We start from the raw sequence: 68,539 nt of genomic DNA, 5'->3' as shown, positions 1-68,539 counted from the left end.
GCTTGTTTACGTGGGGAGGCCAGGGGGGAGAGGGGGAGGCCGGGGGAGGCCAATCCGGGCAAGTTCCAAGTGTAATTGCGTTTGGACTCTTAAAAGGAATTGTGTGAAGTGGGCAGCGGACTCTGAAGTCCACCGCCTTATTTGGTATGGAAATCAGTTTCTTTCAAAACTAACTTGAGGTGCTTGTAAACGGGAGAGCCATCCTTTGCCTGGGTTTGCTGTGTCCCATGGCCACCCAGGGTCCTCCCGCCTGGAGGCTGGGTCCTGTGGGGACGTGGAGAGAGCCGCGCTGGCCACACTGGGGCTGCCTCTCACCGTGGCTGACTCCGCCTGGATCCCTCATCTGTCAGGTGGGAAAATAATGACTTGCGGAGCTGCAGTGAGTAAGGATCTGGTCCCCGGGAGGAAGGTTCTTGGTGACCCTAGAATCATTGTCATTCATTCCCTTCCTCCCTCAGCGAGGCTTAGGGCGACTTGGAGGTGGCCGGCCCTGTGGAGACTGAGACACCATCCTGGCACTTCCAACCCTCCTGTTCCATCCTTATGTTCTTTTTTTTTTTTTGTCTTTTTAGGGCTGCACCCGCGGCATATGGAAGTTCCCAGGCTAGGGGTCCAATCGGAGCTATAGCTGCCGACTTACAGCACAGCCACAGCCACAGCCACGCAGGATCCAAGCTGCATCTGCGACCTACACCATAGCTCATAGCAATGCTGGATCCTTAACCCACGGAGTGAGGCCAGGGATCAAACCTGCGTCCTCATGGATCCTAGTCATATTTGTTTCCACGGAGCCATGACGGGAACTCCTGTCCTTATGTTCTTCTGAGCAGCCACCACCCAGCCATCAGGTGCCCTCCTTCTCCCCTCCCAGTAGAAAGGAGGGACATTTATTTTCAGTGGTCCACTGCCTTGAGCCTCATAAGTGGAATCTGTGGTTTCCCATCCTGTCCCATACCCCTGACAAAGGTGCAGGCCAGGGAGTTCCCGTTGTGCCTCAGAGGGTTAAGCACCCAACTAGGCTCCATGAGGATGCAGGTTTGATCCCTGGCCCCGCTCAGTGGGTTAAGGATCTGGCATTGCCGTGAGCTCTGGTGTACATCACAGACATGGCTTGGATTTGGTGTCACTGTGGCTGTGGTGTAGGCTGGCAGCTGCAGCTCTGATTTGACCCCTAGCTGGGAACTTCCATATGCCACAGGTTCAGCCATAAAAAGAAAAAAAAAAAAAGGTGCGGGCCAGGACCCTCCTCTGCTGGGCCCTCCTGTGGTCCCTTGCTGCCCGGCAGCTCCCTGGATGGTGGGTCGGCCCCTCCGAGCCAACATGGCTCGGAGCCTCCCAGGCAGGCCTGTTCACACTGCAGAGCACCTGCTGGGGGCTGGGCACTGTGCTCCCTGAGGGTGAGCAGGCAGACAAGGAGGGGTCTTGGCCCTAAGGGAGCTGACATCAGGCTGGGAAGCAGACCAGAGTCAGATGCCCAGAACTGAAGGCACCAGGGCCAGGCTCACCAGGGAGATCAGGACGGCTTCCTGGAGGAGGTGACCGTAGAGCCGGTGGGGAAAACTGGGCAGCAGTGATTCAGGTAAGAAGGGGCAGGAAGGCATCCGAGGCAGCAGCATGAGTGAAGGCCCTCAGGCAGGAGGGGTGCGAGCAGGTGAGTGGGGGCTGGATGAGGCCGAGGGAGGCAGAGAGGGCAGAGGCTCGGATGAGGCGCCCGTGCTGGGCAGCTCTGAATGGCCTCTCCCGGCTCAGGATCTCCCTCTGCCTCCTGTTCTCACCTGTCTGCTGCCCTGTGTCCATCTGCTCAGGGGACAGTGCAGTGATGGTAATGACCACTGCGGCCACCACTTGCCGTGTCCTCTGAGCCAGAGCCCGCCTGAGGGGGAGCACGTCATCCTCAGAGCCTTGCCCACTTTACGTGTTCATTCAATGTGCACTTACTGAGCATCTTCTATGTGCCAGGCACGGTTCTAGGCCCTGGGAATCCACTGATGAAGGAAGCAGACAAAGACCGCTGGAGGCAGGAAGCCCAGATTCTGGAAACGAGGACGTGCAGGCCCGTGAGCATCTCCGTATCTGTTGGACCCCTCCTGCCTCCATCTGCAGGACTGGAGCTGGGGGGGTGGGTGTGGGGGTGGGCGGCAGGGTGCTGGGACTCCTCCGTGTCTAGCTTCCAGCACTGGGCACAGAGGCATCGGGATGGGAGGGGAGCCGCGGAGCCCCAGGTTCTGGTCCCGCTCTGCCTCTGACAATCCTGGGGAAGCTGAGCGTCACTTTCCCAGCTGTACCACGGAGAGGGCGGTGGGGGATTTGATGATACCTCGGCCCTGTGCCTTGTCCTACCTTCTGCTCCACCTCTGATAAGCTGGTGCTGCCTTTTCCTCAGCAGGTCTGTTGACATAAATGTCACACACCAAACGACTCACCTCTTTAAAGTGTACGACTAGGGAGCTCCCTCCATGGCTCAGTGGTTAACGTATCTGACGAGCACCCATGAGAACGCAGGTCTGATCCCTGGCCTTGCTCAGTGGGTTAAGGATCCAGCGTTGCTGTGAGCTGTGGTGTAGGCAGGCGGCTACAGCTCTGATTCGACCCCTAACCTGGGAACCTCCATATGCCGCAGGTGCGGCTCTAAAAAGAAAACAAAACAAAAAAGTGCGACTCAGTGATTTCCATGTATGTTCACAGGGCTGTGCAGCCACGACCACAGTGTAGAGAATGTCATTGTCACCCCCCCAAAAAGAAGCACACGCTCCCTAGCAGTCTCTCTCTCTGCCCCCACACCCCTGCCACTCATCTATTTTCCGTCTCTATGGGTTGACCTGTTCTGGACATTTCATAGAAAAGGAATTACACAATTTATGGTCTTTTGTGTCTTCTTTCTTTCATTCACCATAAAGTTTCCAAGGTTCTTCTAAGTTGTGTATTCACTCACTGGCGCTGTGTTCCTTTTTATGGTGATAGGCTGGTTCTTTGAGGTCCAAGGCCCCTCTCTCTTCTGCTTGATTAAGCTCCTCCAGGAGAGCAGGCGAATGTGTGTGTGGTCTGGGTCTCCTAGAGGTCCTTTGGTTTCAATCCTGATATTAAAAAGGTCTCTCCAGGGGAGTTCCCGCTGTGGCCCAGTGGGTTACGATGCTGACTGCAGCAACTCAGGTTGCTGAAGAGGCGTTCTGACCCCCAGCCAGTGGGTTAAAGGATCCAGCATTTCAGCAGCTGTGGCGTAGCGGCAGCTCGGATTCGACCCCTCGTCTGGGAACTTCCACGTGTTGAGGAATGCAGCTGTAAAACAAACAACAAACAAACAAAGAAACAAAAATGGGTCTTTTAAGGACTTCCCCGGTAGCCTAGTGGTTAAAGATCTGGTGTCGTCACTGCTGTGGTGTGGGTTCAATCCCTGGCCCAGGAACTTCTGTGTGCCACGGGGTGGCATAAACAAACAAGCAATTAAAAGGTCTCTCCAAGGTCTTGCTGGCTTTCCTGATGGGGAGCGTGCTCTTCTTCCTCCTCTCTCCCCTCCTCCAGCCAGGCTGGACAGTCTGTGATAGAATATGTATCTTGGGAATCTTTGCAGAAGCCTATATTCTCTTCTGTCCTGCACGTGGAAGACTATTCTTTTGTTCTTTCATTTGTTAATTTATCCATCATCCATCATCCATCCATCATCCATCCATCATCCATCCATCATCCATCCATCATCCATCCATCATCCATCATCCATCCATCATCCATCCATCATCCATCATCATCCATCCATCATCCATCATCCATCCATCCATCCATCATCCATCATCCATCCATCATCCATCCATCATCCATCCATCCATCCTCCATCCATCCATCCATCCATCATCCATCATCCATCCATCATCCATCCATCCATCCTCCATCCATCCATCCATCATCCATCATCCATCATCCATCATCCATCCATCATCCATCCACATCCATCCATCCATCCATCCATCATCCATCATCCATCATCCATCCATCATCCATCCATCCATCCTCCATCCATCCATCATCCACCCATCATCCATCATCCATCCATCCATCCATCCATCATCCATCCATCATCCATCCATCATCCATCATCCATCCATCCATCCATCCATCATCCATCATCCATCCATCCATCCATCCATCCTCCATCCATCATCCATCATCCATCCATCCATCATTCATCCATCCATCATCCATCCATCATCCATCCATCATCCATCCATCATCCATCATCCATCCATCATCCATCCATCATCCACATCCATCCATCCATCCATCATCCATCCATCATCCATCATCCATCCATCATCCATCCATCATCCATCATCCATCATCCCATCCATCCATCACATCATCCATCATCCATCATCCATCCATCATCCATCATCCATCCATCATCCATCCATCATCCATCATCCATCCATCCATCCATCCATCCATCATCCATCCATCCATCCATCATCCATCCATCCATCCATCATCCATCCATCATCCATCATCCATCCTCCATCCATCCATCCTCCATCATCCATCATCCATCCATCATCCATCATCCATCCATCATCCATCCATCATGCATCATCCATCCATCCATCCATCATCCATCCATCATCCATCATCCATCCATCATCCATCCATCATCCATCATCCATCCATCCATCCATCATCCATCATTCATCCATCCATCAATCCATCTATTTTTATCTTCATTCAACACGTATTTACTGAACACCAACAACAGGGCTGGGGGAAGAATTGTGGAGGAATCAGACATGAGGGGAGAGAAGAACAGGTGATAAATAGAAACAGGTGAATGCAAGAATTCCAACTGGAGTCAGTGAGGAGCATGCATAGACAATGATATAGTAGGGGAAAGAGGATGCGGTGTAGCCATGGTCGCCCTGCCGCCCTGCCCTCCTGAAACTCCACGGCCAGCCTTGGCGCCAGCTCTGGTCTGTCTCTGCCCGTCTATACCCTGCTCCCTTCCCCCCACACCTGTGAGCAAACGTCCTGAGAGCAAATCACAGTCGTCACCTCACTGGATCTGTGACTGCTCCAGCATGGCGCTGAAAAACAAGGAAACCTTGAAAGGTCCACCATTTCATTTTAAAAGTCCGCCATGATCATTCCTACAAGTAATAAACAATAATTCCTTAAAATCAACCAGTATCCGGGATCCGTGTTTGTTTGTTTACTTATGTGTTTGTTTATTTTTATGGGAGAGGGTTGCATGTGTGAATCAGGATCCAGAAATACCCTCTGGTTGGTATGCTTCTTTCCCTGTACTTTATTTTTTATTTTATTTTATTTTTTGGGGCCACACCCACAGTGTATGGAAATTCCCAGGCCAGGGATCAGGCAGAGATGAAGCCAGCAATGCCATAGAGACAAGCCAGATCATTAACCCACTGTGCCAGAATCCTTCCTGTATTCTGTCTGTCTGTCTGTCTGTCTGTCTGTCTGTCTATCTATCTATCTATCTATCTATCTATCTATCTATCTTTTTAGGGTTGCACCTGCAGCATATGGAAGTTCCCAGGCCGGGGGTCGAATTAGAGCTGCAGCTGCCGGCCTACACCACAGCCACAGCAACTTGGGATCTGAGCCGCATCTGCAACCTACACCACAGCTCACGGCAATGCTGGATCCTTCACATACTGAGCGAAGCCAGGGATTGAATTCGCATCCTCATGGATACTAGCTGGGTTCTTTACCAGGAGCCTCAGCAGGAACTCCCCTCCAAGTATTTTAATAGGTTCCCTTGCAGCATCTCGCTCACTCTCTCTCTGAGTGGATCACATTATCAGGCAAATAAGAGGTTTAATATGGGAACGTGGCTGGGGCTGGGGCACGAAGTCTAGACCCGTGTGGGTGCAGCAGCTGGGGGACCTCTGACCCAGGATCTCTCAGGGAGGTCGGGGGGGGGGGGGTGACAGCCCGCCGTGGCCCACCCACCCCCTCCATTATTCTTAACTTGTTGGAGGGCTGCAAGTAGCGTACTTGGGAGATGATCCCAAGACGAGGGACACAGAGATAAGGGAGTGAGACGGGAGAATCGCGAGAATTGCTCCCGCCTGGCTTTGAGAGGTCTGGGCCCCAGATCGCTGAAGCCCCTCCTCCATCAGTGGGTTATTGTGACGAGAGAGGCTTGTAAGACGTAGGCAGGTGCCCCAGGGAGGGGGGGCTGGCTGGGATGGACAGTGAGGGTGGCCCGTGTAAACCCACTCCTGATGTGGGGGAACGGGGAAGGGGCCAGGCAAGAGGTGACTTTGCATTAAGTATCAAGATGACATTTTGTTCCCCTGGGGCTTCAGATGCTCATGGGTGGCAAGATCAGAGATGCCTTGAACTCTGCATCAAATTAGTCACCGTTTTCCATGGAACTAGGGCAGCGTTGCAGAGCTGCTCTTAAGTCTGAGTGCTCCAGTGAGGCCGCGTTTCCTAAGCTTTCTGGCCCAAGGAGCTGTTTTCCAGATAAAACTCAGAATTGTGCCGCTCCTTTGTACAGCTGTTTGATCTGAAATTTCCCCTGAGGCCTGGGTCAGTTGAATAGATTACACAGGTTGGTGTGTGTGTATCTCAAGTCATTAAAAAAAAAAATTTAAACACCAACACCAACAACAAAGCAGTTTCCTGGCAGCCTGTCGGTGAAGGATTCGGTGTGCTCACTGCTGTGGGGTGAGTTCAATCCTTGGCCCTGGAACTGCTGCATGCTATGGGCATGGCCAAAGAAAACCCAAAAAAAACCCAGGATCTTTTAAAATAAATTGTGGTGAAATACACATAACAGAACATGTGCCACTTTACCCAATTACGTACGTTCACGTTGTACAACCAGCACCTCCATCCATCTCTGGAACTCCTTTTTTTCTGGCGAAAGTGAAACTCTGTCCCCATTAAACACAAACATCCCTCCTGCCAGCCCCTGGCCTCCACCGTTCTCTTGACTGTCTCTGTGAACTTGATGACTCTGGGACATCAGATGAGTGGAATCCTGACATATTTGTCTTTTTTTTTTTTTTTTTTGCTTTTGAGGGCCCCACCCACAGCCTATGGAGGTTCCCAGGCTAGGGGTTGAATCGGAGCTGTAGCCGCCGGCCTACGCCACAGCCACAGCCTCACCAGATCCGAGCCGCGTCTGTGACCTACACCACAGCTCACAGCAACGCCAGATCCTTAACCCATGGAGCGAGGCCAGGGATCGAACCTACAGCCTCGTGGTTCCTAGTTGGATTGTTTCTGCTGAGCCACGACGGGATCTCCCTATTTGTCCTTTTGTGACTGGCTTATGTCACTGACCATCATATCCTCAAGCGTCCTTCTTGTTGTAGCCCGTGTCAGAATCTCCTTCTTTTTTTTCCTGCTACACCATCAGCAGATGGAAGTCCCCAGCCAGGGATCGAATCTGAGCCGCAGCTGTGACCTACACCACAGGTGCCACAATGCCCAATCCTTAACCTGCCCCACACCGGCAACTCCAGAATTGCCTTCCTTTTTAAGGCTGATTGATATTTCACTGTATGGATGGACCACGTTTCGTGTGTCCATTCATCCGCTGATGGACACTTGGGTGGCTTCCATATTTGGGTTGCAAATACCTCCTGAGATCTTGCTTTCAGTTTTTTTGCGGGGATGGACCCAGAATCAGAGCTGCTGAATCTGGTCACTCGAATTTTAATTTTTTTGAGGAATCACCATGGTGTTTTTCACAGCAATTGCACTTAACCACTCCCACTAACAGGGCAAACAGGTGCCAACTTCTCCACATCCTCACCAACACTGGCTATTTTCTCTCTTTCCTTTCTTTCTTTTTTTTTCAGTGCCACAGGTAAGCATATGGAAGTTCCCAGTCTAGGGGTTGAATCAGAGCTGCAGCTGCCAGCCTACACCACAGCCACAGCAACGCCGGATCCTTAACCCACTGAGCCAGGCCAGGGATTAAACCTGTGTCCTCTCAGAGAGTACCTTGGGTCTTCCACCGGCTGGGCCACAAAGGGAACTGTTCTTTCCGAGTCCCTGGCCGTCCATCAGGCCCTGCCCACGCCTCAGTGCAGCCCCGTATCTCTGACCCTCTTGCCTTCCAAGTAAGAGGAACAACCAGGGGCAAGTCTGAAATTCTGTCCCCGGGCCCTTCAGGACCGCCCTCCTGGAGCTGCACCCCGCAGTGGGTGCCAGTGCATTGTGCAGGGGTGCCTGTAAAACGCACCCAAAGCCTTTCCTCCCCGTCAGCTGGACCTAAAGCGTTTCCTGGGAGAGCACATGTGTGGATTGGAGGGGAAGCGGCTGACGCGGGGAAGCAGGGAGGCTGAGCATCTGCTTTTTTAATTTTTTTTTTTTTTAGTTTTTAGGGCTGCACTTGTGGCATAAGGAGGCTCCCAGGCTAGGGCTCGAAACAGAGCTATAGGTGCCACAGCCACAGCCACGTGGGATCCTGCCGAGACCAGCTCAGCAGGATGGGGCTGAAGAACGGGGGTGCTGTGACACTTAAGGAAAAACGTTAACATAAAACAAGACACAGAGACATTGATCTTAAGTAAAGGTGGGAACCGGGGGACTCAAGGTCTCAGGGACCAAGAGCCCCCCCTCAAGAAACCACACTGCTTTTATTATGCTCTTGAGGATTCTGTCAAGTGAGGAGGGGCTGTGGATGGAGGACATAGGGTTTGTTTATTATTGTATAAGTTCTTCTATTATTTTAAAAGTCACTTGGCTGGTAGAAGGTTAAGCTTTTACTCTCACCTTTAGGCACATAACGACCAATAGCATTGGAGTTAGCGATCCATGCATAGCATTCCAGAGACTCCTCCCTGTGCTTCTGCAAACTGCATGCCTAAGTTTGCACCTTGGTTCTCTTTGCTGATGCAGTCTGCTAAGGACCGCTCCTAAACCACTTGGCCATGAGGTTCCTCTTTCTCTTATTCCGTAGAGGATGTATCTTGCTTGTGCAAACGGCGTGCCCATCTGCACAGGTCCGGCGTGCCTGGACCAACGCATTATGTCCTCATTCAGCTGACCCTATGGATAACTTATGCCTTTAGGTTTTGTTCTTTTTTTTTTTTTTTGTCTTTTTGCTATTTCTTGGGCCGGTCCCGCGGCATATGGAGGTTCCCAGGCTAGGGGTTGAATCGGAGCTGTAGCCACCGGCATACGCCAGAGCCACAGCAACGCAGGATCCGAGCCGCGTCTGCAACCTACACCACAGCTCACGGCAACGCCGGATCGTTAACCCACTGAGCAAGGGCAGGGACCGAACCCGCAACCTCACGGTTCCTAGTCGGATTCGTTAACCACTGCGCCACGACGGGAAGTCCCCTAGGTCTTTGGTCTTAAGCTTAAGTCATTCACCGTCACTGTGACTGTTTTTCAAGCAGGAAGGTGGGATAAAGTAAAGCAGGACAAGATGGGGTTTTCAGCAAAGAGGCTGAGAAAATACTGTAGAAACGCGTCTCGCGACAGGATCCGAGCCGTGTCTATAACCCACACCGCAGTTCACGGCAATGCTGAATCCTTAACCCACCGAGCGAGGCCAGGATTGAACTTGTGTCCTCATGGATGCTAGTCGGGTTTGTTCCCTCTGAGCCACAGCGGGAACTCCTGAGCACCTGCTTTTTGGGGGGTTTGTTTTGGGCACACCTGTGGCATGGGGAAGTTCCTGGGCCAGGGATTGACCCTGGGCCACAGCAGAGACAATGCCGAGTCCTTAAGTGCCAGGCCACCTGTGAACTCCTGAGCATCTGCTTCTGCAGTGACTTATGCCTTCAGGTCTGATCTGCGTGTCCTTCCCCTTGACCGTGGGGTGCCATGGTCCACAGCTCAGGTTCTAACTTGCCGGGTCGGGTAACATCTAACTCAAGATGCACAGCTCAGATCGACCGTAATTTTGCAACCCTCGTTCTCACTGTTACTCTCTGCTAGGCCCCAGCAGCAAGCCAGGAGCTGGTTTCCAAAAGGAGAAGAGTTTGGAGCTCCCACTGTGGCTCAGCAGAAATGAACCTGAGTAGTCTCCATGAAGACTCAACTCGGGCTTGATCTCTGGCCTCGTTCAGTGGGTTAAAGGATCTGGCGTTGCCGTGAGGTGCGGTGTAGATTGCGGATGGGGCTCGGATCCTGTGGGGCTGTGGCTATGGTGTAGGCCGGCAGCTGCAGCTCCCATTTGACCCTTAGCCTGGGAACGTCCATATGCCTCTGGTTTGGCCCTAAAAAGACAAAAACCAAACAAACAGACAATCCCCAAATCCAAAGAGGCCCCCCGGCATTGTGGCGCTTTTCTGGCAGTGGGAGCTGGCTGGCCCAGCAACTCGTATTTCCTCGTGGCGGGGCGGCCTCCAAATGCCCCAGACGACTGTCCTGCTGGGAACGCCACTGCATTCCACCCCCTGACGTGCGTGTGTCTGACCAGGATTTCTGGATTGTTTCTGTGTCTGGCTGACCCGGTCCAAGGCGCCGATGTCATCAGCAGGGTGGGTGAGTTAACGGTCCTGTGAATCAGATCTAGGGTTTTTTTTTTTTTTTTTCTTATTCCAATCAAGCGAGATCTCACTTGGCTGCTCATTTATCAGGTAGGCCCATTGGAAATGGTAGTTCAGGTCCAAGATGGTTGCATATCACACATTTTATGGGATTAAACCCAATGTTTTAGTCCCAGGCACTTCGGGATCAATTAGCCACAGCCAGAGGTCTCAAGCGACTCTGGGTTTTTGTAAGGGAAGCTCATTTCAAAGGCAGCGTCTCCCAAGGTCATTCCTGGCCCGCAGAGGTCAGCCACGAAGCCTTTCTGCAGGCCATGTTCCCCTCCCCGACGGATGCCTCACAGATTTGGTGAAGGGCCCTCCTGGGGGCAGAGTTAGGGCCTGGGCGAGTAGTCGTACACAATTAATCCACCTAATATGCTTATTTCCCCAAGTTTTTGGAGACTTTTCTCTCTCTCTCTCTCTCTTTCTGCTTTGCTTTTCAGGGCTGCACCTGCAGCATATGGCCATTCCCAGGCTAGGGGCTGAATCGGAGCTGCAGCTGCCGGCCTCCACCACAGCCACAGCAACACCAGATCCGAGCCGCATCTGCAACCTACACTGCAGCTCATGGCAACACAGGATCCTTAATCCACTGAGTGAGGCCAGGGATTGAACTTGCGTCCTTATGGGCACTAGTGGAGTTCGTTACTGCTGAGCCACTAACCGGAATTCCGGGATATGGGCTTTCAAAGGGCAGTCACGGAGGTTTCCTGGTGCTCTAGGAACTTGGCTGTGAACCTGCCGCAGCACCAGGTGCCCTTACTGCTGTCTCCCGACATTGTGGGAGCCATCGCCCAGGTGAATGCTCGTCCATCTGGCTCTGAACGGCACCCAGGTCCCTCCCTGTAGAAATTCGGGGTTCTCTCCCCTCCGTTGTCACCTGTGCCTTCTGAAGCCTCACCTAGGGAAGGGCCTCAGGGATCCCGGGCAGGTGGACTCAGCCAAGCTAGAAGCTGGGAGACCCGGAGGAAATGAACCAGTTAGGGGGTCAGCCCAGTCCAGGGGGCTCTCGGCAGAGAGACTCCAGGGCTTTGCCCCTCCTGGAAAGTCCCCCACAGCTTTCCACCCCCTGTCGCGGGCTGCTCAGGTCCCTGGTTGCTGCAGGCCCTTTCCAACCTCTAGGTCTGTGCTCCCGGCTTCTCTCTACCTGCTACTTCTTGGAAAACTCCCACCATCCTTCAGGGTCCAGCTCAAATGTCTCCTCCTCCAGGAAGGCCTCTCACGATGCCCGGCCAGGACCTGGTACCCAGGGGATGCTCGATGAGGGGCGAAAGTGATCTGTGGGGGCGCCCTCAGCCAGCTCCGAAGGAAATCGAAGTTCCCTTGGCTTCGCTCTCCCAGAGGCTTCCCGGTTCCAGCCGCTGGGACCTGGCCAGCTCTCCGAGGGACTCACGTGTTTCTGAGGCGTGTAGGGACTTCCCCTCCACCCGCAGAACAGACCTGGACAAACAGACCTGACTGTGACCTGCCAGGTCCCCTAGCCTGGCTTAGATCCCTGGCCAGCCAGGCAGGACCCACCCTCCCCAGGCTGGACAAGCACTAGGGCCTTCCAGGTTTCCTGGCCCTGGTGGCCTCTGCCCTTTGGGTCTGGGCCATGGGCCCGGCTGCGGAGCCTGGGCAGCTGGCCTGGCAGTGAGCCAGCCGAGTCTGGGCTGCTTCGGGGCCTCCGGCTGAGCCCCTTCTCTGTGCTGTGAGCTTTTCTCTCTCCACCTGGGGTTCATCATCCAAGAGCAAGGATACCTTTAAGACGCTGCAAATGGCACTTGGATCGAGGGGACCTGCCACAGCCCCTCTTAAGGGATGGGGGTGAGAACTTATTTGTTCTGGGTAACCCCAGTCCCAAGCGATCCCCAGGGGGCATCTGGCCTTCTGGGGGTGTCTGCCTCCTGGCCCCCTCTAACCCACCCCCACCCACCGCACTTAAAATGCATAAATTGCAGGAGCTCCCTTTGTGGCTCAGTGCCAAAGAACCAGACTGGGATCACGAGGTTGCAGGTTCAATCCCTGGCCTCGTTCAGTGAGTTAAGGATCCGGTGTTGCCTCAGGCTGCCCTGTAGGGTTGCAGATGCGGCTCAGATCCGGTGTAGCTGTGGCTGTAGTGCAAGGCGGCAGCTGCAGTTCCAATTCGACCCCTAGCCTGGGAGCTTCCATACATAGCAGGTGCGGCAGGAAAAGGAGAAAAAAAAAAGTTAAAAAAAATTTAAAACATAAGAGCCGAAATCCCCTCGTGTCTCTCCCAAGCTTGAGACCCTCCAGCCACCTTCCCACTGCTCTCAGCAGGTGCTACGCCCTCTGGGGTCTGCTGCCACACACTTGCTCCACCTTGACCCACTGCCCTTGAGCTCACTGTCCTCAGCCCGCTGTCTCTCCCGCTATACACCATGCCCCCTCCTGCCCTGCCTCGTGACCAACTCATCCTCATCCTTCAGAACCCCAGCTGAAATGTCACCTCCTCCCAGAGGCCCTCCCTGACATAGCATCTGAAGGTGGCCCCCCATGTGTTTCTTAGAATCGAGATCGAATGAAGTTGCTTAACATAAAACTCACCCTTTTTAAGTATATAATTCAATGATTTTGAGTATATTGTTAAGGTTGTATGGTTGACACCATTCTCTAATTTCTGGTCATTTTCATCACCTTGAAAAGCAACCTCTAGGAGTTCCTGCTGTGGCACAATGGGTTACTGAGCTGGCTTGTCTCTGTGACGTGGCCGGTTCGATCCCTGGTCTGGTTCAGTGGGTTGAGGGTCCCGCGTTGCCACAGTTGTGGCAGAGGGCGAACATGTGACTCAGGTTCAACCCTTGGCTCAGGAACTTCCACATATGCCACAAGTGCAGCCAAAAAAGGAAGGAAAAGAACACAAACCAAAACACCTCTTACCCATTAGCCATCTCTCTCCATGCGACCCCGCCCTCCCCAGGCACTGAACCCCACTCATCTGCCTTCTATCTCTGTGGATTTCTCTCTCCTGGACCCTTCCATATTAATGGAATCCTACAGTACGTGGCCTTTCGAATCTGATTCTTCCACATAGTGTCTTTATGTCAAGATTCAGCACTTCATTCCTTTTTTTGGGGGGGGGAGTGCTTGCAGCATGCGGAAGTTCTCAGGCCAGGGATCAAACCTGAGCCATGGCAACGGCAATGCCAGGTCCTTAACTGCCAGGCCACCAGGGAACTCCCTCTTTCCTTTTAACAGCAAAATAATATGTCCTTGTATGGATCTGCGAATTTTGTTGATCCGTCCATCAGTCCCTTTGTGCACGAATCCAGTGTGTGCTTTTTACCTCCCTTCTGTGCCCGTATTATTTTTGAGCTTTTTGATGAGACGTCACCTCCAAGAGGGGAGGCTTGAGTGTGTGCTCATGGCTGTGCCTCAGTGTGTGGCCTGGGCTGGGCGCATCGGGGTGCTCGGTGAACAGGGGTGCATGGGAGGGTCTGAGCTCGGCACAGACGCGTGCAGGGGGAAGCTGTCCGTGCTGGCTCGTACCTTGGTGGCATCCACTGATCGAGGACAGTCTGCTGGTGTCATCCCATCAGCATCGGCACCTCTCTGGGCCAGGAAACTCACACCCTCGGAGCGGCCCCAGACAGTGGCCGTGTCGCTGAGGAGTTGGGGGAGCACCGATTCCTCACCCCTCTATGGACAGATGCCCTTAGGTTTGTCCTCCAAGGTCCCCACGGGAACTGAGCCCTGTGGCTACTGGCTGACGCTACTCCTTCTGCAACGTGCTACTTCCCCGGCCAGGCTCTCGGGATCACCATGCAAACAGCTCAGACCCCATCCCAGCTCCCCGCCCAGGAGGGTGTGTGCCTGCCTGGCCTGGAGAGGCTCCGGAGTCCACCCGAAGCCTGACGCGGCCCCCGCCTCTCCCAGGCTCTCATTCGGCTCCCCCGGGGCCTTCTCTCCAGCACGGCACCCCCACCCCGATGTTCTGGGCTCGACCATCAGCCCCCGCTCTCCCGCCCCGGCCACCGACCCTCGTCGCCCCTAATCCTTCCCTTGGCTGCCGCCCCGAGCAGCTCTGTTCCCAAGGCGCAAGCAATCCACTCTCTCCAGATTCCCGTTGCTTGGCTCAGGGGTGGGAAAACCCAAAATAGCCCGTGTAGCCTGTGCCCAGGCTGGGAACTATCTGGTTTTCCCAGGGGTGGTTCCCCAGGGTCCGGACGAGGGGCTCGATCGGCAACACCCCTGCTTTTGGCCCCATGATCAGCTGACGTGCTCGCCTTCCAGGCTCGGGCGGGCGGGACGCCCACAGTGTCTTTCACCTGCTGTGTGACTGTGGACAAAGCATGTGGCCTCTCTGAGGCCCAGTGTCCCCAGTAGCAACATTAGGGTGGGCACCATGTCCTTCTTGGGGTCATTTCAAGACCGAAGTGTGACAAAGGACTTGGGAATTTGCTGCGATCTTAAAATTGCGTGTTATGTTTCTCCCAGAGATGGTGCAGAAGGGTCGGTGGGAAGAGCAGGACAGCGTCTGGGGCCCTGCCATGCGTCCTTTGTCGCTGCAAATGGGACTTGCCGCCACCGTCACCCCCATTTTAGGGAGGCAGAGACCAAGGCCCAGCAAAGTGGGGGGGCTGCCTGAGCTCAGGAAAGAGGTCACGGGGAGGGGCATGGATGCAAGGCCCACGGTTCTCCCTCATAACCATGAAGATGGGTGATTTTTCCAATTACTTCCCTTTTAAATTTTTTTTTTTGTCTTTTTGCTATTTCTTGGGCTGCTCCTGCGGCATATGGAGGTTCCCAGGCTAGGGGTCCAATCGGAGCTGTAGCCGCCGGCCTACACCAGAGCCACAGCAACGCGGGATCCGAGCCGCATCTGCAAACTACGCCACCGCTCAATGGCAACGCTGGATCGTTAACCCACTGAGCAAGGGCAGGGATCGAACCCGCAACCTCATGGTGTCTAGTTGGATTCGTTAACCACTGCGCCACGACGGGAACTCCTTAAATTTTTTTTTAAATTATAGTTGATTTGCAATGTTTTGTCGATTTCTGCTGTATGGAAAAGCGACCCAATCATATACATATGCACATTCTTTTTCTTATATGATTTTCTATCACGGTCTATTTTCGCAAGCGATTGGATAAAGTTCCCTGAGCAGGAAACTGTTCTCAATGCTTATCCATTCTAAATGTAATAGTGCAGTTATTTCTTTTTTGGGGAGGGGGGAGGTGTTGCATCTGTGTCATGCAGAAGTTCTCTGGCCAGGGATCGAACCTGCGCCAAGTCACAGCAGTGACAATGCCGGGTCCTTAATCTACTAAGCCTCCAGGGAACACCGAGGTGGGTGATTTTTAAAAATGTTTCCATGGGCGTTAAGAAATCCTTTGAAACTGTAACAAGGAGGACCTTTTGTATGATTCAATAGCATTTGGGACAGTAGGTGCTCAATAGATGTATGGATGAATGGGTGAGTGAAGGAATTAAACCATAAAGCTACGTTGGCTTTATGGGCACATAACCCACAGGCACATGTTTGCTGCTCCTGCAGGTGACAGAGGAGACCCAGACCCATGGAGGAGGGTTGGCCTGATGCATCCAGGAAGGAAATGGACGCCACCAAGCAGTGTCAGGAAGAACAGGCCCGGGGTGTCCGACTTCTGACGGTCAGGGGCCCAGGCTGGGAGGATGTTTGGGCCCCTCTGGGGTCTTCTCCCGGGGAGGCTCCGTTATTTCTAACACTATTCGGGATCGAGACACAAAGGTGGTTGGCTGGGGGACCTTTCAGAAGCCAAGGGGGCATTTCTGACATTCAAGCCAAGTTTGCAGCATCCTGCGACAGTGACCCTGGTACGGCATGAAGGCCACGCAGGCCGAGCCAAAGCCAGTGTCCCCACCAAGAGGATGCCTTCCTCCACTGCAGGCTCCGAGGGTCCTGGGCAACGAGAGCAATGCTGGAGACGCGCCTGCGGGTGGTGGGTGGATTCTTTGTTCACGTCTGGTGTGTGGGGGGAGGGGTGGCAGGGGACAGGAGGATGCTGGCCCCTGAGGAATCTCAGGTCTGCTTTCTTGGCTGGCGGCAGGGCAGGGAACTGAGTTCGTGCCAAGGATGCTCTTTCTCGTCTGCTTGGCAAACCAGTGTCTCTGGCCGCCCCACTGATTCCTCTGAGCCGGTCTCATGTGCAGGAGCAAAGTGTCGCTTTGTGTCTTTGAGGGTAACCCAAGCCCCTGCCAAGGCCCAGCCTGGCCCCTCCCCAGGCCTGTCCTGTTGTGGCCTGTCCTCCTGGGCGGCCTGACTCTGCAGCCTGCATCCCTGCCCCCGCAGCAGGTCCTATGCTCTGGGCTTGGCTGAGAGTCCTTCAGCCTATTAGTGATGCAACTTTGGGAGGAAAGTCACGGAGCTCCTCCGGCCTTGGGGACAGTCACAGCTGTCTCGTCCCCAAGGGTGGGGTGAGAACCAGGTGAGGAAGTTGGTGTGGGAGACGATCTTAGTGGCACAGGACTGAACATTAAAAAGAAGCCTTTCTTGGAGTTCCCTGGTGGCCCAATGGTTAAGGACTTGGCATTGTCACTGCTGCGACTCCTGTTTGATAGCTGGCCCAGGAATGTCCACATGCCATGGACATGGCCAAAAAAACACAAAAAAACAAACAAACAAAACCCCCCAAAACCCAACAAAGCCTTTGGGGTCACTACTGTGGTCGGCAGCCTTCTAATGTGACCCTAAGAGTCCCCGCCTCCTGGGGTTCTAAGCTCCGGGTGTTCCCCACCCCCTGATGCTGGGCTGGGTCTGGTGACTGGTTCTGACCAACAGAGCACAGCAAGAGTGATGGACGTTGCTCCTGATGTTAGGTTCTATAGGACCAAGACTTCCATCTTGTTCCCTCCAGCTTTTCTCCCTTGCTTAGTCCACAAAGCTGGCTGCTCTGCCACGAACTGCCCTATGGAGAGGTCACAGGGCAGGGAACTGAGGCCCTTGGTCCATCAGCCGGTGAGGAGCTGAATCTAACCCATGGCTGCTGAGTGAGCCTGGACCCTGGCAACGTCTGCAGCCACTGCCACACCTGGACTGCAGTGTATGAGAGACACAGGGAGATCTCTGTCCAAGCTGCATTCAGATCCAGCCTAGGAAAAAGTGGAAGACAACAAACATTGGTTTAAACCATGATGATTCGGGGTTATTTGTTATGCAGCAGTAGCTAACTGATACACATATGTAATTGAATGTGTCTTCGGAAAAACGTAAGTAGCCCATGACATTGGGTTTGGGACATTTGTTGCTTGCAGTGATACTAAGGGAAAAAAAGCAATCAATTTAGATCAGTTTGAAGAGACTATAAGATAAATAAAATGCAGATGATGGCAGGATGGTAAAAATCCAGAGAAGGCAGACGATGACTGGAGTTCAGTGAGTGCTGAGATATTGATGGGACAGTCATCCATGCCATGGCAGGTGTGTTCAGTGTGAGGGGTAATTCTGGATCAAGCTGGGGGCACAGGGTGCAGCAAGGGCTTCCTCTTCCCAGGCTGAGCTCTGCTCTGATGAGGGGGTGGGGGCTACACACAAGATCATCCAACTTACCACCGCCTTCCTCCCAGGCTCCCTGCCTCTCCCTGGTCCTCCCTGCATCCCAGCCTACATACTCCCAGCATCCTCATCACAGGAGGCATGGCCCGTGGCTTCTCTGCTGTAGCCCAGTGTCCAGTGGGTGGAGGGGACCAAGGATCTGGGAACCCTGTTTCTAGGGCAGCTTCTGACGGTGGCAGCGTCACCTCCTTTCTCTGCGCTGAAGAGGAGGGACAGTAGGGGTCAGGGGAGGAAGAGGAAGGAGAGAGGAAGATGGGGGCAGAGGTGTCAGATGTTGTCACTGCCACACCCTGGGTTTCCTGCAGGCCTGATTTCCAGTCTGGGGCACCAGAAAGACCCATGGACAGAGCTGGTGGGAGGCCTGGTGACCTCATCTGACCTCAGTCACAGACAAGGGGAGACCTTGGTAGAATCCTTCTTACCTCTGGCCCATCCCTAAAATCCGGGCTCTACAGACCCGCAAGGCATTCTGGGGGGTGTGGCTAGAGCCCACTGAGCCTGCATCCCTTCCTCCAAAGGCTGGGAAGTGCTGTCACAGTGTCCTCTGTGCCCGTTCCGTCTGTCTCCTCCACTGAGCCAGACGGTGGAGTGCTCTGAAGGCTAAGAGGCCCCCCTCTCACTAAGCACCTCCCTCCACCCAGCACCTGACAGGTGTCACCTTGCAGAAACCCTGCCAACTGCCTGAGAGGCTGGCGTAATTCTCTCCCCCGTTTAGGGATAGGGAAGCAGCTTAGAGGGGGTGTGGAGAGACCAGCCTAGGAGCAGAGGCCACAGAGCCAGAATGCTCGATAAATCATTGCTGGGCAGGGCTGGCTGGGGGGCACTTCCTGGTCAATGTCGCAGGGCAGCTGGACCTGGAGGAGGCAGGTTAGGTCGCCGCCAGGTAGGCCAGGTCGCCTGGAAATTCCTGAGGGCCTGTGTGACCCCTGCACGCCTCACAGGGCGAGGTCTTGGGTTTGCTAGGATCCCACTTCACAGAAGAGGAACCTGAGGCAGGCGGAGGGGCTGCGATGTGCCTGAGGTCACATCGAGGCTGGGCGGGTGGGTCTCTCTGGTTTCTCTCCCTGGTCAGCACTGCTCCTGGGTCCTGTCCCCTTCAGCCAGGGCCCCCAGGCCCAGGAGACCCGTGCCTGGGACCACCAGGCTGTGCCGGTTACCCATGGCTACCCAGACGGCGCCAGCTCTTTCTCTCCCCCAGGGGACCCGTAAGTGCCAGGCTGACTTACTGAAAGCTAGGACTGGACGTGGCCCCAGGACCATCTGTCTGCACCCCAGGGACGGTTTGGGCCTACTAGGAATAACACACTGGCATCTGAAAAAACTTACTTCTGTCTGCCCTTTCTGGACAGCCCCTTCTTTGAGCCCCACCTGCCTCCAAGCCAGCCTCGAACCATGAAGTCCTTGTAAACGCTTACACAGCACTGCGTTCCCGCCTGGGCCTCCTGAGTTTGTATAAACATCAAAGGAATTCTTTAATTACAGTAAAGACAAGTCCTCGGGGGATGGGCCTGTTTGGCAGAGAGCTGTGTGCATCTATTGTTTCCTTTTTCAGAATAAAAGTATCTTCCCTTTTTTCAGGTTTTCAAATGTATGCCGATTGTGTAAAAAAGGAACAGGGAGTTCCCGTTGTGGCTCAGTAGTAACGAACCCAACCACCATCCACGAGGATGAGGGTTCGGTCCCTGGCCTCGCTCAGCGGATTAAGGATCCAGCAACGCCGTGATGTGGGTCTCAGAGGCAGCTTGGATCCCATGTTGCTGTGGCTGTGGCACAGGTTGGCAGCTACAGCTCCAATTTGACCCGTAGCCTGGAAACTTCCATATGCCAAGGGTGTGGCCCTAAACAAAACAGCAACAACAAACAAACCAAACCCATGAATACATCCTGTGATTTCTCTCCACCCTCCTGGGATAATCACCTCTGATGATACAGAGCTGTTATCATCTCTTAAATCCTGACCAACTGATGGGCTCAAGGATTTCACTGTTATTTTAATTTGCATGTCTGTCTTCTAAGGAGTCATGGCTTTGCTTCAAACATTAGTTATTGATATTTCTTTGTTGGTAAACTTCTGGTTCTTGTCCTTAGCTCCTTTCCCACCTTTGGGGAATTTTATCTGTTCCTTACTGACTTTTTTTTTCCCTTTTATGGCCTTCCCTGCAGCATGTGGAAGGTCCTGCACCTACGCCACAGCCACGGCAAGGCTGGACTGGAGCCTCATCTGCGACATACACCCCCGTTTTCATCAATGCAGGATCCTTAACCCACCAGGCAAGGCCAGGGATCAAACCCGCATCCTCATGAGACCATGGCGAGTTCTTAACCTGCTGAGCCACAACAGGAACTCCTCCTTTTTAATTTTTAATTCTGTGGGGGCACAGAATTTTAGGTCCCATGACCCCCCCCCCCCATCATGCCTGTGGTTATGGTTGGTTAGATGTCAAAAGAGATTACGTAGATGTAATTAAGGTTACTAATCAGCTGATCTTAAAATAAGGAGATTGTCCTGGCTTATTTGATGTGTCTAGTGTAATCACATGAGCCCTTAAAAAAGCAAAGGGATGCTGCAGAGGGGGAAGCACTGTTGCTGCATCTTGGAGCATCTTATTCAAAGTATGGGAAGGATTCAGTGTGCTCTTGCGGGCTCTGATGATGGAGGGGGCCCAAGCAAAAGAATGCAGTGGCTTCCAGGAGCTGACAAGGACCCCCAGCCAATACCGAGTGAGAAGTGGACACCTCAGTCCTAGCCCCTATGGCAGTGGATTTTGCCAACCACCTGGATGAGACTGGCTCAAACCTTGACTTTGGCTCTGAGTACAATCTTTTTTTTTAGTTGTGCCCATGCCATGCAGATATGCCAGGGCCAGGGATCGAACCCACGCCACAGCAGTGACTTACCTGCGCCACAGCAGTGACAATGCTGGATCCTTAATCTGCTGAGCCACCAAAGAACTCCCTCTTGAGTTTGGCCTTGAGATGAAAACCCAGCCAAGCTGCTGGACTTCTGACCTCCAGGATTTAGAGATAATAAGTGGGAGTTGTTTTAAGCTAAGTTTGTGGTAATGTGTCACCGCAGCAACAGAAAAAAGCGCTGTATGTATTAACGCCGGAAACGCTTTTTGCATATAGTGTAAATATTTTCTTCAAGTGCATCATTTGTCTTTTTGAAGTTTTCCCTCAATCATATTTAATCTTACAACTTTCAATATCAACTTCCATTTGGGGGATGACCTTTGGGGTCACCCCCCACATGCTCAAAACTCACGTGCCAAACACAGATTCCAGCGCCTTGCTCCAGAGCTTCTGAGAAGGCCCAAGAATGTGCTTTTCTAACCAGTGCCCACGTGGTGCTGACGCAGCTGCCCTACCACCCGCTGAGAAAGCATTTCCCCAGCCCTAGGAGGGTCCTTTGACCTCTCCCTGAAGGAAGGAAGCTGAGCCCCACCCACCATGGGGCGTGGTCGGAGAAGTCCCGCCTCCAAGAGAGAGATCTCTGTCATCATTGGCTGGTACTGAAGGGGCGGCCCTTACATCACAGTGCTGTCCCCGCCTCCTCCCGAACTCCAGGGGCGGGGACACTGCGCCTGCGCTGTGGAGTCCGGCTCCTGAGTCTTGCGACTCTGTGACCCGGCGGCGGCGGCGACCCTATGGCGGAGCCCCAGGAGGAATCGGAGCCGCTTCTGAGCCGGGCCCGCGGCGGCAGCGGCCGCTACTGCACGCCGGGTGTAGCCGCCTGCGGCAGCGTCCAAGTCGGCCCCGGTGAGCCGCGGCCAGGGGAAGGGCCGGGCAGCGCGGAGGTGGCGCGTGGGGGTCCCGCCGGCCCGTGGCGCGTGGGGGTCCCGCCGGCCCTCGCCGCGTCACTGCTGTCGCTTCGGGCATGCCCCCGGCCGGGGTCCGAGCGAGCCAGGGCGGTGCCGGGCGCATGGGAGCCGCCTTTCCGATGACGGGGCGGCTTCGCCCTGCAGACCCCTGATGTGGGGCGTTGTTCCCTGCCCCCGACTGGCCGGGCCGAGAGGCCTTCCTGAGCCCAGGGGCAGGCAGGTCCCTGCGGCACTCCTCACCCCGCTGTGGCCCCGGGCGGACCCTTGCTCCTGCTTTCCGTCGATTTGCTTGGTGACTCCAAGGAGGCAGCACTTCTGTTTTCCCCAGTTCTTATGGGAGAAACTGAGGCACAGAGAGGGGCGTTCGCCTACCCAAGGTCACACAGCCAGGAAGTGACCGAAGTGAGATTCGAACCCACTTGGGGGTGAACTGTGAGCTTGGGTATGCCTCCCCGGGACAGGGCAGCTTCCTCCCACCGTCTTCTGCAACTCTCTCCTGCCCTTCCTGTTTATCCGTGAGAGACTGCTGAATCCTGGGAGGGTGGGGAGGGTGTGCTGGCCAGACACCCAGGGCTTGGGTGCTCAGTTAGGGAAGGAGGGGCCTCAGCCTCGTTTTACAGAGGGCGAAACTGTGGCCCAGAGAGTCTCCAGGACCTGTCCAGTATCACAGCCCTGAGATCTGTCACAGCGGCTGCAGGCACCCACTCTGGGCCGCCGTCCTGGGGCCACTTCCTGTGTTGGGGACATGTCTGTAGTTATGTGCCCATTCATGGGATATTGGGGCGGCTCCCCGACAGGAGGTGGAAAATAAACCCACCTTCCCATCTCAGAGGCTCTCCCCTTGTCCATCCAGCCCATGCAGACCTCCCAGGGCCCTGGACAAGGGACATAGGACTTGGTGGCATTCTGGGGGACGCAGACTTTGTGTCTGGACGTCAGGCCTCCTTTCTGGTGCTGCCGGCTGTGTGACCTTGGCAGGGTGCCTAATCTTGAGTCTCACTAAGAGGGCCGTGGTCATGGGGGCTGCTCTAGGGGTGGGGGTGTTGTGAGGATTCAGAATCCAGGTGCCTGGCTGGGTGGCATCACTGGTGCATGTCGGTGCCAATGGCTGTTCCGGGCGGAGGGCCATGATCACTGCAGGTCCCAGCCCTGGCTGGCAGGGAGAGGAGCCAGGGCAGGCAGTGTGGCTGGGGAGGGGGACTCTGGGGGGGGTTCTCTGTCCTGACACCAGGGCCTTGGTGACGGCTTGTGCAAACGTGCACAGGACACTGTTCTGAGTGTCCCTGGCTGGGCTGTCCAGCGAGGCTCTGCGGGACCTCATTGAGTTGGTACCCAGCTCCCGTGCGAGGCTCCCGGATGGGCCCTGAGCTTAGGGGCTTCCTGTCCTGTAGCCTGACTCTTCTACCAACCATGGTGGGGGAAGGCTGCTGCTGGGGGTCCTGCGGAGCCCCCTGGGCCCTGTGGTCAGGTCCTGACTCACCCTCCCTCGTGGGCCAGCGCCCAGGGAGCTGGTCAGGACCCCGGCCAGGGAGCGGGGCTGGAGTTGGGGGCTGGAGCCAGAGGGAGGTTTATACTGGGCTGTTGGAGAGGGGAGGCTTGGGGCAGGGGGGCCGGCGAGGCTGATGTGGGACCTGGCATTTGAGCCCCCACGTCCTCTGCACCCTGACATTATCTACCCTGGTGTGCCAGCGGGCTGATGGGCATGCTGACAAGTGAGTGCCACCTGGGCTGATGAGTCCCTGGATGGCCCAGCTGAGGGACAGTGCTCCTGGTAGGGCTGAGCCTGGGCAGGGGTATGCAGGCTTTGGAGAGCTTGGCCTTGGCGGAGGGTGGGGTGGCGTGGAGGGCCACGGAGGAAGCAGCAGGTGTGCTGCCCGTGGTGCCAGGCTGGGGGCAGAGTGTGGACTTTGTCCTGGAACAGTGGGGACCCATGGAAAGCTGTGATGTGCTGACTGAGGGCTTGTGGCAGGACCCCTCTGGCCGTTGCAGGAGGGGAGAGGGAGGCTGGTGGCAGGGCTGCGAAGCCAAGTGGGATGCCTTCCTGAGGGCTGGTGCCTCGAGGGCTGGGTGGCCCCGAGTGAGCTCTCAATTCTGGTCCTGGAGCGAGCTCGGGGTCCTTGGGCGGCCTTTCCCTGGTCTAGAAAGCTCATATCCAGGGATCCCTGCAGGCTGAGTTCCCCCTCCCCTGGGGGTTTGGTCCCCAGGACCTCTCGGAGTCCCCCCTTAGGCTCCCCTTGGCTCTTCGCTGGATAAATAAGCTTTGAGGGCTACTGTGTGCCGAGCCCCACGCCTCAGAGCCTCCCTGGGAGAAATTTAGGTCCCTCAGGGCCAGCCTGGAGGTTGTACAGGGGGTGGGGGCGTGGGGAATGGTGGTGGAGGGGGTGTGGAGCCAGGGTGCTCGTCCTGGGTGACGCAGCAAGGGGATGACAGAGACAGGACAGAGTCCAGTCGTCTGCCTCTGTCCGGGGGTCCCCGCATCCACAGTTGTTCCCCAGGCCCTGCAGACAGTGGCAGCTACGTCCCTGGGGCGGCAGGCAGAGTGGGCAGTGGCCTCCTGGCCTCTGGCTTCCGCTCCTCTGCTCCAGAGCCCTGCACACTCTGTGCGCTCAGTACCAGTTAAGGGTGGTTTTGGCAGCTGCTGCCTTCACGGGTCCGGGGGAAAAGGAGGATCTTAACATGGGAGCCGAGGCAGGGCTGTGTGCCTCGTTTCCAAGCCCCGATCTGGGAGCTGCTGGGGGCTGTGACCCAGCTCTGCTCCCCCCAGGGACCTGAGCTGCACCCTCTCCTCGGCCTCCCCAAGGGTCCCCTGTGCCTCTCTTGCCCCTTCGTGGCAGGCAGTGGCTTCTGCACAAAGTCTGCCCATGCTTGTGACATGGTTCGGAACCCAAGGCCAAGGTGACCGACCAGGCGTGCGGCTTATGGCTCCTTGGCTGGTGGGGGCTGGGGTGCTGGGCTGAGGTTCGAGCCACCTGACTTGTCCTGAAGGCCCCTGGGCATCGGGGCCTGCCCCACCCCAGCCTTCCTGGCCTGGAGAACACAAGTTGCTGATTGGTGAAGGTGCCCTTGGCTCCTGCCCACTGCCCCCCCCCCCCAGTGTGGGGGGTGACTTGGTTATGGCTACCTGGCCCTGTGGGCCTGTGGCAGTGAGCAAGGGGACGTGACGGCCTCAGAAGATCCGGCTTAGTTCTCAGTGTGTAACGGAGGGTTATTCAGTGTCTCAAGTTTTCAGGTTTCAACTTGACTTATCAGCGTGCAATCTGTGATCTTGTTTGGTGGCGCGTAGGCAGGCAGTGTGACCCATCTGACTGTCAAGGCAGCTGGGGTGCTGTGTTCTAACAAAGGCCACCCAGAGGCTGGCGGTGGGATGGGGCAGGAGGGTGGCCTCAAGCATGCTCCGTGGGCTGGCCTGGGCCTGGGGGCTGCTGCCCTTGTGTTGGGGGCTGAGCTGGTTGGCTGTTAACCCCCTCATTTGATGGGGGAGACGGGAGCAGTGACCTGAAGCCCATGGCCCTCCGCCTTTGAGCCAGCAGATGGGGTTCCAGGGGCCAAGCCCCCCCCCATCTGGTTCCGTCTCGCTGGCTGCTTCGTGCCCTCCATCACTCTGCCCTGGGGGGCGGGGACCGTGGAAGCTGCCCCTCTCCTGGGCCCAGAGCTCGTGCGTGCGCTGCAACACCTCAGACCCTGTCGAACACGGGGACACAGCCCACCCAGGGTCCCATCCTCTGGGCAGTGCACACACGCTGCTGGGCCAAGGGCATCTCCTTCCAGAGCCTGGAAGGAGCGCAGTCCGGTTCCTGCCTTGCTCCGGCGAGCCCTCCCCTTCCTGCTCCTCACCCACCGTGTTCTCTCTGCCCGCAGGCGCCCCGGCTGGGCGGGACCTGTGCTTGGACCAGGCTGTGGTCCTCATCGAAGACGCCATCCAGGTGGGCGGCGCCTGCTCCTGGTGGCTGGGCCTGGGCTTGTCCCTGGGCCTCGGGGGGACTGGGTGATGGCTGCCCCACGGGCCCTTCACTCCTCGCCGTCCTGGGGCCAGGGCTGGCGTCGTTGGACTGTGTGGTCGTTGTAACCATGATGACCAGGCTCCTGGGCGTGGTCCCCTCGAGTCCTCCCTAAGGCGGTGGGTGCTGGGCAGTCTTCTGGGTCCCTGGTCATTCATTCATTGATTCACCACCTGCCAAGGGCTGCCCTGCCCTGTGAAAGTTGCCCAGAGGTGACAAGACTTTCCCCCTCTGCAGAGGACACACAGGCTTAACTAGGGAAATGGACAGTGGGAGTGAGCAGGGCTCCCTGTGGGGATAAGGCTGCGGGCGTCTGGGGGCACAGAGCTGAGGTGGGGTAGGGGGTCGGCCTGGCACAGAGGAGGGGTGAACCTCAAGGGCAGACAGTGGGTGCAACTGTGCGTCCAGCAAACCAGTGTCCGCCCCTGCCAGCCCTGGGGGACCGCCCCTCAGGTGCCCTCCCTCTGCTGGGCAAACCCTGCAGCTTGGGGAGGGGTCTGACCTTGCCGGGCGGAAGCGGACCCTGCGGCTCGCAGTCTGTGTCCTTGCCTTGGGCTTGCAGGGGTGGGGGGTGAGAGGGGCGCCCTGCAGGGGGCTGGCTCTGCTGTGGCACAGAGTGGCCCCTCACCCTCCCTGTGCCCCCTCCCCGCTCCAGTACCGCTCCATTAATCACCGCATGGACGCCCGGTCGCTGTGGCTCTGCCGATGGTACTACTCCAGCACCTGCCAGTGGTGAGAGCGCATGCATGCGGTGCGGGGGCAGAGCCAGCCTGGAGGGGGCGGGTCTCCGGGTACAGGCGGGCTCCCCTCCCTGGTGAAGCACCTCCTGGAAGCAGACTGTGGACAGAAGGGCTCCTCTGGGGTGGGGGGTTCCTTTCCAGAACATTCTGGGCAGCCATGGCAATAGAATTTGACCCGATGAATGTTATCTGACCACACACGAGTGGCCACGGAGCCGGAAGTGTGGGCTCAGCCCTTTGGACGCGTGGACTCCGCCCTGTGGCCTTCTAGACATCCTACCTAATGCCCGGCTTTTTCGGCCCTGGAGTGTGGCTGCTTCTGGCTTTTTGACCAGCTTTTGTCCCTTTCCCAGGGTTCTGAGCCTCACCATCTTCCTGATCTTGGCCTTGGCTTTTATTGAGACCCCCTCCTCCCTCGCCAGCACCTCAGACGTGCGCTACCGCCTGGCCCCCTGGGAGCCGCCCTGCGGCCTGACCGAGGGCCTGGAGGCGCTCTGCCTGCTGGTCTTCACGGCCGACGTCTCCGTGAAGGTGATGGGGCGCGCCTTCCTGCCGGCTGCTGCTTTCTGGGGTGATTTTTAGCGCTTCTGGAGCTGGTTGTCTGTCCGGCTGTGCCCCGCTGAGCAGTGTCTGGGAGAATCCTGGGCCTTTGGAAGCCCTCCTCCTTCCCCAGAGCATGGCGGTGGCGGGGCACAGCCTGGGGGGGGTGCTGGGTGGGAGTGGCAGAGGGCCGGCAGTGATGCTGTGGGGGCTGGGGGGGCCGGAGAGGAGAGGGGCTGTGTGCAGCTCTGGCTTCTGTGACCCAGGTCCTTCCAAAAACGGGAGGTGGGCCCTGCCTGGCTTACCCGAGCTTCTGAGCTGTGTCAGAACTTCAGAGCCACTTCCCAGTGGGACGGGGTGGGTGCTCCTGGCCGCTGCTGGCCACACCTTCCGTTGCCTTTGTCGGCCCCACGAGCCTGTCCACGCCTGGATGGGGCGGGCACACCCTGCCTGCAGGGCCCCCGTCCTAAGTGGCCTGACCCTGAGGGGCGCGGGTGAGCCTCTGTGCTCGCCTGTGCAAGTCTGAGCCGCAGGCAGGCACGCACGGAGGGCCCCGGGCAGTTTCTTCTTTTTTAGCCTATAATGTGGGTAGGAGGCCTAGGTGTTTCTAAACTGGAACTGAAACTGGTGAGAAGTTCTCATTCGCGTTTTCTGAGGGGTCGGTACTTTGGGGAAGGTGGGAAAAGAGCACACGTTTTGATCCGTGACCTCTGGGGGCCTTAGGGATAGGACCCAGGCGATGACAAAAGCCCACATCTCCCAAGGCACAGACCTGAGCGCCTGCTCTGTTTCCCAGTCTTTTCCAGAACGATTCCCAGGCAGAGGTGGATGGGGGGGGTGGTTGGGCCGAATGAGCAGGGCCCGCTGCCAGTGAGGACACGGAGGCAGTGGTTAAGTGCTGAGCCGGGGTCATGAGATGCCCGGGTCACGAGGAGGCCGGGCGAGGCGTGTGGGCATCGGTGTGGGCATCCGGACCGGCGCTCAGCTTCCTGCTCTGAGTCACACGGAGACCACACTGCGGGCCGCGGCTGCCCTGCCTCGCCCGTGGTCCGTGTGCATGGCCTTGGTGGTGCCTGAGCCGCTGTCTCTTCTGCAGGGCTACCTGGTGGGGTGGGCCCAGTTCCGGAAGAACCCCTGGCTGCTGGCCTACCTCGTGGTGCTGCTCGTGTCCCTGGTGGACTGGATCGTGTCACTCAGTCTCGTCTGTCAGGAGGTAGGTGGTGAGGAGGGTTTGAGGGGGAGCAGGGAGCTCCCGGGCGCGGGGGGCGTGTGTGGGCCCAACTGCCCAGGTGAATGGGGCCGGAGTCCCGAGGCCCTGCCACCACCTGCCCGCTGCCCAGCTCTGCCTGCCCTCCGGAGCACGGCGGTCACTCACTGGCCAGGGAGCCTCGTTCCCATCTTGCAGGTGATAACACTGAGGCCTAGAGAAGGCGCAAGGACCCGGGACCAAGTTCCAGGTGTAATTCCCGCCGTGTGCCAGCCCTGAGGCAGCCCCAGCCTCGCCACCTGCAGCATCGGTTTCCCCAGAAGCCAGAAGCACCGCTCTGAGAGCCCATAGGATAGAGCTGGGAAAATTGGCTTGGGGACATAGGTAGCCATCAGGGCTGGTCAGGGACACACGAGCCCATCAGGTGCTTGAGGAGAGAGAGTTTAACACAGAGGCTTCAACTGGTGTCGAGGAACCAGCAAAGGGGGAAGGGGACCCAGCAAACCCAGAGCCGCAGGCAGGATCCCTCCTCCAGACGGGCCGGGGGTGGGAGGGAAGGGGGTTAGGGGTACGGAACCTGGGAGCTCAGGGGAGGGGCTCGGCTGGGACCCTGCCCTCTGCCCTCTGGGGTCGGGGTGCTGGCGGAGGCGGAGGCTGCATGCCCTGGTGCTGCCAGTGGGAACCGCAAGTGGACAGAAGCTGGCAGGTGCCCCTCCCTCCTCCTGCCTCCCACCTGCCTCTCCCCGGGGCCCCCGCTGGGCCAGGGTGGCCCATGAAGAAGGGATGTCAGCCCAGTGTCTCAGCAGGATTGCAGGGTGGGAGGAGGTCACAGCACCCCCTTCAGCCCCCCATGCCTGTTGCACGTCCTGCAGGACCACCAGCGGTGCACGCTTCTCCCCAGAAGATGCTGCCCGCCTTCCCGCCTTCCCACCGAGGGTGGGGGGGGGAACAGGACGGGGACGCTCTCACCCCCTCCCCAGATCGGGTAAAGGTGGGCCCAGCTGCCACCAGCTCCATTCCTGGGTGACACCCATCATGGCCGTCGTGTTGCCAAACGTTCCATCACTTCGAGGCTGGTCTGTGAACCTCGCCACCGCTACCTGTCCTTCTGTGACGCCGCGGGGGGTGCAGGGGGAGGGGAAGAGGGGCGTGTGTCTGCATGACTAGCGAGGAGGAGACCCCTGAGGCTCCGCAGGCCTTGGTGGTGGTGGTCGAGGACCCGGGGATACAGTGTCCTCTGCTCCCCACCCCCTGTGCCCTCTGCCTCGATCGGGGACCCAGACCTTTGGTCCGGAGTCCTCGGTGGTCCTGCCTTGTTGTTCCTGGAGTTTTGTGATAATTTTCCATTTTGGGGAGTTGCCGTCGTGGCGCAGCGGAAACGAATCTGACTAGTATCCATGAGGATGCAGGTTCGATCCCTGGCCTCGCTCAGGGGGTTAAGGATCCGGCGTTGCCGTGAACCGTGGTGTAGGTCGCAGAAGCAGTTTGGATCTGGCGTTGCTGTGGCTGTGGTGTAGGCCGGTGGCTACAGCTCCGATTAGCCTGGGAACCTCCATGGGCCACAGGTGCGGCTCTAAAAAGACAAGAAGAAAATTTCCGTTTTGGACGTACCTCAGGGGATCCCTGATGGGCCTCCCTGCTCCTCCAGGCTGCAGCACCCCAATCTGTCCTTCGTAATTGGAGTCTTCCACCCCCATTGCCCCCCCCCCAGCCCTCTTTTCACGACCAGCCCAGGGGCCTGGGATACATGCCTCAGGACTGGGTGCTTCCTGCCCCGCAGGACCTGGAATTGTGGGGTGGGGAGTGGGTGTGTTGCTGCTCCTGTCCTAGTGCTCAGAGTTTTCCTGCCCCACAAGGGGCTCCCCCCACCGCAGGCCATCAGGCCCTCCTAGGCACCTGCTTCAGGGCAGGGCTGTGGTAAGGTGGGCACTGGGGCCCCTGGTTGGGTGCGGCGTCGGCCCTGAGGCTTGGCTGGTGGTCCTGGGAGAGGTGTCGAGGGCAGGCAGCCAGAGCCCACACCTGCTCACCCACCCGTCTGCCGAGAACAGAGGAGTGCCTTGCCTGGGGAGGGGCTGGCGACTTATCCGTCCACCTGGGGCTGCGTGGGGCCAGTGCTGGGCTCTGCTTCTGGCAGGATGGGCCCTCAGTAGTGGCCTTGGGGTGTGCTCACACTTTTGGCCCCAGACATTGTCTGTTCCTGTCTCGGTGGCCACTTTGTCTGCGGCCCATGGAGATCGGAGCGGGTGGTCAAGGGGAGAGGCCGAGGACATCCACAGATGTGTCCCCTGTCCAGATGCGTCATTTGTCCTAGACGCCTCGCGGGTGCCCCCTCGGCCCGTCCATGCTCGTCCTTCCCCGACCTCCTCTTCCGCGGTCATCCAGCGATTCCTTCACACCCCGACCCTCTGGGACGGGTTACGTTTCTGGTCCACACAGGGTGGACCCTGCCCTCGCAAAGCTTCCCCCGTGGCACCGTCTCCGGGACTTGCCTGATGGAGGTTGTCCCACTGCACGCAGTCCACTTCTGGCAGGGCTGGCCCTTCACTCAGAACCGTCTGCCAACCAAACCCGAGGTGCCCCGGGGCCCCTGTGGCCAGCTGGTCAGTGATCAAAACCTGCCATGGCCTCGGGGAGGCCCAGGGCCCCCGGCCTGCTCAAGCCTGGTCTTTCCTGTCCTTTCGAACCTGGTGGTGTCCTGCCCCCACCGCCCTGCGGCTGGGAGGGTCGCCTGGGGCCCTGGTGGTCCCTATGGCCGTTTCTTGTAGGGGACTAGCTCTGTGCAGATCAGCGAGTGGCTTCTCTCCAGGGCCTCCAGGGCCTGGGCTGTGATTCTCAGTGTGGTTTAAGTCTCGCCAGGGCCTGAGCAGGCACTGGGCCGGCTCTCCTTGCAGGCAGGTCACGTGATCACGCCTCCCCACTTTCCGCGTGTCCCTGGATCCGTGGCAGTGCCGTGGTCCCGGCTGTGGGCAGGTTGGGTATTGCGCCCTGGGAGGCTGTGCTCTGACTACGGGTGAGGGTCCAAGACCCGGGCTGGGGTGTGGCTGGACCTCTGGCCTCTGCTTGGCCTGGGGGTGGCTGAAAGGGCCTTGGTGTGGGCCCAAGACTGGAGCTTCTGTCGGGGGAGGGGGGGGCTAGCGAGCGGGTCGTGGGCGGAGGTGGGGAGCCTGGTCCTGAGCCTGCCCTTCACTGCTGCGTCCTTCTGCCTTCTCGGTCCTGCGGGGAGCCGGGCCCCTTCTGAGAATGAGTGCAGCCCAGGGGGGCTGAGTGAGACACTGGGTCGCTCACTTCACAGACCTCCTGAGGCCTTTCTGTGCGCTGGCGCCAGCGGGACCTTGTTCTGGTGTGAGGGGGGCCGAGGGCCCAGGAAGCAGCTGAGGTGCAGAAGGCCCAGAGCGAGGCGGGGCCGGGGGAGAGGAGCCCAGAGCCGCGTGAGGCAGAGGAGGCGATTACAGCAAGGCGGGGAGGGACGGGTCCAGGCAGCCAGCTGAGCAGAGACAGCGGGGGGCGCAGAGCCGTCAGGACAGTGACAGTGAGACGCGGGCCCAGGACGGGGCTGGCCTGGGTCTCTAGACAGCCATGGGGGGCCTGGGCAGGGAGGGGACTCCGTCAGCCTTGTTTTCTGGCACAAGATGTCCAGCAGGACGTGAGTGTGGAGTTGGCCTTGGAGGTCGAGCGTGGCGTGGTCCTGACAGTGGTGAAGACAGGCCAGTCCCCTGGGGCTTGAGCTGGAGAGCGGGGAGGAGGGGGCGTCCAGCACGAGGTCGGCCCCAGAGGTGGTGGCCGAGGCACCAGGCAGGGGACGGAAGGCGATCTTGGGCTCAGAGGCCTGGTGGCCACCGTGGGTGGCTCCTTGAAGGGAGGGAGGGTTGGCTGGCGGGGGGGGTGGGGGGGAGCGGGAAATGGGTGTGTCCCACATGGGAGGGGCTGGGGTCCTGAGCACGGGGAGGGGGCCCCTATGCTAGTGACAGGAGGAAGGAGTGGAAGGTAGGTGTGTGTGTGTGTGAGTGTGTGTGTGGAGATGCGGGGTTCCTGCTGCGGTTTCTGCCCTGCGTGCGGGAGCCGAGGCCCAGAGCCGAGTGGCAGGGCAGGGCTGTGGAGAGGAGGTGTGGAACAGCCCCCCAATGGCAGGACAGAGCCGGAGGGGTTACTGGAGACCCTTCCCAGGTGCTGGCGGGTCTGGGGTTCTGAGCTGGGGCCCGGGAGGGACGTGGGGGGCTGTTGAGAGCCCGTGAGGTCGAGGCTGGGTGTGCTGGGAGCGTGGGGACAGCTGGGGCCCGTGGCCGTCCCCACGCAGAGGGTCAGAGTCTGGGCCTGTGTGCTGTGTGGCCACTGGCGCTCAGGGTCCCCGTCTGGTCTCTTCCAGCCTCTGCGGGTGCGCCGGCTCCTGCGCCCCTTCTTCCTGCTGCAAAACTCCTCCATGATGAAGAAGACACTCAAGTGCATCAGGTGGTCGCTGTCCGAGATGGCCAGGTGGGCGCTGGGGTGGGCGCTTGGCCCAGGCGGGCACTGGGGCTCCCCCCTCCCATCCCGGAGAGTGGCCGTGGCACCTTGAGGAGTCTGGTGGGTGGGTGGGCATTTGAGGGTCTCTGTCTTACCCCCCCCCCCCCGCCCCATGGAAGCTTCCGCCTTGGCTGTGACCACCCCCCTCCCTCCCTGCCCCCCCAGCCTCTCCGTCCCCACCTCCAGGGCTGCTTTGGCTTGCTGTCCGCTGAGACCCCAGAAAGCAGTGCTCCCCCTGTCAGCCCCCATGATTCACAGGGCTGACCCTCCACCGTCCGGCCCACGGGGATGGAAGCGGCCTTTCCCCTCCCAGAGCCCTTGAGGTCCTTGGATGCTGCTCTCCCAGGCCCCTGGATGTGCCCCGGGGGCTGCACTGTTCCTGCGAGAGAAGAGCTTCCACTGAGCAGGGCTGCGAGTGGGCGGCAGCTTCCAGGGCGGAAGGGGCCCGGGTGCCAGGAGCTCCCTGGCGGCCGGGTCAGCCGTCCCAGAGCCCTGTGCGCTGAGTGCCGCTCTTGCCCCCAGTGTCGGGCTGCTGCTGGCCGTCCACCTGTGTCTCTTCACCATGTTTGGGATGCTCCTCTTCACTGGCGAGAAGGTACCGAGCTCCCGGCCCGGCCCCGTGCTTACTCCGCAGGGAGTCCTGGGGCCGGGAAAGGCAGGGACCAGGAGGCGACCAGGTGGCCCCGCTGAGCCGCTGCCAGGGCGCCTCTGCCCTGGGCTCAGGCCTGGCCGCTCTGCCTGGCTGCCCCCCGCCCCCGCCCCCTCTCTCCCAGGTCACCGACCCGCCCTCCCCGCAGCCGTCTTAGGCGCTCAGACTGGCCGTCAGGGCGGCCACTGTCACAGCGCCCCTGCCCATCTTCCGAGGGCGGCTCTTAGTGGGCTTCCCGCCTGCCCCCCCAGCCCCTCTCCCGCCCCAGCAGCTTGTTGCTGTGTGGCGATGTCACCTTGGGCCCACCCTGCTTCTGTCCTCTCGTGTTCTTTGCTCATGGCCTGGCCGGCGTCCTTGTCCTCCGGGCTGGGCTGTCCTGCGCTTCTGACCTGGGGTGGTGCCCGGCACTTGCCCAGGGCTGGTCTTGAGGTTGTGGCTGTGCTGCCCGTGAGGGAAAAGCCCAAAGACTGAACCTCTGAGCCCTGGCGGGGAGTCAGCTCTGGAGAGCCAGAGCCCCCTTTGTGTGCCTGTGTGTGTGTGTGTGTCTATGTGTTGTGTGTGTGTGTCTGCGTTGTATTGTGTGTACCATGTGGGTGTCTGTGTTTGTCTATGAGTGTGTGTGGGTATGTGCTGTGTGTACTGTGTGTGTCTGTTGTGTGGGTGTCTGTATGTATCGTGTGTACCATGTGCATATCTATGTTTGTCTATGTGTATATCTGTGTGTGTGTTGTGTGTAGTGTGTGTGTCTGTATATATATGCGTTGTGCATTCTCTGTGTGTGTGTCTGTGTATGTCTCTATGTGCTGTGTGTACTGTGTGTGTATTTGTATTGTGTGTGTCTATGTGTATATCTGTGTGTGTGCTGTGTGTGTGTGTTGTGTCTGTGTACGTGTTGTGTGTGCTGTGTTAGTGGGGCGTGTGTGCGTGTCTGGGTGGTGGGCACAGCTAGAGGTGGCACCGGCCAACTGAATCTGATGCTGCTGTTTTGCAGTGTGCGGGGTGGGTGTGGGGGCCGGGGTGGGGCTCTGCCCTGGGAACGCCGAGGGTCCCGAGGTGCCTGGCGGGGTTGGCCCCTCTGCCGGCTCCATTTCTGCCACGCAGAAGCCGGGGCTGGGGGCTCTGGGAGGTCGCAGTGGGGTGGGGGCTGCCCCGGCAGGAGGTGACTGGCCGTGGTGGGGGTGGGGTGGGCAGGAGGCTGTGGGAGGCTGACAGCGCCCTGCAGAGGGGTGGAGGCCCCTGTCCTGGGGGTCCTCTTGTCCCCCGGGCCCCAGCGACTTGGTCTGTAAGATGCACGGGAGCTGGGCCTTCCTAGGTCGGCGAGCTCAGCTCATGGACGGTGGTGTGTCGGTGTGACGGAAAGGGCAGCCCCGGGAGGGCGCGGCCTCCCTCCTGCTGTGCCTGAGGCCCCGGCGGGGGTGGGGGCTTCCTCCAGGCCCCTTGGCTGCTGCTCCTTTGAGGGGTTTCCTCTGCCCGCCTCCTCCGTCATCCTCGCGGGCTTGGGGGGTGGCCCCCTCCCTCAGCAGCAGCCGCCCCCACACCCTCCTGCCCTACCCGTGGCAGAGTGCCCAGTGGAGGCCACCGGCCTGTGACTCCATCCCAGGGGTTTGTGACCACCAGTTAGCTCACTTGTCCCCTGGTCCCCACGACTGGGCAGACCAGTTAGCTCACCTGTCCCCCGGTCCCCACGACTGGGCAGACCAGGTGAGGATGCGGAGGCCCCAGGCCCGGTGCAGGAGCGGGAGCGTGGCGGTGGCTCCTGCGGAGGTTCCTGGTGGGAGGGGGGCTTGGAGGGTTGGCCGAGAGCTTTTTCCCCTGGTTCCCAGCAGGCCTACTCCAGTGACCAGTGCCCCCGTGGGTGTGCGGTGTCCCCAAGCGTTGGCTTCTGGGCCTGGAGGTCCTGAGTTAGGTCCTGTCCAGCCCTGAGCGCAGCGCCTGCTGCTGCGCCCACGTGGGGGGTCCTGGCTCGCTGGGTCCAGGGCCCGGAGCTTTGGTGGCCCCAGGCCTTAGCCAGCGAGCCAAGACCTCCGGGCTGCCCTGTCTGTTCAGCAGGATGATGGGCCAGACAGGGAGAGGCTGACCTACTTCCGCAACCTGCCCGAGGCGCTGACTTCGCTCCTCGTGCTGCTGACCACCGCCAATAACCCTGATGGTGCGGAGGGTGAAGGGAGGGCTCTAGGGAGTGGGAGCCTTTGTCCTGGGTCCTTAAGTCACCTCCCCCCCCGCAGGGAAAGCTGAACTTTCGGCCTGTGGGGAGTGGTCAGGGGGAGGCAGAAAAGATGAGCATCCTTGAGAGGTAGTGAGCGCCCCGTCCCGAGGGTATGCAAGCAGATGTGAGAATCCGCTTTCTTTGGACAAGAAGGCGTCCTAGCTCTCCTAACACAGGGCCTTCTTCTCTGTGGCGAGGACAGCGGTGGGAGGGACGGGAACCACTGGACACGGGGGTCGCGAGCACATATGTATTTTCTCCCCCTTCTTGCAGTGATGATTCCTGCGTATTCCAAGAACCGAGCCTACGCCATCTTCTTCATAGCCTTCACCCTGATAGGTGGGTCTGGGGCGGGGGGGGGGGGGTCTATAGGGGTCACTTGGGCCAAGACGCTGCCCCACGTGATAGGACCCCAAAAACTCAGGGCGGGGTGTGCTCCCCGATCCCGTGACTTCATCTCAGCATGACTTCCCAGGCCCCTGTGACCACGGGTGGCCCCATCCTCCATGCCTTGCTGGCAGCCAGGTGGCACGCCCCAGGCCCCTTCCCTTCTAGCTGTGCCCTTGTCCACCCTCTGGGCCTCAGCTCTGGGCCCCTGATGCTGCTGCTCCTTCCAGACTCTGCCCCCTTGCATGCAGTCCCCACGGACCCGGGGTCCCCCCTGACTGTGACTTTTGTCTCCCCAAGGGAGCTTGTTTCTGATGAACCTGCTGACGGCCATTATCTATAACCAGTTCCGGGGCTACCTGATGGTGAGCAAGCTGCCGTCCCTGCCCGGCTGTGCGAGGGGCTGACCCTGGAGGCCCGGCGGGAGCGGACCAGCCCATGGCCCCGGGACTATGTGGGTGTGGGTGGGAGGGTGGGGTCCAGGGTGGTCTCGGGCCTGCTCCCAGCTCCCTCTTGCCGGTGAGTGGGAGCCAGGCCCATGCTCCCTCCCTGCCCCTCCCCCCAGGCTGTGCTGTCCCCACAGCCACCCGGGGGCTCCTCCCTTGCCCGGCCTCTTCTAGAGGGAAGCTGCCAGAAGCTCGCAGCTCCCAAGCAATGACTCCGAACCCAGCGTGTGGGGGAATGGGGACCCCACATACGCCACGAAGGAGTGTGTGCCTTAGTGAGTTGCACAGCGAGTGGCTGATGGCAGGACTGGGCCTCGTTGTCTGCGACTGTTCCTCTGATGCTCACGGGCAGGGCGAGGGGCTGCTCCCCAGGCTGAGGAGGGCAGAACGCCCTCGGAGGCTGCCCGGGGACAGGGGGTCGGCGGCCGGGGAAGGGGCTGCGCTGAGCCACTCAGAGCCGTCCTCCTTTCAGAAATCTCTCCAGACCTCACTGTTGCGGAGGCGGCTGGGGACCCGGGCGGCCTACAAGGTCCTGTCCTCCTTGACACCCCAGGGGTGAGTGCCGGGGCTCCGGGGCGGCGAGAGGGTCACGGGGGGATGCTTGCTGAGCCCCCACTCTGTGCCGAGCTCCCTGCTGGCGGCGGAGTGCAGTGCTCCTTTGGAATCATGGAGTCGCCACATCCCTGTGCTTCAGGGACTGCGTGGTCCTCAGGTCCAGGTGAACTCTTTGACCTCGTGACCCCCCGGAGATCCTGGGTTGGCGAGGAGCCAAATGCTCTGGCCTGTCCCCCACCCCACCCCCAAGGGGCACCCTCCACACGCCCCTGTGCAGTGACTTGGGTGTTGGGACCAGAGGGGCCTGGGACACATGTCCTCGGATCTCAAGCCCTTCCCCAGCTGCTGCTGCTCCCCTTTAAGGTGGGCCGATGGGGTCTCTGGACGTGGGGGGACAGGAGGACCGAGGCCTTCCTTCGTGGAGGCCCTGTCATTGCCTGGGGCTGCTCAGTCTTCACGTGCAGTTCAAGCCAGAGGGTGGGGCACCTCAGGGTGCTGGGCTGGCTGGGCTCACGGCTGGGGTGTGTTTCCCCCCACAGCGTCGGGGTGAAGCCCCAGGACGTCCTGCAGGTGCTCCAGAAAGTTCAGCTGGACAGCGACCACAAAGAGGCCGTCATGGAGGTGCCAGTCTCCCCACCCTCCCCTCCTCTCCCCTGCTTGTGTCTCTGGGCTCTGGGGGTCACGTGGGCATCATTTCAGATCCGCCTGGCTGGCTCAGTCTGGGGGCGGTCCCCCTCTTTCCCTCGGCCTGGCTGACATGGACTTTCCTGCTTTGCAGAAACTGCATTCCCGCGATGCCTTGCTGTCGGCTGACGAGTTTCAGAAGCTCTTTGATACATTCGACAAGAGGGTGACTAAAGAGGTAAATGGAGCTGGGCTGGAGTCACCTGCCCAGTGCCAGGGCCACCTGGGGTTAGCAGGCAAGTCCTCAGTGTCTGTCGGCAGTGATCCCCTAGGTCAGTTTTCGTGACTGTGCCAGGATGCCTTCCCGGGAATTCTGGCCCCTAGGATGGTGCGAGGGTGCAGAGGGAGGTGGCCTCTTGGAAACTGGGGAGGCTTTGTTGACCTCAGGAAACTCACAGACCTCAGGGACTGGCCTGGGCCAAGCTTGGACCAGAGGAAGCTTCCAAATGTTTTCCTCCATTCCCGTGACAGACTCTTCTCCTCTTTCCACGCGTCCCTTCCTGGGAGGTTCCTCGGTTTGTCCAAAACCTTTACTCTTTTGTCCTGACACTTTGACACTGATTTTTAAAGTTACCAGATGGGCCTCAGCATCCAGGTCAGCACTGTGTCCATAAGTCCCTGGGCTGCCTCCGTTTTACATAGCAGTTTTCTGGGGGTGGGTGGGTAGGGTGGGTAGGGTGGGTGAGGGTGTGGCAGGGGGTGGTGCGGTGGAGGTGTTGGGAAATAGCCAAGCTGTGCACAGGCAGATTGTATGGGCAAGCAGAGGGGGCTGCCGCCCCAGCCACTTGGCCTTTAGAGGGCCAAGCGGTACTTGAGTGGGGACGGATTGAAGAAGGCTCCTGCTGATCAGACGCCTAAGAGCTCTGTGTCGCTGTTGAGTCAGTCAGCTCAGTTCCTGTAACAAATAACACAGCCTGGGGTGGCTTAAACAACAGGGCTGGAGGCTGGAAGTCTGAGTGACAGTGTGGGCAGGGCTGGTCCCTCCTGAGGCCTCTCTCCTGGGCGTGTAGGTGGCCATCTCCTCCCTGTGTCCTCACAGGGCTCATCCTCTGTGTGTGTCTGTGTCCTGACCTCCTCTCCTTATAAGGACACCAGTCCTATGGGATTAGCCCCCACCCCCCAGTGACTGCGTTTTTCCCTTCATCACCTCTTGAAAGCCCCTGTTTCTGAGTGCAGTCACATCTGAGATCCTCGCAGTTGGGACCTCAAAATACAGATTTTGGGGGGGTACATCTTAGCCCACAGCAAATGTCGGCTTCTCCAGGTCAACCTCCGTGGCCCCTCTCAGAGCGGTTTTCCTAAGAACGTGCTTTCCCGAAGCCTTTCCAGGTCATGTGGAGGCAGGTCCTGTTTAGCCTGGAGGGCCAGGGGCTGCAGCCTTGGCTCGCCATCATTTGGGCCGTCTGCTGTCAGCATCCTCGTTTTGGTACCCCGAGGGCACGGAAGGTGGTTGTCGGGCAACACGGGCAGACACTTGGTGTGTTCATGCACATCACGCCTCTGCTTGGGACGAGGCGAGGCAGCCATGCCCGCTTCCAGGTGACTTGAAGGAAATTAGTAAGTACGTGAGCTCAGGTGCAGATTGTGCAGGCTCTTCAAACTATGGAAGATTGGGGAGCCCCTTTCTGGATAATGATTCTTTCCAGGAGCAGGAGGTTTGCTGGACCCAGGAGGCAGCTCTTGGCCGCTGTTACGGGCCTGACTTGCTGTGGTCCAGTCCTTTTCTGGCTACAGGCTGACCTGGGCGGGAAGACGTCTGAGAAGATGGGCTCATTTCTCAGGGTTCGCTCGGTGGGTCTGCGGGGCCAGCCAGCTTCTGCCTGGGCACTTGCTTGCTGGCCTGTAGTGAGTCGTGGGACCAGGTCACCCAAAACTGACTTAGCCTTCCTCTTCTGCTGTCAGGGTCTGATGATACCAAAAAGGAGGCGCTGGGTTTGTGACTGGGTTTGAGCCTGGGGTGTAGGCCACGCCCCTGCTCTGGCCACACCCATGCCCTGGCCACACCCCCGCTCTGGCCATGCCTTTCCTATGGTGGCCCAGGGAATGTTCTTCAAGTCTAGAACTGTGGTTTGAGGTGGGCGTTTGGGTTCTAGAGGTTTGGGGAGCTTGTGGTGTCCTTGCCTTGGTTTTACGACACCCTTTCCCCTAAAATGCTGGTTGCAAGGGGGCAGGCAGGTGCTTCAAGGGTGGTTAGCATTTGGGGCTTGCCCCAGGCGCCCTGGTGTGACTTTGGAATCGCTCCTGAAGAGAGGCGTCCTCCAGGCAGGATGATGCCTGAGCGCCCCCCCCCCAACCCCCGTGAGTGGTCACCCCCTGTCCATCAGCCTGGCGTTGGTCCAGAGCTGGTCAGTTCATGCTAACTGGCTGCAGAGAAGGTACCTGGCCAGCTTCGGAGGGCCCGTTTTTCTTCTAAGAAGAAGCTTTTATGGTTAAAACTACCTCACTGTCTCCCTAACCCAGTGACAACCCCTGAAACCATTTCAAGGGTTGGTATTTTTTAATAACAAGGTAATACATGAATCCATTCTTCTTGTAGCAATTTAAACATAATGGATAATGCTGAAATCTCTCTTGGCCAATGCATGAGTCTGAGACTAAGCAGGAGATAGAAGCCACACAGTGGGTTTAACGGGAAGTTTAGCATAAAGAAGCGAAATTATGGGAGTTCCCATTGTGGCACAGTGGTTAACGAATCCAACTAGGAACCACGAGGTTGTGGGTTCGATCCCTGGCCTTGCTCAGTGAGTTAAGGATCCGGCGTTGCCATGAGCTGTGGTGTAGGTTGCAGATGCAGCTCGGATCCCGAGTTGCTGTGGCTCTGGCGTAGGCGGGTGGCTGTGGCTCCGATTGGACCCCTAGCCTGGGAACCTCCATATGCCGTGGGAGTGGCCCAAGAAATGGCAAAAAGACAAAAAAAAAAAAAAGCAAAATTGTGATAAAAGAGTAACTGTAAGAAAGAGGCAACTCTGTGGTCTGAAGCCTGAGGGGGATGCCCGGGGAAGGGTAGACTGAGGGGCCCCTGCCCCGAGGCCCGGCTTCAGACTCCTTTGGAGAAGATGCAGTCCAGCCCCCCAGGTGACAGAGATGCCTGCTGGTTTGCCTGGGCTGGAGCAGGTCTGCGTCGCTGGAGCAGCAGGAAGTCAGCCTCTGGGGTGTGGCAGGCGCGGGCCATCAGTAGCCAGGGGCGTGGGGGTGCAGGAGAGAATTGGGTACCGGCGTGGGCAGGCGGCCCCTGGCACCAGTGTCCACGTGGAGGACTGTGGGAAGGTTCGGGATGTTGCTACCAGGTCAGGCTGAGGCCGTGGGTCACCAGGGGCTGTGGATCTGAGTGTGGGGCTGGGACAGCTCCATGGGGGTCCTCTCCCCACTTGAAACGTGGCTGTTGGGACAGAGGAACCGAGGGTTTAATTTGATCAGATTTAAATTTCCGTTTTTATTAACATCTTGTTTTTCTTTTTTAGCCACCCCGTGGTATATGGAATTCCTGGGCGAGGGCTCAAGTCCAAGCTGCAGTTGTGACCTTTGCCAGGTCCTTTAACCCACTGTGCCAGGTCGGGGATCGAACGTGCATCCTGGAGCTGCAGAGATGCCACCGATTCTGTTGCGCCACAGCGGGAACTCTGATTTACATTTAAATCAAGTAGCCACGTGCAGTGGCCCCCGCATGGCCCGCACAGGCTAGTCCATCTCATGCTGCGGTGACTGCCCTGTGCCTTGTCCTCGGGCACACGTGGCGGTGTCTCTGGAGGGCACCGAGCGGTGTCTTCACATCAGCATTTGTCGCCACGCTGCCCTCCTTTGGTTTCCACTGCAGCTTGGTCACAGTGTATGAGTTTCTCTTGTTTGTGCTCAATTTCCACAGCCTCTGGTTTATGTATAGATTTTCACATGATATTTCATGCCACGGGGACTGCTTTGCATGCATTTGAGATGACTGCCTGGAGTCTGCTGTGGGTTACTTACGGCATCGGTGCCCAAGTAGGTTGTTCCCGCCTCTCTGTTTTAAGACGACCGGGATGGCTGTCTTGGTGCCTAAAACTTACTGTGTTTGAGATGATTCCCTTAGGCTGGAGAGCCTGGGATGGGAGATAAGGTAGGAGGAATTCAGATCCCAGAAAACAGAGGGTAACAGGCATCATGGGGCCCAGACCCTGGCACGTTTCTGAGCGTGTATGTCTGTCCGCAGCACCCGCCGCGGCCCGAGTACCAGTCTCCGTTTCTGCGGAGTGCCCAGTTCCTCTTCGGCCACCGCTACTTTGACTACCTGGGCAACCTCATGGCCCTTGGAAACCTGGTGACCATCTGCGTGAGTGCGGGTCTGCCCTGGCGTCTCCCGTCCCCGAGTCTCACTCCCGCCCTTCCTCCCGGCATCCCGGCTGAGCCGTGTCCGCTCTGGCTCCGCAGGTGTTCCTGGTGTTGGATGCAGACATACGGCCCGAGGACCGGGACGATTTCGTGCTGGGGGTGAGCTCTGCGGCCGCGTTGCAGCCAGGCCGTCTCTGGGGTGACTGGGATTAGAGGGGCAGAGGGCATGGCCTGCCCACCGGGGCCCCGGGTCCTTGGGAGGGGGGGCTGTCCTAGGGCAGTGCAAGTCGCTGGTCCCAGGGATGCCCGGGCTGTGGGAGGGGAGCCGGCGTGGCTGGACGGTGGAGGGAGGTTGCGTGGAGACAGAGCCGACGGCAGCCGGGGCCACAGCAGGCGTGGCGGGGGGGGGGCTTCCCGGCCTGTCCAGCCCTGGGATCTGAGCTCTTGTTGGCTGTCTCTCGGCCACTTTTGGAAGCGGAAGCTTCTTTCCTAATATTCTAAGTTCTTGCCAGACTCCTTAGGAGCTTAAAACAATTTTTCTGTTGGATTTTAAGCACTCCCGTGTCCCTTAATACCAGACCTTAACAAAGCGTATGTTTTAGTTTACTTTAATGAAATAGCTCAGGAATGTTCTTAAGCTGATGAAAATCATTAAATATTTTCTAATTATGTAAGGAAAGCTTGATTTGTCTAATTAAAAAAACACACATTTAAGTCAGGTATATTCAGCTTTGGAAGTCCCATTCTGGCTCAGCAGTAAAACCTGACTAGTTTCTGTGAGGTTTCGGGTTCGATCCCTGGCCCTGCTCAGTGGGTTAAGGATCTGGCGTTGCCGTGAGCCGTGGTGTAGGTCTCAGTCACAGCTCGGATCTGGCGTTGCTGTGGCTGTGGTGTAGGCTGATTCAACCCCTAGCCTGGAAATTTCACGTGCCGTGGGTGCGGCCCTAAAAAGCAAAGCAAAAAAAAGTCATGTGTATTCAACACGTTGAGTAAAACTTAGCATCAAAATTTTAAAAACAGCTTTCTTCACTTGCTATTTGAAATTCCTCTATTTTACACTTAAAGGAAAACAAATTTTCTATGTCTTCACTTGCTATTTGAAATTCCTCTATTTTACACTTAAAGGAAAACAAATTTTCTATTTCTTCACTTGCTATTTGAAATTCCTCTATTTTACACTTAAAGGAAAACAAATTTTCTATTTCTTCACTTGCTATTTGAAATTCCTCTATTTTACACTTAAAGGAAAACAAATTTTCTATTTTCCAGTTTTTTTTTCTTGATACAACAGGAAGGATTCAGCTCCTTTGCGTGACTAACATATTGCAGAGGTGCCTGTTTGTTTTGTTTTGTTTTGTTTTGTTTTTTGCCTTTTTAGGGCTGCACCCGCAGCATAAGGAGGTTCCCAGGCTAGGGGTCCAATGGGAGCTGTTGCCACCGGCCTACACCATAGCCACAAGAATGCCAGATCCGAGCCGCGTCTGCGACCTACACCACAGCTCACGGCAACGCCGGATCCTTAACCCACTGAGCAAGGCCAGGAATTGAACCCGCAACCTCATGGTTCCCAGTCGGATTTGTTGACCACTGAGCCACAACGGAAGCTCCAGAGGTGGCTGGTTTTTATTCTTTTCAAATGTCAAATTGGATACCGTTGACCTGTGTTTTATCTTTTTTTTTTTTAACACTAGTTTTTTTGAGCACTGGAGTGGCCTTGATTGTTTATGAGAGACTTCAGATGAGATCGGTGCCACGTAGGGTTCTTGGGGTGACTTTGCAGAATTCCATCATGTTATGCCCCTTGATAACTGCTGTGGTGCAGAGTCAGAAGTGTTTATTCCTGCTGCCTTTGACAGTTATCTTTATGGGTGTGACAAGAATACAGACTGGATGCTGGGCAAGGTCTAACACCTTCTCCCCCCCGCCGTGGCCCCCTTTGAGGGACGAGCTACTGAGTATTTTACTTACTGGCTCCAAAAAAACCACCTTTGATGAGGAGGCGTCCTGAAACACCCCCTCCCCCGGAACCTGGGGGGCACTCTGAGAGCCAGGAGTTTCCATCGGCCTGGAGGGTGGGTGGTGACATTCCTGGTACATGTTGTCAGCATTGCTATCCCCTGGACCAGAGGGAGGCTGAGACCCCCCCCCTCCCCCCGCCAAGGCGTCCAGGGCAGAGACCAGGGGGCAGGGGGCTCAGGTGGTGACCGTGGGGAGTGATCCTTGTGGCAGAACAGGGCCAGGCAGGGGGAGGGTGACCCTGGCCCGGCCAGCATAGAGACGGCATGGGCCCTGGACATGCAGGGCTGGGGTTTTGGGGGGCGCAGGCCTGTGGGATCCTGGCCAGAGGAGCCTGGACTCAGGGTACAGATGTGTGAATTGTTCTTGAATGGGGTACAGGTCACCCGAGGAGAGGGTGTGGGCCAAGAAGGGGGTGCTGGAGGTGGCCAAGTGTGAGGGGTGGTTCTTGAGGGGAGCAGCGGGGTGGCGGGGGGGGGGGGGGTCACGTGGCCCAGCAGGGGGAGGGCTGTCTGCGTGCCAGGCCTTGAGGTGGGTTTTGCGGCGCGGATCCACCTGGGTCCTGTCGCCCGTGGCTCAGGCCGCAGAGCCCGGCAGCTGAACACCATGCTGCTTCTCCGTCTCAGATTCTCAACTGCGTCTTCATCCTGTACTACGTGCTGGAGATGCTGCTCAAGGTGTTCGCCCTGGGCCTGCTGGGGTACCTGGCCTCCCCCAGCAACGTGTTTGACGGGCTTCTCACCATCGTCCTGCTGGTAAAGTCAGACGGCCGGGCGGGGCCTCCGGGGAGGGCGGTGTGGGCTCAGCATCCGGCTGTGCACGGGGTCTCTCAGCTGCCCCTGGGCACCAGGGGGCCACAGGGACTGGGGCTCCTGCCTCTGGCCACAGAGGGGCTGGCATCCCCTGGCTGAGCAGCGGGTGGCCGGTGGCGGGGCTGCGGGAGGCTGGTTTCCACCGCAGCTGCGCACCCCCTCCCGACCCCGAGAACTGCCCTCCGCGGCCAGGCCAGCCCCACTCGGGACGCTGGGACCTCGCGTGGGGGAGGGAGGGGCGGGGGGTCTCAGGCACTGGGGGGGGTCTCAGGAAACCTTTAGCTAGAGCCCAGGGGAGCGAGGGGTCGTGCCCGGTGTGTGTGTCACAGCAGCGATATTGATGTCACGTGTGTTCAGATTTGCGGGGTCAGAGCCGTGGGCCCAGGAGGGGAGGGGGCGGCTGAGAGGAGGGCCTTGACCCCGCCTGTCCTTGACCCTGTAGCTTCTCCTGCCCCCCAGGCTCTGCCCTTCTGGAGCCCCGCCCTCCACGTGTGTAGCCCGACCCCTGGGGCCGTGGTGTCCTCCTCCCCCACGTGGCACCCACCGGGGGCTCTGATTTCTCCCCCAGAAGCCCCTCTGGGGACAGTGTGTCGGAGTGAGCCTGCTGTAGCGAGCTTCTGGTTTTTTGTGATTAAAGGTTTTGGAGATCTCAACTCTGGCCGTGTACCACTTCCCACACCCGGGCTGGTAAGTGACTGGGTGACCCGGGGAGGCCTGTGCAGCCCCGGGGAAGGGTGTGCGCCTGGCCTTGGCCACGGTTCCTGCCCTGCTTGGGGCCTGTGGGGACAGGCCCTTTCCCTTCGCTCTTGGGGAGACTTTAACACCTTGTAGGAAGGTGGCACTGCTCCCGGATCTGGGGCAGGAAGCTGTGGACGTGCCCCTGTGGGCCTGGACTTAGCCCCCTCCCCCCAGGATGGACTCGGGTCACAGGAGTGCTAGGGCCTGAAGCAGGGAGGCCCGGCTGAGGGCTGGGGACCTGGGAGCACTGGGATGGGCCTGGGCCCCTTTCTGGCCAGAAGCTGTGTACCTGGGGTCACACCTCGCTGTTGATGGTGGGGCTCATTGAACTCGCACTGCGTTTGGGCCCTGCAGCCCTCAGTTCTGGTCCAGGGTGCCTTGCAGTGTGGCTCGTGGCAGCCTTGGGGTCTCGCGGCCCAGAGCACAGCGGCCCCAGCCAGCACGTGTGCTCAGTTTGCACTCAGGTGGCCTAGTCTCCTGGTACCTTGGGCCACCTTGTCTTAGTGGAGCAGCTGAGGGTCGCTTGAGACAGGGATGGGGTGAGATTCCTGCCGCTTAGAAAGCCTGTCTGGGTGTAGCAGACAGGCGCGACTCCGCCGTCCTCACCCGACGTGCAGTGGGGCCGCGCTGCCCGGCAGCTGTGGGGCCGGCTCACCGTGTTTTAAAGTCCGCTAAAGCCAGCATTGCGCTTTTGTGTGTGTGGGGGGTACATTTTAAGTGAGAATGGGTTTAAATAGAAAGGCGAGCACAGTGCCGTTTCCGTCGTGGTTCAGTGGTTAACGAACCCTACTAGCATCCATGAGGGCGTGGGTTCGATCCCTGGCCTCGCTCAGTGGGTTAAAGATCCCGCGTTGCCGTGAGTGGTGGTGTAGGTTGCAGATGTGGCTCGGATCCCGAGTTGCTATGGCTGTGGTGTAGGCCGGCGGCTACAGCTTCCCTTGGACCCCTAGCCTGGGAACGTCCATGTGCCGCGGTCCTAAAAAAACAAAAAAAGAAAAAGAAATGAGAGCATGGTAAGGCCATGAAGGTCACCTAGGGGAGGGGGCCAGGGCCCAGGGCCCAGGGGTCAGGGTCAAGGATGGGGCCAGGTCACAGGCCAGGTCTCCTGGCTCCGCTGGGACCCGAGCTGGGCGTCTGGAACTCCGTGGTCTCCCGTGTAAGCGGTGGGCGCGGGCCCTGGAAGGTGTGGCCGTGGGTGGCCGGGGCTGCGGGCGTCACGATGGAGCTTTTCTGGTTGGCTGCTCCGTTGGCCGGTTGCCGCGGGCCCGTCGCGGCCCCTCCTGTTGCTCCCCGTGCGTCTCAGTCTGTCCCTGGACCCTGCGTGTCCTGTATTCACCTTGCCGCCCCCAGGAAGCCAGAGATGCTGGGGCTGCTGTCGCTGTGGGACATGACCCGGCTGGCGAACATGCTCATCGTCTTCCGCTTCCTGCGCATCATCCCCAGCATGAAGGTACCGCCGCCCGCGCCCGCGCCCGCCTGCCGGGCACCGGGGCTGAGCACGCGCCCTGCCCCTCCCCGCCTGCCATCTGGGGCCCCTCTGGGAGGGCACCCCCGCTGCACCGCGGCCAGTGACGCTGGGGCCGTGTGGGAGGCAGGGGACCGTCGGGCCGAGCTTCGTGGGTGAGGACGGGAGCGGGGGTGGCGGGACCCGGGTGAGGGCCCTCGGCCAGTAGCAGGGGCGGCCCTGTGCTCCTTGGGGCCCCTGGACTTTGTGAGGTTGGCGTGGGGATCCTGGGGGCCGAGGGGGGGGCTGCTGCCCGAGGCCTTTGTGCATGCACACACACGTGATCACACTCATGCTTACACATACAGTGTACAGGGCACACGGTCACCCAGGGACCCACGAGCACACGTGTGATCATATGTGTGATCACATGTCCACACATCCGTCCTCTCGCACCATAGTCAGTCACACACGTGTGTAATTTCACACCGGCGACCACTCAGTGCACTCACGGGTACGTACATGCATGCACGTAGCCACCCACAGTGTTACATGCACCCGTGTGTAATCACACACATACAGTCGTACACTTGCACACACATAGTAGGAACTTGTACAGGCACAACTGCGTGGTGTACACAAATAAAGGCACTTGTGTACTTGCTCACACGCATGTGCAGTCGTACGCACGTGTGCCTGTCTGTGCTGTAACCACACGCGCGCACACGTGCAGCGTGGTTCCATCTCTTAGCATCTAGCAGTCAGGTCGGGGGAAGGGCTGATCGAAAGGCCTCCTGCAGGGCTCAGGTTCCCGGCCGGCCGGGTCTGAGACCCCCGTCTCAAACCCCCTCACTCGCCACTGGCATTTCTGAGGAGCCTCCAGACCTGGGAGGAGCTGGCTCGGCCTCAGCGGGCGGGCAGGCAGCGTGGGCTGAGGCCTCACACTGTGGCTTCCCCTGAGGCTGGCTGGGTGGGGGTGTCTGTGTGTGGGTGGGCTTGGAGGTATAAGCGTGCATGGATGTGTGGGTGGCTGAGTGTGTGTGTGCAGGTGGGGTGTGGGGGTGGCTGTGTATGTGCAGGTGTGTGTGCAGGTGTGGGTGTGTGTGCAGGCGCGTGGTCAGGAGGTCTCTGGTCCCGTCCTGCTTTTCTGGTCAGGGCCGGGTGGTGGGCAGGGGTGGTGTCGCCTCAGTGGGACCGGGAGGAATGGGGCTGTGCTCTTCCCCGTCCCAGCTGATGGCTGTGGTGGCCAGTACCATCCTGGACCTGATCAAAAACATGCGGGCCTTCGGCGGGATCCTCTTGGTGAGTCTGGCCGCCTGCGCTGGTCTCTGGGGGGAGCCGGGGCCGGGCTGGTGGATGGGGGCGCTGGAGCTCCTGGGAGGCTGGTGGCTGTAGGAAGGAGGGTCCCAGGGTTAGCGCAGCGACCGGTGACTGGGGTACAGCACAGGGAGGTGGGGACAGGGAGCAGGAGAGAGGACCTCAGGCTGGTCTGGCTGGCGTTGCCGCCCGCCTGCACCCCTCCTGGGCCAGGTACCCCACGGTCCCTGCTGAATCCCTCGCGTTTTCTGGGCTGTGGGCCATGCAGAGAAGGCGAAAGATCTGAGGCACTGGGGCCCCCAGAGCCACGGGGCCCGGGTCGGCTGTGCTCAACTGTCCTTGCTCGGAGGGGTCTGGGGAACTCACAGCTGCCTTTGCGGAGACAGCCGTGATGTCCCCAGCCACCCCCCCCACCGGAGGCTGTTGGCTCCGCACTGTGGCCCAGCCGGGCAGGGCCCTGTGAGCGGGGGGCCCGGGTACTGCTCCAGGCACTGCCACCTGGCGGGCAGGAGAGAAGGTGACCAGCCCTGCTGCTTTGACGCTGCTGCCTGTAGCATTTTTGTCTTGTTTTTGATCCTGCGGGCAAGGGGTAGTGGGGTGGGGAGCCCCTGGGAGGGGCCCTCGCGGTGCATGGCGCTCTGGGCTTCGGCACCTCCCCGAGACTGTATTTGCGCAGTGGAGGAACGGAGGCCCAGAGGGGGGTGGGTGACCCTGGAGCCTGTCCCCCTTCCCTGCACCCCCCCGCCCCCGCCCCCGGTGTGTAAGGGACAGGTCAGGGTGGCCAGCAGCCCCTCCTCTGGCTGGCACAAGGCTGCCCAGTGGTGCCTCTTGGGCACCTCCTGGTGGCTGTGGGCAGAGCAGAGGGACTTCACCCGGAGGGCCTGGCCGGCTCCCCGCCGTGCTCCCTGATGCCTTCCCTGGCCCCCTGGAGGGAGGGTGGACAGCTCAGCTTCCCGGGCCCCGCCTCAGCTCTTACCCCGGGGCCCGCTTGTGTCTCTGGGGCTGTTCCCGGCAAGGCCGCCTCCCCCTTCCCTCTGGGCCGGTGCTCCCGGGGCGGCGGCCGTGCCAGCCTGGTGTCGCAGGCTCTGTCGCAGGCTCTGTCCTCGGGCGCTGGCGGGCGTCCCATCTCCACAGGTGGTCTACTACGTCTTTGCCATCATCGGCATCAGCCTGTTCCGAGGCGTCGTCGTGCTTCCTGCAAATAGCAGGTGAGGGGGGGCTTCAGGGCGCAAAGGGACCCCCTCGGAGCCCTGGGAGACGGTGGGGGAGACGGCGTGGGGGGCTCAGCACCCCAGGAGGAGCCTCCGGCTTCCCCTTTCATCCTTGGCTCCCTCCCCCTCTCCCCCACCCTGTGTTCCCACCCTCCTCCTGCCAGGAGCCCTCCCTCCCTCGACTCTGCGCTCTGGGTGTTTCCCGTGGCTGCTAGGAGCCCCCGCCCCTGTGCCCCTTTCTGGCCCTGCAGGTCCAGTGCCAGGCCTGAGTTGTTGGGCCGATGGGCTCCCCAGGCTGGCTGCCCTCGGGAAGGTCACTCTCCCGGGTGTGCCCTCCTTCCTGCCCTCGTGGCACGTCCAAGGTCCTGGGGGCATCCCCCCCTTTTTCGCGCAGGGGCTGAGGCGGTGCCATGGTGCCCGGGGGTACGTCCCGCCCCTGCCCCGCCACCGACCCGGGTTGTGCTCCCCCAGCCTGGCCCCTGACAACGGCTCAGCACCCTGTGGGAGCTACGAGCAGCTGGAGTACTGGGCCAACAACTTCGACGACTTTGCTGTGAGTCCCGCGGCCCCTGCTCCTTGGGGTGTGCCCCTGCCCCCCGCCTCCCGCGGCCTCCTGGACCCTGTGTCTGTGCCCGCAGGCTGCCCTGGTCACTCTGTGGAACGTGATGGTTGTGAACAACTGGCAAGTCTTCCTGGATGCCTTCCAGCGCTTCGTGGGCCCGTGAGTGGCCCCGTCCTGCTGTCGTCCCGGCGTCCCCGCCCCGCGCAGCTGGGCACACCCCAGCCGCAGCTCCCGGTGGGGTGCGCGCCCGGCTCGGCACTTCCTGGGGTCGATGGGTTCTGGGCCGTGACAGCCGGGCTCCTGGAGCTCCGCCTGGAGGTGACCAGCTCGCCGGCCCCCCTTTGCTGGCCCTGGTGCCCGGGCAGCTGGCTGAGTGTCCCTAAAGGGCCAGGTTGAAGTTCAGTGCTCGGCCCAGTGGGGTTTCTGCTGAAGCGCTCTGCTCACGGGTGCCCGTTGCGGCCCCTTCCTCGTCTGCGCAGGTGGTCGAAGATCTATTTTGTGCTGTGGTGGCTGGTGTCGTCTGTCGTCTGGGTCAACCTGTTTCTGGCTCTGATCCTGGAGGTATCGGAGATCCCGCCCGGCTCCTCCCGTCAGGAGTTTCTGACTTGCTCACCGAGCGGGTGGGGAACTTGGAACTTGGTGCTGGGTTGGGACGGCCCTGGGCCCTGGGTTCGGGGAGCCTCTTGGAATGCTCCTGACCTTTGACCTGTGGGGGTGGGCGTCAGCAGGCGTCTCCTGTGGGACCTGGCGGGCCTTGCTGGGCCCTGGGTCCCGGTGTCCAGGTTGAGCTTCGCAGCCAGGCTGACAGCGGAGGGGGCTCGGGGAGGGGACGAGGCTGGCTCCATGCAAGACCCACACCTGCGGGCACCCCATCCCTTTCTCCTGCTTGCCAGAACTTTCTTCACAAGTGGGACCGCCGCGGTCACCTAGAGCCTCTCGCGGGGGATTCGGAGGCCTCGTCTCAGATGACGGTGGAGCTCTTGTTCAGGTGCGTGGATGGGGAGGGAGGGCTCCCCCAGCACCCGCACCTCGACCCCTCCTGCCACGCTCCGAGCTGGGCCCCGGCTGGGAGCTGTCTCTGGCTCCGGGACCCTCGGCAGGGATGCCGTCTGAGGCTCCGCTGGCCTCCAGGGGACTCTCTTGGTGGCTGCAGCCAGGTGGCCCGCGGCAGCCCCTCCCTTCTCTTTTCCGAGGTAACCTTGAGGTCGTCCCCCTGCTCGTGCAGGAGAGTGACGGTGTCGCAGAGGTGGCCCGGCCCCGGGCGGCCACGCTGCCCTCCCTGCCTGAGTCTGAGCTGTTACTGCCTGTGCCGAGCGGGGTCTCCCGGGCCTTGAAGGGTGCCGTGCTCACGTCCCAGAGACAGACCCCGGTCCCCGTGTCCCCCTCCCCTGCTGCGTCCGCTCGGTACCTGTCGTGGCTCTGAGGCTTTCCATCACTTCTGCTCACCTGCTGTCCTGGAGGTGCCCGTGGCTCCCGGTCCATCCTGTCCCTGGTTCCCCAGGGACGTCCTGGAGGAGCCCACGGAGGAGGAGCTGATGGAGAAGCTGCGCCACCACCCGCACCTGCAGCTGTGCAGGTGACGTCCAGGTGCGCCTTCCTGGCTGCGCCGGCGGATGGCGGTGCGGCTGGGGGAGGCGGAGGCGGCGGCTGCGGCCCCGGAGGAGAGGCTTCCCCTCGGAGAGAACCACTGCGGCGCCCGAGCCAGGGGCAGAGGCGGGGCCCGTTCGATGCCCAGCAGGACCACGTCCGTGGCTTTGGGTGCATCCACGCCACTTTCCTTTGTGAGCTGCTTCCGTGGGATGTGTTTTTCCAAGTGCGGAGAGAGGGGGACTCCGTAGGGACCTTTCAGACAGTCTGCAAAGCACGACGCAGTGGCCTCCCCCTCGTGCCCTGCAACTTCCGTGGTGCCTTCGCTGCTGGTGGCCTTCAGGGACCAGAGGCCCCCGTGAGGCCTGCACAGGCTGACCAGCAGCCTTCCGGGGCATTAAGCTGGGGATCCTGGTTTTGCATGATAAGAATCTGGACTGAGTTTTATTATTTTATGGCTCGTGTGAGTGAGATGGGGGGGGTCTCTATGGGTCAGAAAACCAATCATCTTCACCACTAAGTCTTACCAAGGGTGTCATTGTCATCCTTAAGTGGACACAGCTCTAGCTCTGCTTCCCTGGGCCGGGCCCTGGGGTCTCAGCCAGTCAAAAACCAGTTGTGGTTGGGCCAGCCCTCGTGGTTCATGCTATGACTGCAAGATGCCTTTCAGCAACAACTGTCAGGGAACTTGGAAAAAAAATAAAGGTTTTTATTACTTATAAGACCTGGAAATTACATAGCACACCTGGGGCTGCATAGCAAGGTCATAGGTAGGGAGAGAGATGGAGAGAGAGAGAGGGTGGGTCTGGGATTCTGCATTTATTGGGGCCGAGGGTTTCAGGGGCTCACTCTTTTTCAGTGAATTTAAAACATAAGAACGGGAAATTAAAGCAAGGGAAACAAGCAAAAAGTGGCTCAAATGGTCAGTCATCAAAATCAATCAAGATCTCTAAAAAAGGAGCCTCAGTGGGGGAAGGTGGCCTGGCTCTTTATCTCATCGAGAGACTGGCAGTGTGTTTATGCGAGATAGCCTTCTTTGAAGTGGATGCCTCGGCAATCAAAATTTAAGACGGGCGCTTGCATTACAGAAAAGAAAACAACTGTCAGGACTTATGCTAGCCTAGGTATGGTTGTATAGGTAGTGCACTGCACAAAGGTACCTGGCTGCCAAGGTGTGTCCTGGCACTGGCTGTCTGCCCCAGGTGAGGGACACCTTTTTCTCATTTGCAGAGACACACATATATATATAAGTCAATGGTGGCCCTACTCTGTGTGTCCTCAGAGTGTGTGGCAGAGGGGGCTGGGGTGGGGGGAAGTGAAAGTGAGTAGTGTGTGGCAGGCCACATTGCCATGTGATGCACCATAGATGGGCATCTTTGTGGGAAGCAGTGCTGGGATCTATTAGTGATGTCTGCTCTAGGCACCAGAGGGAAAATGAGGGTACAGGTGCTGACTCCACTGCAGGGATTGATCTCGGTCTTCCCCAGCTTGTCAGGGAAATGGGATTAGAAGAAAAAATTTTCAAAAGGAACTTCTAGGGGTTCATACTGTGGTGCAGTGGGTTAAGGATCTAGCATTGCCCCAGCTGTGGCATAGATTGCAGCTGTGGCTGGGCTTCAGCCCCTGGCCCAAGGAACTTCCATATGCTGCAGGCATGGCCGGAAAAGGAAAAAAACAAAACTTTTAAAATGTCATGAAACCTCTGTGATTGCAGTTTTTGCAATGTCTTCTGACAATGTCTTTTTTTTTGTTTGTTTTGTCTTTTTGCCTTTTCTAGGGCCGTTCCCGCATAAGGAGGTTCCCAGGCTAGGGGTCTAATCAGAGCCATAGCCGCTGGCCTTTGCCAGAGCCACAACGTGGGGATCCGAGCTGTGTCTGCAACCTACACCACAGCTCATGGCAACACTGGATCCTTAATCCGCTGAGCAAGGCCAGGGACCGAACCCGCCACTTCATGGCTCCTAGTCGGATTCGTTAACCACTGTACCACGATGGGAACTCCTTTTTTTCGTTTGTTTGTTTTTTGTTTTTTGTTTTTTTAGGGCCACACCTGCACCATATGAAAGTTCCCAGGCTAGAGATCAAATCAGAACTGCATCTGCTAGTCTACACCACAGCCACAGCAACTTGGGGTCTGAGCCTCATCTGTGACCTACATCACAGCTCACGGCAACACCAGATCCTTAACCCACTGAGCAAGGCCAAGGATCGAACCGACGTCCTCATGGATCCTAGTCGGGTTCGTTGTGGCGACGGGAACTCCCTGACAATGTCTGAGTATCAAAGCGCGGTTATGAATTCTGGGCATGTACCTGATATTCCTCAGGTTCAGGTGCCTATGGGAACAGTGAAGACTCCCAGACCTGCCTCTCTGCAGGCTGCCTTCCTGGCAGGCTGGGTTTGGGTGGGGAGGCCCTCACGGAGCAGCGAGCTGTAGGTCTATACCCAGCTTCAGTGACTGTGCCCCGGGGCAGTTTCCATCCCACCCCAAGGTCTGAGCGCCATCTAGTGGCTGGTTCAGATGCAGATGCCTGACTTCATGTAAGCTGGACCTCTGACCCCAGGGGTAGCTCATTGCTTTTCCCAGGCCTCCTGGAGACCTGCTTCCTTTGTCACGCACTTGTGATCCGAGGCTGGGAGCCCGGCCTCACTGGGCTACAAGTTTGTCCACCAGGAGTGACATGGTTCTCCTGGGGGATGTGCCCTCTGCCATGCAGGTCCTAGCTCTGAAGGTCCACCACCTGCCCGTTCCCAGGCTTGTGTGCAGAGAAGCCCCCTCTGACTTTATGGCCACGTGGCAGATAATTCCGGACGACCCGCGCTGGACCCTGGAAGAGCACTGTTCAGAGAGGCTGGCTCTGCCTTTGGGAGCGGGTGACAGAGCTGGTGCTGGTGCTTTCTGACCTTGAGCTGAGGGTGACCTGTCCCACGTCAGTTCCCTGTGTCGAATGATGTCGGCCTCCAAGGCTTCGTCCGAGCAGGACCTGGGCTGAACTCCAGGCTGGGCTGGGGCTTGGTTGCTGGCCAAAGGGGGCACGGCTGGGGGGCCTGCTCACACCTCTAAGTACGCCCTGCAGCCCTGGGCGGGGGTGTCTCCAGGGACCTTCCTGCTGCTGCTGTGGCTCTGGTCACTCCACAGTGCTCTGGCTGGGCATGAGGTGTGGGGACTCAGACCCGTGGGACCCTGGAGTCACCTAGCAGGGTGGCAGGAGTCAAGGACACTCCTAAAGCCCTGATCCAGGCAGGAGGAGGTGGGGCAGGAGGCAACTGTGGCCAGATGAGCCCTGTGGCCTGGGCTAGGGTTCGAGGAGTGGCCAGTGTCTTCATGGACTGGAGATCCCTGGCCTGGGTGTCAGCAGGATGTGGGATGGACATGGCTGGTCTGGGGAGGGGCTGGGCCCGAGGTGAGGGAGGGTGGGAGATGGGGTCGGCATCTATCCGGCAGCGTGGCGGGAGAGGGAGGGCAGGGCTGGCAGGCAGCAAAGGGGTGCTGGTGGGGCAGGGTGGTGTGGGTGCCTGTGGACTGAAGCTTGGGCTCAGGGCTGCCCATACTGAGAGAAGCAGGTCTTGGGTCTGTGTCACTGATGGGCTGGGAGTCGGGTGTGTGGGCACGTGGGTGAGGCAGGGACCTGGCTGGCACCAAAGCCCCTCACCTGCTTGGGTGGCCTGAGTCCTCTCAGCTGGCGTGTGTAGCTCCCACATGGGGAGGGTCTCACTTTACCCCACCCAGCTCGGGGCCACCAGCTGCTTGGAGCCTGTGCTGTGAGCTGGTCCTCCGTCCTGGTGCCACCTGCCTACTTTCACCGTGACCTGGAAGGGCTGGGACTGGAGGACCCGGTTCACACGTGGGGGTCCCGCCCATAAGGTTCCTGTGACCCCACCTTCCTGGGGGAGGCACCGAGGTCCTGTCTGGCATGGTGACGGCCGCACTTTCCAAGACCAGCCTGTGATGGTGTAGAATGGCCCCCCCATTGTTTCTTTGTGAGATTTCCTCTGTGCGAGCTGCAGATTCTGTGGCTTTCACATGAACACCGCAGAAGCAGTGCACCCTGGCAGGTGGTATGCGATTGCAGTTGTCCCGTGGCTGATGTGGTCTCATTGTTTGGTGAGGAATGGTGGCCAGGCTGCTCAGCGCAAAGTCACTCTTTCTCCCTTCGCAGTGACTGCGTGGGGAGGGGCTGTGACACTCTGTGACCGTCCTGTCCCTTACCCAACTTTCTCCCCCCCCCGCCCCCCGCTTTCATCTGCGTGGGTCGTGGTTTCTTTTATTCAGTGCACCTCGTCTGTTGCTAGATTTCTTTTCACGCTCAAATTGTCCTCATCTGGCCAGGAGGGAGCCCTTCATCTAGGGTTTGTGACTGCTGACTACATCCCTGCCATTCTTTGACTGTTTCTTCGCTTTCCGGCATGAAAAGGTATTCTAACCTCCTCTTGTACCTTCTTTGCCCCAGCCCTGGAATGAGTCATTTCTCTCAGGTCCTCTGTTGCTTTAAGTGAGAAGAGCCTTAGGAACCAAGATGTGGATGTGGGGTGCGCTCAGGGCTGTTGAGGTGCTGCTGGACCCAGGTTCCCTGGCTGGACAGAGCTAGGGAATGCATCATCTGTCTATCTGTCTGTCCCTCTACCACCTATCTATCTGTCCACCCATCCATCTGCCTATCTACCTGCTTATCTGTCCGTCCATCCATCCACCCGTCCACCCATCCATCCATCCATCCACCTATCCATCTATCCATCTACCTACTTACCTGTCCATCCGTCACGCTACCTACCTACTTATCTGTCTATCTATCCATTTATCCATCTATCATCTATGCATCCAGCTATCCATCCGTCCATCCATCTACCTATTATCTTGACAACTATAAAATTACATCAGTGCCTCTAATTTCAACCAATTCCTCTGATTTCTGTCTTTCCACAGCTCTAAGCACTTTTTTCCTGAATGAGTCCCATTCTCCTTCACTCTGCACTCGCTTGATCAGTTCCCTTGTAAACAGTGTCTCCTATCGCTGCTGCCATAGGTGGTGCCCTCCTCACCCCACTTGGGTGCCCTGTGGATGCTCTCTGACCAGAAACCTCCAGGAAAGAGCTTTCCAGATGGGGAGATGGTACTGTCGGGCTCCTTAAAATTGGGAACAGTAAAGTCTACCTTGCATTGGAGAAGCTGGCCAGCTCGTGAATACCCAATACATAAGTAAAAAAACAACAGTAGAAGAAATGTAACTGTTCACAAATGATATGATTGTTGTTACAGAAAAGCCTATTTTTTTGGAGACATCAAATGGTTTAATAGAAGGGAGTGCTTACACGTCTGAAGCAAGGTCCTGGAGTGACGCCCCACTGTGTGTGACAGACAGCAGGTGGCAGGATGGTGGGACATGGCAGGAGACTTTGCTCCCGGGGGGAGGAGTTGATTACCAGGAATGGGAGAACGGACGTTGGGTTGGCTCGAAAAGCCGAGATTATTAAACATGGTAAAGATTCAGCAAAATAGTTTGTTATAAGATTTTTTTTTTTTTTGGTTTTTTTAGGGCTGCATCTGCAGCATATGGAAGTTCCCAGGCCTGGCGTCAAATCAGAGCTACAGCTGCCATCCTATGCCACAGGCACGGTAATGCAGAATCCGAGCCCTGTCTGCGACCTACACGCTCACGGCAATGCTGGATCCTTAACCCACTGAGTGAGGCCAGGGGTCAACTTTGCATCCTTATGGATGCTAGTCAAGTTTGTTACCACTGAGCCACAACGGGAACTCCAGCTTGTTATAAGAGTAATGGACTGAAATTAATTGCTTTTCTAAATACAGCAAACTACCCCAAGTTATTTAAAAGACACCATCAAAGGCTATTTAAATAAGTAAAATGTTCGTGATCCTTAAAAATAAATTGAACAAGAGATGTTCAAAGCATATATAGAGAAACTAGAATTTCATTAAAATCGTGATGATGGGCTCGAACAGGGAATGTGTTGGTTTACTGCTGCTGTGTATCAAATTGTCATGCAGCAGCTCCCCCGTCTCCCCCACCCCACTTACGGGCTCACAGCTCTGCAGGTCAGAAATCCAGGCATGGCTTGCTTGGCCCTCAGCTCAAGGCACTGGCCAGGCTGCATTCCTTCGAGATTCTCTGGGGAAGAGTTCACTTCCATCCACATTCAGGTTCTGGGCTGAATTCAGTTCCTGTGGTTGTAGGACTGAGACCCATCCATCCGTCCATCTATCTACGTGTCTCTCTGGCTGAGATCCCTGCTTCCTGGCTGGCTGTCAACTGGGGGCTTCCCTTAGGAACTAGCTGCTGCCTGTGTTCACCACCACATGGCCCCCAAATCAGCAACGAGAACCTGTCTCCAACCAAGTCGTCCTCACTCTTTGAATCTCTTCTTCAGGAAGAGCCCCTGGCCTGTTACAGCATCGCCTGATTAGGTCAGGCCCACCAGGACACTCAACCTTAACTTAACCTTTTCTTTCCCCCAGAGTCATCCATAGATTCGTTATAATTCTTTAAAAAATTTGGAGTTCCCGTCGCAGTGGTTAACGAATCCGACTAGGAACCATGAGGTGGCGGGTTCGGTCCCTGCCCTTGCTCAGTGGGTTAAGGATCCGGTGTTGCCATGAGCTGTGGTGTAGGTTGCAGACGCGGCTCGGATCCTGCGTTGCTGTGGCTCTGGCTTAGGCTAGTGGCTACAGCTCTGATTTGACCCCTAGCCTGGGAACCTCCATATGCTGCGGGAGCGGCCTAAGAAATAGCAAAAAGACAAAAAAAAAAAAATTTTTTTTCTTTTAGGGCTACACCCGTGGCATATGGAAGTTCCCAGTCCCATGGTTGAGTCGGATCTACACCTGCTGGCCTATGCCAGAGCCACAGCAACGTGGGATCCGAGTCACATCTGCGAGCTGCACCACAGCTCACGGCAACACTGGATCCTTAACCCACTGAGCGGGACCAGGGATGGAACCTACATCCTCATGGATACTAGTCGGATTCGTTTCTGCTGCACCACAAAGGGAATTTCCTAAGATTTGTTATAATTCTAAACCTAATCCTAATTTGATAAGCGGATGGAAACGCTTACATGCAGGCATAGCTAAGTTACTTCTATGGAAGAATATGGTTCCTGACCTACTTTAAAGACATGGTGACCAGAATAGTGTGACGCTGGCTCAGCAGCTGACAAGTGGCCGAGTGGAATGGAACGGAGGACACAAGAGTGGCCCCGCACAGACATGGACTTTTGATGCACAGCAGAGACGCGTGGGAGGGATGGATAACCAGTAAATGCAGCCGGAAGTCCCAGTCCACGTGGACAAAGATGGAATTAGGTTCCGGTCTCCTGCCCCGCATAGAAGGGCACCCCAACTGGATTAAGGCCCTAGGTGTAAAGGGCAAACGTCAGAACTTTCAGAAGACAATACAGAAAATGTGGGCAAACTCAATGCCTTTAAATCAAGAATGTCTTTCTTTAAAAGATGCCTCAGTGTAGACCAGGCACAGCCTGGGAAGAAGATACTGTAACAGATGAAACTGACTAAGGGCTTATATCTATAGACCACACGCAGAGCTCCCAAAAACTAGCGTGGAAAAGACGAGGTGGTTTGTACATTTTTAATTTTTCTCTTTTTGTGGCCACGCCTGCAACATGTGGAAATTCTCAGGCCAGGGGCTGAATTGGAGCTGCAGCTGCGGCAGGCGTTCTGTGGCTCATTGGGTTAAGGATCTGGTGTTGTCACTGCTGTGGCTTGGGTTGCTGCTGTGGTGCCTGTTGGATCCCTGGCCTTGGAACTTCTGCCTGCCATGGGCCTGTCTACCCCACCCCCACCCCCCTGCCCGCCAATAAAAGGGAAAATTTGAATGGGCTTTTCACAGAAAAGCAACCTCCCAAGTCTGGCAGATATGCGAAAAGATGCAAAGATACTTCGATCTCACTAGTAATTAGTGGCAGAGTAAGGCCACATTGCAATAATTACACTGTCACTGGATGGTCAAAACGGAAGCAATCTAAGCAATTGAATTATCAGAATTTTTTTTTTTTTTTTTTTTTTTAGGGCCGCACCTGAGGCGTATGGAATTTCCCAGCCTAGGGGTCGAATTGGAGCCGTAGCCACCCGCCTACACCACAGCAACAGCAACATGGGATCCGAGCCACATCTTCAACCCACACCACAGTTCACAGCAACACCAGATCCTTAACCCACTGAGCGAGGCCAGGGATCGAACCTGCGTCCTCATGGGTACTAGTCGGGTTCTTAACCTGCTGAGCCACAGTGGGAGCTTCTACATATCTTCTTTTGTATGTGCCCCATATTATATTAAAATCTAATGACACAAGAGCACCAGAGGAGGGGAACCGAAGATGCAGGCTGCCCCCTCCTGGGGATTTTGCCAGCAAGGGGGAGCAGAGAAATGGGCACTCCTGTTGGAGGGCAGTGGGGTCCAGAGAACGTCAGTATTTACGTGGAGAAATTCTTTGGACTTCAGGGGAAGATCCAGTGGCGCAGGGGCGAGGAGAGGAGCCACGGGGCCCTGGTATGGAGGCGGCGGGGAGGCTGGGCCTTGGACGAGGGCAGAGGCAGCGACCAGGGTGTGGGGTGGGCTGGGAGGTGCTGGATGCCCCCAGGGACCATGGGCAGGATCTCTGTGTGGGGTTTCTGCCAACCTCGCAGGCCCAGGGTCTTTGTGGGAGGGGACAGTGGCCCCCGAGGTCCTCTCCCGGTCCCGCCCACCTGCCAGCCCCCAGCCCTGGCAGCTGGAGGGGGTCCGGGCCCCGGGCCCCATATGTTGCTGGAAGCTCAGCCGAAGCCTCCGCAAGAGGATTTGGGGCTTTCATGTGGTCTAGTCTGCTCCGCACAGCAGGGTGGAAGCTTGTCTTTCACCAAAACAGCCAGGGTTTGGTTTCCTGCCTCACTCATAATTGGTGGTTCTTCTTAAAATGTTAGAACAATTCCTTACTTAAAAAGACAAGGAGTGGAAGGCAGGCACACGGCCCTGCTCTTGAAAACCAAAGAAGGGGGCGTGGGGCCGCAACGCCCCTCACATCAAAGCGGCCAGCAGACACCGTGTCCCACCCCCCCGCCCCCAGCCCCGCTTCCTCCCAGCCTCTGAGCACATTTGGCGGAGCTATTCTTCTAGAAACATGATCAGAGCCACTCCGCGCCGCAGAGGGTGGCCGGCCCCCACCTGCGAGGCCCGGGTGGCCTGGCTGCTGTCCGGGGTCCCATGGCGGTTGGCTAATCTGTGCCTGGGCCCCAGCAACACCTGCCGCCAGGTGAACCGGACCTGCCCCACCCCCACCCCACCCCGGCCTTGGCTTTTTCATGGTAGCAAAGGGGTGATGGAGCTGCTGATGCCAGAATACATGCTGCGGCCCCACCCCTTCTCGAAGCCTGGTGCCTGCGAGGGCTCGGTACCGGGCCAGAGTCTTGGCCCCCGGCTCTGACCTGCAGAGCCTTGGGACCCCCCTGGAGGAGGGTCCTGCTCCTGAAGCCCCAGGGGCCTGGAAACCTACATTTCTGCCAGTTCCTAGGCGATGCTGCTGCCTGTCCAGAGACCACCCCTAGAGAGCCGGCCTCCCTTTTATCAACTAGGCCACGAGCACCCAGAGCTGTCACTGGTGAATTTTCTTTGCTTTTTATTCATTTACTTTTCCTTCTCCGGCTGCCCGATGGCGTATGGAATTCCCAGGCCAGGGATCAGATCCGCGCTGCAGTTGTGATTCAAGCCACGGCTGTGGCAATGCTGGATCCATGACCCACTGTGCGGGGCCAGGGATTGAACCCGCGTCCCAGTGCTCCTGAGATGCTGCCGATCCTGTTACACCACAGCGGCAGTGCCTGTCACTGGTGAATTTTAACAAAGCAACCTTTTGGGAGGTAGAGAAAGGACCCCTTTCTGGGTGGGCAGAACGGCCCCAACCTTCCCCTTTGGGCAGAGGACCTGGGGGAAGGCGTGGCTCCCAGCGCTGCAGCCGTGGCCTCGGCCCCAGCGCCACAGGACGCCCGTCTTGGTTGGCAGGGTCCCGGTGGGACCACGACGCCCATCCTTGGCTCCAGGCTTGTGCACAAGCTGCACAACTGGCCGTGGAGGGCGGGCTGGATGGCGAGGCCCTGCCCAGTCTCAGCCGGGGCGAGAAGTGGAGGGGGGTGGGGCCCAGCCCCCTCCCCCAGCTCCAGTCCTGTGTCTTCCTCGCTGCCTCCCCCCACCACAGTGGGGTGTTTCCTTTCCCTCCTCTGCCCCCAGGGTCCACGGGGCTTGAGGGGTACAGCTGGTGCTCAGAGCAGCTCCGAGCTTCCCAGCAGCCTCTGGGTAAGGGGCAAAGTTTCTGCAGAGAAGGTGGCCGGCTTCTTTCCGGGGAGCAGGGTCCCTTCTCAGGCCCGGGGGGGGGGCGGGGGGCGGCGCGCTGGGTGGGGCTGTTCCTGGTGGTGGGACTGCCTGGTACTCACTGATACCCAGCCCCACGCTGGGCCCTGTCTCCTGGGAAGTAAGCCTCTACCCACAGCAGCCGCCCCAAGGGGTTTTCCTCATCTGTGTGTTTCTGGGCTCATGAGGGGGACCCCACAAGGTGAACGGCAGGGAAGCCCCTCCTTTCAAGCCTATGAGGCGGCGCCCACTTAAGTCATCAGCATTTTATCCCCCCGAGGGGACTTTCGGGACAATAACGGTAACAGTGATAATTCGAGGAGTTCCCACTGTGGCTCAGCAGGTTATAAACCCAACTAGTATCCATGAGGACACAGGTTCGATCCCTGGCCTCGCTCAGTGGGTTAAAGAATTCAGCGTTGCCACGAGCTGTTGTGTACGTCACAGATGCAGCTCGGAATCTGAGTTGCTGTGGCTGTGGTGTAGGCTGGGAGCTGTAGCTCCGATTGGACCCCTAGCCTGGGACCCTCCATACCCTGTGGGTGCAGCCCTAAAAAGCAAAAAAAAAAAAAAAAAAAAAAAAAAAAACCAACAGTGATAATTCATCACAATCAAAGCCAGTTGGAGGGAGCTCCCATCCTGGCTCAGCAGTTAATAAACATGACTAGCATCCATGAAGACGTGGGTTCGATCCCTGGCCTCGCTCCGTGGGTTAAGGATCCAGCGTTGCCATGAGCTGTGGTGTCGGTCGCAGACGCAGCTCTGATCCTGTGTTGCTGTGGCTGTGGTGTAGGCTGGCAGCTGTAGCTCTGATTGGACCCCTAGCCTGGGAGCCTCCATATGACTTGGGTGCAGCCCTATGAGACACACACACACACAAAAAGGCCAGTTAGAGAACCTGCTCTCTGCAGGTGCTTTTCTGAGCACTTTACACTGGCTTGAAGTCCCCAGCTGTGGCACTGCGTGTCCTCATGGATACTAGTTGGGTTCCTTACCGCTGAGCCACAGCGGGAACTCCCTCAAATGAGACAGTTGCATGTAGCTGTTTGTGAGGCAGGAAGGGACCATTTCTGGTGTCATTTTCAGGTGGCCTCCAAACCTGAGCATGTTTCCCACTGCCTGGAGGGCTTATGGAGCCCGGCTTGCTGCCCCCCTCCCTTGAGTTTCTGATTCAGGAGCCCCCAGGGGGAAGGGGGGCAGGCCTGGGAATTTGCACATCTACCCAGGTCCCAGGGGACACCCTTGTTTCTGGCCAGGGCGCAGCCCTGAGAAGCACTGGAGTGCTTCCTACCTCACACCACTGTGAGCCCCCCAGAAATAATCCGAGTCCTAGCCGCTGGCACTGCTTATATGGAACTAGAGTCTTTGCAGCTGTGATTGCCTTAGGGTCCAGGAGGGGCGATCACCCTGGATTTAAAGTAGACCCTGAACAGAATGTGGTTTCTGTACCGGAAGAGGAGAGGAGTTCCCGTTGTGCTGTATTGGGTTAAGAACCTGCTCAGGTCGCTGCAGAGGCACAGGTTCCATCCCTGGCCTGATACAGGGGGATAAAGGAGGAGGCACTGATGCAGCTGCGGCTCGGATTCAGTCCCTGGTCTGGGAATTTCCACATGCTCTGGGTGTGGCCATACAAAAAAAGGAAAAGGAAAAAGAAAGAAAGGAAGGAAAGAAGAAAGGAAGGAAGGAAGAAAAAGTGGGGAGAACGCGGGACACTCGGAGGCGAGGCCAGTGGCCACGGAGGCAGAGGCTGGCTGATGCGGCCGCAGGCTCCAGGGGCGTCCGGACCACGCGAGCTGGAGGAGGCAGGACGCACCCTCCCTGGAGCCTTTGGGAGGAGCGCAGCCCTGTCCACACCTGTTCTTGGACTCCAGTCTCCAGGTGGGAAGTGAATCAGTGTGATGTTTCAAGCACCTGCCTGTTCGTGGCACCTTGTCGCAGCCACCCCAGGATACTCTCTCTGTAGCCCCGACACCATGCAAATGAGACCTCAGATCACAAGCTCCAGGCAGCCCAGACCTGTCCGAGGGACCACCGGCCTCAGAGAAATCCCCACCACCTGGCCTGGGCCCAAAGTCACTGGTCCCTGTGTCAGGCATGCCTCCGTGTGGTGGGGGTGGGCGTTCCAGCCACCCGTGGGCTACCAGCACCCTAGGGTGGTCCCATAAGCCGCAGGGGTCTGGGGGTCCTCCCAGGAGCCCACCACCTGAGTTGGAGGTTTGCTAATCCACAGCAGAGCTCAGGTGATGATTGGGCTTGGTGGTCAGGCAGGCTAGGGCTTGCCCCCAGCCCGGTGGGAACCCACTCTGTGACCGGGCCCCTTCTCTTCTCCAGCCTTAGCTGCCGGGTATGCACGTGAGATGGGACGGCAGGGCTTCCTAGACGCCTCATCAATCCATTAGAAGTTGGCAGAGCTAGCTTAGGTGACAAGAGATGCAGTTTCTTCCTGCTGCCCCTGCTGGAAGTGGGATGGAGGCCCCATGGGTTATTTGCATACAGGTGAGGGCCCACGACAGAGGCCCTGGGTGTCCGGAGGCCGGGCCAGGTAGAGGGCCAGGTAGGACACACCTGGAGAGAGCCTCATGGTGCACATGCAGCACCATAACCGGCCAGCAGAGGGCAGCAGAGCTCCAGCAACAGGTTTCTTCCCGTGGCTTGGCCTGGACCCTGTCCCTCCCTGTCCCTCCCTGTCCCCAACGCCAGTCTTTACTCAGGGCAGAGGCAGGTACACTGGTCTGGAAAAATTTCCCTCCCTTCCCTACAAAGGTCTCCTCCTCCTCCTGCAGCCTTCCTGGCCCCAAGGCCTGTGCTAGGAACTCCCTCTGGCTGGCATAGCCTTTGCTACCTCCACTGGGGCACACTCGTCACTACCTTGACGGGTCTAAGGGACAATGGGGGACCGGGGTGGTGGCAGTGATGTGTCCAGGCCAGTGCGGGACCCACAGTCAACACTTGCTGAATTGTAGCCTGTGGGACAGAGGGCAACCTGGCCTGTCCGTGGGGAGCTGGTGTGACCACACGTAGCCGGTGGGCTCCTGGAGGGCAGGGTCCCCTGTGCCTGGTTCTGGAGTGGCGGGTGCTGGCCCTGTCTGCCAGCCACGGGGAGGCAGCTGGGAGCCCTTCTCTCTCACGGGGGCACGTGAGGTGTCTGTCTCTGCCGCCTGCAGGGAGAGTCTGGCTGCTGGGGCGAGGGGGCGGGGGTCCCTCTGTCGTGGCTGGAAAGACCTTGGGCTTCTGTGGGTACTTGATTCTTGTGGCCTTGTTTCCCCAGAGTCCTGGGTCTCAGGTGAGCTCCCTCTACCTCCCCGGTCTCTTCAGTGTGGGCCCTCCCACGACACTGAGCACGTGCCCCAGGACCTTGACGGATGCCATCACGCCCCATCCTTGCCGCAGCCAGCCCCTCCCCCACCGTGACTTTCTCCATGGCGTTTCTGGTCCCCACTATGGAATATCTTGAGGGGTAGCTGTTGTTTGCTGTCCTTGCTGGAGTGGAAACTCCACGAGAGCAAGGACTTGAATGTATTCTCGCTGAGTCCCCAGCGTCCAGAATACCGTCCTGCGCACTGGGGGCTGAATGCACCGAGAAAGAATGAACGGATGCCTGACCCTGTGCCCCTGCTGCAGGAACCCCCGTCCCCCTTCTGAGCTGCCACGGGGCTGGGGAGGATGAGGTGAGAAAACAGAACCCCCTCTCTGTCCCCAGTTGTCCTTCCTGGGCCCCCCACGGTGGGGTTTGCGGCCCCCAGCCCAGGAAGGGTCAGAGGGTCAGGGTCCCTGGTTGTCTGCCAGGGCCGTGTACCCTGTGCTCAGACGTGGGGGCTGCTGACCCTCTGGCAGGCTTCTTGTCACCTGGGTCTGGGGCCCCGTTCCCCCAGGTTAGTAGGGGATATGAGTTGGCTATTCTGGTCCCCGAAGTGCCAGGCCACAGGCAGCCCAGAGACCCTGTGGGGATGGGTTCTCTGGCCCAACTCCTGTGCCTGCCCTCTGGGGCAAAGGAGGGGCCTCGGGGTGTGGGGGCGGGGGCAGGCCCTGGAAGCACGGCTCAGTGGTACCCAGGATGTACTCAGGATGTAGCTTGGGTGACAGGCCACAGGGATACAACAGGATAGACCCCACCTCTTCTGCATCCAGCCCCCCTACCCCCAGGCTGGGCGAGGTTCTGGCTCCAGGGACATTGACCAGGAGGGGAGTCAAAGGGGCCGAGCTGACATCCTTGGAGAAAAGGTCCAATAACCCCCGGGGGCTGGGCCAGCGTTGGAGGCCTTCTTCCTGCCTCTTCCTGAGGGTGGGGGGCTCTCTTTTTCTTTCTTTTTGCTTTTTAGGGCCACACCTACGGAACATGGAAATTCCCAGGCTAGGGGTCTAATCGGAGCTGCAGCTGCTGGCCTATGCCACAGCCACAGCAACGCCAGATCTGAGCCGAGTCTGCAGCTTACACCACAGCTCATGGCAACGCCGGATCCTTAACCCACTGAGCAAGGCCAGGGATTGAACCTGCATCCTCTTGGTTATTAGTTGTGTTCATAACCCACTGAGCTACAACAGGAACTCTGGGGGGCCTCTCTCTCTGTCAGTGCCCCCATTTCTGTCTTACAGAGGAGGCAAGGGAGCTGAGAACATTTCAGACCCCCCACAACCACATCCCATCCCTGCCTGGCTGCTTCCAGAAATCAGAGCATTGGCTGCTTTTTCGGGGACAGTCCAGGGTTAAAAGTCACCCGGGGAGGACTGGGAAACTGGTTTTAGCTCAGAACAAGGGGCATATTGTCACCGATGGGTGTCTGAAGGCGTCGTGGGGCGAATGGGCTTGGGGACAAGGGGCCAATTCCCTTCGTGGGGCCGACGCAGGGGTGAGGAAGGCTTCACAGGGCGGGGAGGCCTCTCTCTGGTCTGATGCCCTCGCATTTCTCTGAGGCGCGAGGAATGTGTTGGGGGCACCTAGGACTGGTCTTGCTTTCCTCTGGGTACATAGTCTCGCCACATAGCTGGAGGGCAGTGACTGCTCGACCGCGGGGCCGCGAAGGTATGTGGCACGGGAGCTCGGGCCCCGCCTGTCGGGAGGGGACTCCGGGCCGGACATCAGGGCCGGGCGCCGGCTGGCAAAGGGCCCCCTGGCTCCGGCGGGAGGGCCGGCCACCCTTCGTGGCCCTGGGACCTGCGCTCTCAGTGGACGGCCCGGTACCTCCTTTTCTGATTCCAGAACAAAACTCACCCACATCCCTAACTGACCAATAGCGCAGCAGAAACAGGAAGACCACGTGGCAGGCTGGGGGCTGGGCCGCGGGCCCGGCCCCCCAACACGCAGGGTGCTGGGGTGTCCGACTAACCTCCTGGGAGGCTGTAACCAAGGGCCACCCCTGGGTGACTTTCAACAACAGAGGTTTTATCCTCTTGCAGCCTGAAGGTCGGGAACCCTGGGTCAGGACGGGGCTCCCTCTGGAGGCTCCAGGGGAGGGTCCCTCCTGCCTCTTCCAGCTTCTGGGCCCCACCCTCCGCCACCCGTGGCTTGCGACCACATTCCTCTCACCTGTGCCTCGTCCTCACGGGGCCTCGTCTGGGTCCTCTCTCCTTATAGGGAGGCTGCTCCCTGGGTGTAGGCCCACCCTAATCCCGTGTGACCTCACCTTGGTTACATTGGCAAAGGCCCTATTTTCAAACATGGTCCCGCTCTGAGGGGCCGGGGCTTCGTGATGAGCCCAGCAGAGCTTCCAGTGGCCTCGTGTTGGACATGTGAAGACACAGCGTGGAGGGGCTGCAGGAATCAGGGGACAGTGGCGGGGCTGGACTTTGGTGCCCCATTTGGGTGCCAGCGCTGGCCTTGCCAGTTTGGTAGCTATTTGGCCTTGGCAAGTTATTGAGCCCACTTGGCCTTCGTGTCTCTGTCTGTAAAAGGGGTCTGCGGGTTCCCTCCACCGCGATGACCTGATTCTCTAAAGGAAGGGGAGGGGACACAGGTTCATGTGAGACCAGAAGCAGCGTCCTTGACACTGACCCAGGGTCCTGGTCCTGCCGCCCCATGGCGGCACAAGCTCCTTGCCCCTCGGTTGTCTTATCTGCAGGATGAGATAAGGCTCGTGCCCACCTGGCCAGCTGGCGGCGAGGACTGACAGGAGGCCAGCAGGAAGCACTTGCCCCCCAACCCAGCTTGGTGCCTAGCACAGACTGGCCTCACGGGCGTGGCTTGGGTTGGCCCCTGCAGATGGTCCTGCTTGAACACTGCCATCCGACACAGTTTTTATTGGTTCCTTTTTTCTTTCTTCAGGGGGCTGCGCCTGCAGCCTATGGAGGTTCCCAAGCTAGGGGTTGGATCGGAGCCATAGCCACCGGCCTACGCCACAGCCACAGCAACACAGGATCTGAGCCATACACCACAGCTCAGGCAATGCCGGATCCTTAACCCACTGAGCGAGACCAGGGCT

General features: G+C 58.5%; 1 protein-coding gene across 6 annotated transcripts; it reads left to right on the top strand.

The window, feature by feature from the left end:
* Window positions 1-21,618: 21,618 nt before the first annotated feature.
* TPCN2 (two pore segment channel 2) lies at window positions 21,619-52,490 on the top strand. Of its 6 annotated transcripts, none has more exons than XM_047775047.1 (25): window positions 21,624-21,802; window positions 25,723-25,787; window positions 26,518-26,594; window positions 26,956-27,133; window positions 28,239-28,355; window positions 32,713-32,819; window positions 33,372-33,444; window positions 35,548-35,647; window positions 35,978-36,043; window positions 36,392-36,456; window positions 37,010-37,092; window positions 37,632-37,713; window positions 37,871-37,954; window positions 41,963-42,082; window positions 42,181-42,240; window positions 44,724-44,852; window positions 45,547-45,596; window positions 46,998-47,097; window positions 48,322-48,393; window positions 49,543-49,616; window positions 50,091-50,172; window positions 50,258-50,340; window positions 50,661-50,742; window positions 51,075-51,169; window positions 51,683-52,490. In XM_047775047.1, exons 1-25 carry the CDS (start codon window positions 21,691-21,693, stop codon window positions 51,759-51,761), a joined length of 2,235 nt encoding a protein of 744 aa, XP_047631003.1. In that variant the 5' UTR covers window positions 21,624-21,690; the 3' UTR covers window positions 51,762-52,490. The 6 variants fall into 6 exon arrangements, 5 of the variants coding, with proteins under 5 accessions (XP_047631004.1, XP_047631005.1, XP_047631003.1 ...); XM_047775046.1 differs by having other exon boundaries at window positions 35,545-35,647; XR_007134330.1 differs by lacking the exons at window positions 51,075-51,169; window positions 51,683-52,490 and having other exon boundaries at window positions 21,622-21,802; window positions 35,545-35,647; window positions 50,258-50,420.
* Window positions 52,491-68,539: the final 16,049 nt, after the last annotated feature.

The sequence above is a fragment of the Phacochoerus africanus genome, chromosome 4 (genome assembly GCF_016906955.1).
Source record: "Phacochoerus africanus isolate WHEZ1 chromosome 4, ROS_Pafr_v1, whole genome shotgun sequence".
Lineage (NCBI taxonomy): Eukaryota > Metazoa > Chordata > Mammalia > Artiodactyla > Suidae > Phacochoerus > Phacochoerus africanus.
This window is presented reverse-complemented; position numbering and strand designations above follow the sequence as displayed.

Coding starts and splice junctions, on each gene's coding strand:
- TPCN2 (XM_047775046.1), top strand. CDS start 21,691: ATGGCGGAGCCCCAGGAGGAATCGGAGCCGCTTCTGAGCCGGGCCCGC. Junction 25,788..26,517: donor TCATCGAAGACGCCATCCAG/GTGGGCGGCGCC, acceptor TCCCCGCTCCAG/TACCGCTCCATTAATCACCG. Junction 37,955..41,962: donor ACAAGAGGGTGACTAAAGAG/GTAAATGGAGCT, acceptor GTCTGTCCGCAG/CACCCGCCGCGGCCCGAGTA.